At 43.6% G+C, this 55,977-nt stretch overlaps 1 protein-coding gene across 9 annotated transcripts; it reads right to left on the reverse strand.

The window, feature by feature from the left end:
* Positions 1-5,895: 5,895 nt before the first annotated feature.
* Positions 5,896-37,611, reverse strand: RACGAP1 (Rac GTPase activating protein 1). Of its 9 annotated transcripts, none has more exons than XM_006091541.3 (17): positions 37,548-37,611; positions 27,547-27,635; positions 20,593-20,795; positions 19,237-19,373; positions 18,225-18,294; positions 16,074-16,127; positions 15,093-15,173; positions 14,586-14,703; positions 13,208-13,338; positions 12,283-12,447; positions 10,705-10,800; positions 10,421-10,619; positions 9,111-9,216; positions 8,816-8,948; positions 8,572-8,707; positions 7,789-7,897; positions 5,896-7,047 (listed from the first exon to the last, which is right to left on the reverse strand). In XM_006091541.3, the coding sequence occupies exons 2-17, from the start codon at positions 27,629-27,631 to the stop codon at positions 6,972-6,974; spliced, it is 1,899 nt and encodes a 632-aa protein (XP_006091603.1). In that variant the 5' UTR covers positions 27,632-27,635; positions 37,548-37,611; the 3' UTR covers positions 5,896-6,971. The 9 variants fall into 9 exon arrangements, with proteins under 9 accessions (XP_006091603.1, XP_014313712.1, XP_014313713.1 ...); XM_014458226.2 differs by having other exon boundaries at positions 37,499-37,606; XM_014458227.2 differs by having other exon boundaries at positions 37,525-37,591.
* Between the last annotated feature and the right edge of the window lie 18,366 nt (positions 37,612-55,977).

Consider the following 55,977-nt stretch of genomic DNA (forward strand, 5'->3'; position numbering starts at 1 on the left):
GCATGACTTTCCAGGCTCTCAAGGCTCCAGCTCCCCCCTCCCTCTGGGCTCCCACAGCACTCAGCACCCACCTCCATCCTGGCACCAAACACATTACTTCAGTTATTTGAACACTCTCCCTACCAACCAGGAAGACCTTAAACAAAATTATATTTTTAGTCTACTTCTCATCTCAGGGCAACAGTTTCCTTAACTCCTGTCCTTTTCTTGTCTTGGTCCCCAAACCATGCCTTCCAGTGTCAAAGGAGAAAAAGCCCTCCTCTGGCACTGTGGACGGGGAGCAAACTGGACAGAGGATTGCAATACACTCCCAACTCCCTGCCCCGAGTACCTGACACCTCTAACCTCCTTTGTGTTGAAGCCCCTAAATGTTTTCATCCTACACTGTGATTCCAGAACTCCACCAAAATGTTCTATTATTTTGGTCTTGGCCTCACTGATTCATAAAAGCTTTTGCCCCTTCCCTGACTCAGGGGTCACATGGAATGGCTCTGGGGGTCATGACTGGAACAAACGTTGATCCTACCCTACACAGGCTTCGTGCCAGATGTCCTGGAGCCGAGCCTTGCTTTTCCTATACCTCAGGTTCCCTCAGAGCTGAAGGAACTCCCTGTTTTAATTTCTCCACAGCTAAGTAGCAGGTTCCTAACACATCTGGTCTAGCCAACAGCATATCTCCCACAAACAGCTAACACTTCCAACCCAAATGACATTGATAATAAGATGCACTACCACTTTATGAGCCAGTAAGAAAGAAAAACCACTGCATTATGTTTGTAAGATGCCACTGATTATAAGACAGCTCAATTCTCAGACACTAAAATATATATTTTAAGTGCACCTTATGACCAAGGAATGATCATTTCTCTCTCAAATGTTGGCTCTTTAAGTTAGATTTTAAAGAAAAGGGGAACGGAAGGCCAAATGGGAACCACACTGGGGGGTGGGGGGGCGGTCTCAAGTCTTCTCCTTCCTCTAAGGCAGTGGTTCTCAACCTTCCTAATGCTGCGACCTTTTAATACAGTTCCTCATGTGGTGGTGACCCCCAACCATAAAATTATTTTCGTTGCTCCTTCATAACTGTAATTTTGCTACTGTTATAAATCATAATGTAAATATCTGATATGCAGGATATATTTTCATTGTTACAAATTGAACATAATTAAAGCATAGTGATTAATCACAAAAACAATATGTAATTATATATGTGTTTTCCGATGGGCTTAGGCGACCCCTGTTTAAGAGTTGTTCAACCCCCAAAGGGTTCGCGACCCACAGGTTGAGAACCGCTGCTCTAAGGGGATGGATACCATTGCCCTTAGATGCTCTCAACTCATCTGCTTAACTGTTGCTAGCCCAGCTTTTAAAGACCCAGGCCACCCTTGCTGTGAACATCTCCTCTCCCTCAGTACCAGGGAATCGCTAAAGAGAACCCCACTTTTCTCATGGAGACAAAATGAAGCACAAGCCAGGACCACCATTTTTGAGATCATCGCCTACCACTCCACCATTTATCCAACCACTTCCCATCCTACTGGGTTATCTGCCCCAGAGCCTCCAGGCCATGCCATGAGAAGATGGCCAGATTAGTCATTTCCTCCTAATCGGGCTAAAACAGCTCTGTTAAACTGCAGGCAGTTCCCGTTAAAGCAGAGCAGCTGGAAAGGGGCTTAGCCCTTTAATGCCAGCAGCTGTAGCTCCACAGTGTGGCTGCTCTGCTGAGGGGCTGGACTCTGTCCAGAAGCGTCAAGCGTTTAGCCCCAGTCAATGTGTATTAACCTAGGAGGAGAGCAGCCAGCTCCCTGGGAGGAGGGGAGGTGGTTCATTTAAGAACCTCCACCCCCAGGCTTTGCTTTCCAATGAGGAAGAAAAATTCTAGCCCCTTCGTCTCCCTCGCTCTACTAAAATCTGGACAAACTGCATCATCTCGAAGGCAGAAGGAGCTTTCTCTGTGGCAGGAACTATTCCATTTCAAAAACTCACCTAAGGACAGATTCACTTGTTAGTTTTGACAACATAAAGACTTTAGGCCATTAACCATACTGACTCATTCTCCTTTAAGCTGATTTTTCCCCCTCTGAGGCCTTAAATATTCTTTTGATCTCAGGTATGCACACGTGTGGACACAACAGACTGATAACCTCTTCTTGGAGAGCACTGGGCCCTCGGGTTGATGAGGGAGAAAGCTGAACAGCCCTCAGAAAGCCCTGGCACAGAGCAGGCTGCTGAAGAGAGCTCACTCAAAGACTTCTCACTCTAAGCCAGATGGTGAGCACGAGACGGGGTGAGAGCTAATGCCACTCAGGGGAAAAGCCAATAAGCTAATCCGCTGACACGTTTCTAGAAGCAGGCTGATGGCTTTGGTTCAGAGACTTGCCTGTTCTTGGCTCCGAGCTTCAGAGCACACAAGATGCACAGGCACTCCCACCAGGAGCAACCTCACACATCCACACCAGCTCTTCCTCCTCCTCCCACACAGAACGCAGCCCTGGATCACCAAGCACAGGTCTTCCATTCTACCAGACAACAACCCTAACCATGAAGACATTCCCATTCCAATTGCTTTCTCTGGGGTCTGGGCCTCCCTACTCTTCCAGAGTTATCTGTTGAGAGTACATGAGCAGATCCACATACAGAGCTGAGTGGAATCATTCATGTATCTAACTAGAGGCCTAGTGCACGAATTCGTGCACAGGTGGGATCCCTCAGGGTGGCCTGCAGAGATCGGGCCGAAACTGGCTGTCCAACACTGCCTGCCACTCCTGCCTGCTTCTCCTGCTCATCCCAGCCCCACTGGGCCTGCCATGGGCTCATGCCCAGTCAGTCCCGATCAGGAGAGGCTCGCGCTGCCACAGCAGCGCTCACCAGCAGAACCCACAGGGATCGGGCCTAAAACGGCAGTCGGACATCCCCCAAGGGGTCCCAGATTGGAGAGGGTGCAGGCCGGGTGGAGGCAACCCCCCCCCCCCCATGCACGAATCTCGTGCACTGGGCTTCTAGTATATAGAGAATAACAAATCCACTATGTTGAAGAATCTGAAGTAGCAAGCACCAGAGTTGACCTCTAGAGTGGGGCTGCAATCCTCAGGGTCTAATCCCAGCCAAGCTATAGACTTGTGGGAATTTGAGCCATTACCTCTCTGAATTTGTCAACTGGGATGATATCACCAATCCTGCCCACCACCATACGTGGGTGTGGAGACCAAGTAGATGATAAATGAAAGCACTCTGCACCACCACATTACTTTCCCTAGAGGCTCTGTGGGGAATCAGTTCCCAAGCCCATCTTCACTGATGACCAGAGAAGGTATGAACTGGCAAGTGCTTGATTAGAAGTCTTAAAACTCTCCATTTACATGTGTCTGAGCCTAGCACACAGATGGTATCCAACTGTGTGAGATGTGAGAGTAATGCTATATAAAAACGATGCAACTAAGTGCAGCCGGGCAAGAGTTATAGAGAAGGTAGACAAAAGGGAAAATTCTGCTTCCAACTCTGAGTCCCTGAAAAGTGGCCTCCTTTCCCAGCCCACATGACTGCAGAGGAGACGGCTCCCACACACTACAAGGTTATTCCTGGTGATGTCAAGCTGTCTTCCGCCTGACTTCGTGAATAGAAACCATCAACAAATACAGACTCAGAACCCGAGTCTAATAAATCATACAAGGACTTCCTGTACTAGGGCCTTCACTTATTTACAAAATATACCAGCTACAGGGAGATTTTAAAAAATTATTAAATTCTTAGGTCAAGTGGCCATTCTCCAAACCGTTTATACTAGAAGCACAATGACAAACATGCCCCAAACCTGCATGCTTAAAAAGCTTTTTGCATCAGTGGCTTCAACTTCAGAGTCATGACCAAGACTATCACCGATGTGCATTGATCAAGAACCTACTGTGTGAGCTGTAGCAACTTGAACACTGAACTCTGCCACCTTCACTTCTCAGATCTGGACTGCACAATGGCTCTCTCCCTGCTCACGATGAGAGTGAGAAAAGGTGATGCATGATTATGCAAACTGCTTGGTGTACCAGGCACAGCAGTGGGTCTCCCACATGCTTTTCCAATAGGAAATCACATACCGTATGCATATGCATATGTACGTGCCGGTCTATCTGAAGCTTGAGGGTAGAGAGGCTCTACTGTAACAAAAACACACACACGCCCTAACCGGTTTGGCTCAGTGGATAGAGCGTCGGCCTGGGGACTGAAGGGTCCCAGGTTCGATTCTGGTCAAGGGCATGTGCCTTGGTTGCGGGCACATCCCCAGTGGGGAGTGTGCAGGAGGCAGCTGAATCGATGTTTCTAACTCTCTATCCCTCTCCCTTCCTCTCTGTAAAAAATCAATAAAATATATTTAAAACACACACAAGCCTCGTAGTTGTGCTCCTTGCAATCACTCAGCACTACTTGTCACTTTGTGCTATACAATAATTTAACCATGACTATAAGAATTCAAGACCCCTTTCAATGCCAAGGGTCAGTTTATAGCCCCCAAAATGACTATTTTTACCACATTAAATCACCTGAACACCTTATAGCCCCCTAATCAAAACCAGATGCCTTCTTGCCTTCTATTTCTGCAAGCAATGAATTCAATACCTTCTTAAGGAAGAAGTCATTAAACATCCAGTAAAAATGCAAATTGTTGCTGCTGAACCAAACTGTGTAATGCCTGCCCAGTTAAATAAATATCAAACTCAGGAGACTTACACAGATTGATAATAGAACAAATTTAAAGATTCTGGTTATTAGCAAGTGGGACAGTCAAGTTCAACTGCATTAAAGAAGGAGCAAGAGAGAGCAGCAGAAAGGGTTGGGAGCAGGAGATAGAGGTGACGGCCACTCCAAAGCACTGAACCCTTTCCACAGATCTCACACAGGAAGAATAATTTAATTAAGAAAGCCCTTGAAAGTGGAAAGTCAAGCTGTTCCACATGAAGTGCTGTTAAAGAAGTTGAAGGTGGGTACATATTTCCCTTTGCTAATATCAGAATTATTTTCATGGTTAAGGTCTTGTGGCCTAGCCCAAAACTGAGCAACTGGCTGCCAGCATCTGACACACAGGACCATTTTCTTTTTCGTTAATGGGCCATCAGTTCCTGCATAGGGAAGCCTTGCCTTACTAACATTCTACAATCCATTTACTTCCTCTGCATTAGTGACTTAAAATGCACCTTGGGGAGATACTACAGAACAGCAAATATGGAGCCAGGCCAACACTAGGCTTGCAGAGACATAAGAAAAGGGATGGCACCTAGAACAAAGTTTAAAAAAACAAAACCTAACAGGCATGTGTGTGCAAAGGCAAGGAAGGGGAGAAGGGACCCATCCTCTGTCAATTTGCTGAGGCAGATGGGTCCTGCTGTGAGAGCTGCCACCTCCTGGGAAAAAAGCCAGTAGGTTGCCTCCTCTCTCCGCAGTTACATATTAAGCCTGCAACTGTTTACGTTCAATCTCAGATACATTCTGTTCACCAGCTTCAGAGTTCCGAGTGCAGGTGCCCTCAGTTAATCATCCCAGCTCACTCCAGAGTCACTTCCAGCAGTGAAGGATGTTCCTCCCAGGCAGCCTGCCAGCCAGCCAGCCAGAGTTGTGGTTTTTTAAAATCTGCACCATTCTGGTCCCTAAAGACTTGTTTAAAGTTTGTTTGTTTTTTTGTTTAAAGTAGTTTCTTCAAATTAGAGGATAACAGTCAAAGGGATAAATCCAGGACTTCAATTTGGACAACAAAAGAGACAATGAGAAACAAAGAAACAAACTCCTGCTGGTGGTAAAGTTTGTGTGGAAAAGGGAATGGAGATGAACAGACTCAAAACACTTAGAGGAAAAAGTGTTTTCTTAAAAAAGGTGTTAAAGGTTACCTTCCAGGACAAGACAACCAATCTCATATTCACTTTGAAAAAAAACGATTTACTTTTTTCCAAATATTATTTCAAATATGTATTGTACAGACAAGGGTCAATATGTGTCATAAACATTCTATAGAAGAACGCATTTTTATAGACATTGAAAATAATTTTAATAAAAGGAAACTCATATTTATCTAGATGTAGCTATGTTACATAGGAAGATTTCAGCATCCAAAGTGCAAAGACAAAATGTGGCTTTTCTTGCCACACAAAATATTGACAATCTCCCCTGTAGCCTACTCTTAATTGTTAGTGGGATGCCAAATAGACAGCATACTGACCTCTACAGCTCTAACAGACAGGCAGGGCTCAAGAACCAGAATGAATTCACTTATAAACAAACTGGCCTCGACCCCCACCAAAGCCAAAGTCCAGCCAGAGGCCCATTAGAGATAAATACAAAAAGTGTCACTTTTACAAGGTTGTACCACTTAATACTATTAAACCTAATCAATTCAACTTAAAGCTAAGTATACACCCATCACTAGTTCTGTCCTCACCCTATCCCATTTTTATGAAGGCTCCATGTTATAGCTCCAGTTCATCATGGAGAAAGAGGAACGTCCAAGTTCTCAGGAGCCATCCTAAATCCTCTGTCCAAATCTGTTTTCACCCTGCCCTCCCACCTCCCACTCTGAGACAAGTCAATTTTACTAAAGAGGTAGGGCTTCTGTCATTGCCTCGTGGAAATAAGTTCTAAATAACACCACAGAAAGGTCATTCCACGAGCAGCATTTAGCTTTCAGCCAAAGGGATGAGGCCCTCCCCACCACAGCCCCTCCCAATCACAATGAATTTCATAATGCCCTCTACCCTTATAAAGAGCTCCCATCTAAAAGCTCCCAACGACAGCACAAGGTGTTGATGTTACATTACTTGGAGAGAAAGAGAGGAAGATATATATAGTTTTAATAAAACCCCCATGCACAATTATACTTGATTAAAAGCCTGGAGAATGCTAAAAGTAGTAACGAGTACAGGAGGCTGCGAGCAGAGAGTACAGGTGCGCCCTTCCTTTGCAGTCAGTAAATGCTGGAAGTAACAGGAGACGAGACTTCACTTGAGCATTGGAGAAGCAAAGAAGTTGCCTTGACGTCCTAGGTTTGTGGCAGACTTGCTTTTGCTTCCAAATCTGAAGAAAAAGAGAATAAGCTGGAAAAAGTATTCTATAAAAAACAGTAAATGAACAACTATAACATGATGATGTAATCAACTAAAAGTAGAAACTCCTCAAAAACTACTCTGTAGCCCTTACCGGTTTGGCTCAGTGGATAGAGCAGGGGTCCTCAAACTACGGCCCGCGGGCCATATGCAAATACAAATATTGTATTTGTTCCCGTTTTGTTTTTTTACTTCAAAACAAGATATGTGCAGTGTGCATAGGAATTTGTTCATAGTTTTTTTTTAAACTATAGTCTGGCCCTCCAACGGTCTGAGGGACAGTGAACTGGCCCCCTGTTTAAAAAGTTTGAGGACCCCTGGGATAGAGCGTCGGCCTGCGGACTGAAAGGTCCCAGGTTCGATTCCGGTCAAGGGCATGCACCTTGGTTGCGGGCACATCCTCAGTGGGGAGTGTGCAGGAGGCAGCTGATCGATGTTTCTCTCTCATCGATGTTTCTAACTCTCTATCCCTCTCCCTTCCTCTCTGTAAAAAATCAATAAAATATATTTTTTTTAAAAACTACTCTGTAAGCTACTCAGTCATCTGAGATGAGGGGGAAAACAGTAAAGATCTTTAGACCCTTTTTAAAGAGGGATCCTAATGGCTCCAGGTTTCCTTTTAAAGTCTAGTCGCTAGCTAAGATCTAATTCAATCTTTCTTTCAATTAGCTTCAGTATGTGGGAGAGAGATCTAAGCAGGCAATCCCCATACCTGGGCGTGTTCCTGGTGAGCGTGGAACGGACTCGCTGGGACAGGGAGCTGGAGGAAGGCGTCTTGAGAAGCTGATGCTCAGGAGTGGTCACAGGTCCCAGTAAACTCACTTCAATCACAGTTAAGCATATTTTTAAAGGGGGGGTGGAGGGAAGAGGAAAGCACCCATGTAGGTGGCCAGTTTTAAGCTGAAATCCCTGTGAAGTACTTAAGAACTAAGGCTAGAGACCGAGCAAAGCCCCAGAGATCATGTCTGTCATCGTGTAACACACCAGTGTATCTTTTGAACTGTGCAGGCAACTGCTCAATGAATGCTGACATTCACTTCCTGATTTAGGCCATCCTCAAACTCCAAATTTCACAAATCTAACATATGACCACTTGATTCTTACCTGTATTACAAAAATAATATGCTCCCTTATAATGAAAGAACATGTGAGGTTGCCAGTGCCACTGAGGCTGGAATGAAACCAGCCTCCTACAAACTGGCAAAGCTTTTAAGAAATCAAATGGTAAAACATATCAAGAAACATAAGGATAAATTATATATAAATTATTAGTATATCTATATATTTTTTACTTTCCATATGGGTAAAGAAGAACATAAAAAAGGTGAGGAAAATCAGGATAGATCTGTATAAATTCTCCTTCAATGTTAGAATTTTCAAAATGATTTTAATTTTTATTGGAGAATATGAATTTCAAATAACTCTAGCAAAGGCAGGGAGAGAGCCCATGACCAAAACTGGAGAGGTCTTTTAAAAAGCACAACTTGGGCCTTACCTTTAACATCTGGTGTCTGTGGTGTTGAAAAGGCATTTGAGTTTTCAATGACGTGCATGGGGTCAATGTTCTCTTGTTCCACCATCATGAACTGACTCCAGTATTCCAGGGGCAGTGAGAGCAAGCGTTCTACCACCTAAAAGCCACCAAATACGTTAGCAAGCTTCCAAATCTCAGGGCTTATCTCTCACAGTCTCTCATATTATCATGTCACACAAGTTCATATATAAATATGATTGTCTACCTTGGGTTGACGCTTGATGTCCTGAACCATTGTCATTGGATCTGGATTGGGCACAGCGTGGGCAACTATTGTAGGGCCAAAGACTTTAGCCAGATTGGCAATATCCATTTTAGTGTTTGGGCTCTGAGCCACTCTAAGCAAAAGAACATTAAATTAGAAGACTTGCTCCTCCACTTAAACACGGACCAAAATACAAGTTCTACAAGAAAACAATTCACCTCCCTGACACACAAGCCGCATTGTCTTCCCTTGGAAAATTCCCTAACTCCCAGAAACAACTTTCTGCTGTACTTACCTCTGCAAGTGAATCATGAGGAAAGCTAATGTGTCCCTGTTGGCCTGGGGCAGCTCACCAACAGCCTGGTACATGGCAGCTATGCTGTTGTCCTCATCTGTGATTTCTGTAAATGAAAAGAAAGTACCAAGAGGCCTAAGACTGCTTTCCCTTGACAGCAGGCGTCCAAGTTATCGACCACAAAGTCTCATCTATACAGTAAGCTTCTGAAGCTTCTGATTAGGTTCATGACTACATCAGACTCTAGGTTCATTAACAAGCAGGATACTGACCAACAGTTCAATATTAGAACTCAGAACTTTTAAAAAACCAGCTCTTGCAGTTAGGGAAAGCATGTGCAGGAAGGCAGACATACAAGTGCTATGACTACAATTATCAAGAAGGTATTTGTTCATAAAACATGTTTATGGGCCTACTATGTGCCAGGTACTACTGGAGGAGTTAATAAAAAAGCAAATCTACTAGGTAGTAACACATGTAATAAAATAAGGCAGGCAAGAAGCTAGAAAGTAACGGGAGCTGTTATTTTAGAAATGCTGGTCAGGAAAGGGGTTTCTGAGGACAAGACATTCAAAAAGAAACCTGAAAGAAATAAAGAAGCAAACCATGCACATATTATTTCTGCAACTACTGTGAAGGCCAGGAGGGTTGGTATGTTCTAAGAATTGCAAGAACTCCATTGTAACTGGAGAGGAAAGAAAGAAGGGAAGGGCATAAAAGGAAATGATATTGGATACAAAACCAGGAGCCAAATCATGTAGGGTCTTTGGGCCATGCTAAGGACTGGATTTTATCCTATGAATGAAGGGAAGCCATTGGAAGACACTGCGGACAGAAAGGACATCATGTAATTTAAAAGAACCACTCTAGCTACTTTACCACAGAGGGTAAGAGTAGAAACAGGAAAAACAGGAGGTGCTTACATCACTCCAGAGAGAGATGTTCAGAGTGGTAGTAGGACCGAAAATTTTCAAATGTAGCCTATAATTTACAAGAACTTTGCAGACAAGATTTGCCAGCTGATGGATTAAATGTGAAATGTGAGGAAAAGGAATTAAAGATGGTTCTAAGTTCAAAAGGCCAACCTAAAACTTGACCAAACAACAACAAAAACCTGTTAGAGCCCTATACTGTTTAGACAGGAAGAGAACAGGCATGGGCAACATGACATAGTTATTTATCCATCAAAGTATTTGAATATCTGCTGTTTTAGGCACTTTACTAGACGGGGATAAAACTGCAAACAAAGAAAATGCAAACATTCCTGCCCCCTGTGGGACTCACACTCAAGTATTAAGATCTGCTCTTACCTGCTGCTCCCATAAAGGTCTTGTTCAGCCGAAAGGTCAGAAGGGGTTCTTTAAGGTTTCGAAGGAAGTCTTTCAGGAAGCTACAGATAGCATGGATGTCATCCACTTTGCTGAGGAGGGGTACAGTTTTCACTCTGAGAAATTTCTCTTTTAGTTCTTTTACTGTCCGGTCACAGCCTGAGACCCGATATAGGCCTGTCTATTATCGAGATGACACTCTCAGTTAAGAAGCTCCTGAGTGTTAACACAAGTAACAAACTCCCCCTCCCCCAGGTTATGCTTACCTCGGTCAGGCCCCTCTGTTCAATCTCATTTACGCAGTGAACAATAATGGAGGGGATCATTGGAGAAGTCTGAGACACATAATCTGCCAGTATTCCCTGAAATGGGAATGTTTTAAGTTATCATTTTTACCACTTAGACCAGCAGATCTAGACCAGTGTGCAGAACCATCTCCCAACTAATACTCAGGCTGGGACATCATGTACTCCTTTCAATTCCTATTCCTAACGCATATATTAGAACAGAGACACTCAATTATTTTTCCTACCTCCACACCAGGGCTGATTTATGGTCACAGATACCACACTCTTCATGAACAAGTAATAAAACCACTAGCTACAACTGCGTCCTTGTTTTTCTTCTACACAAGGGCATCAGAAAACAAGCAATAATGAGATTACAGGTAAGGCCTTTAATATAAACTAATTTGTTGCTTTTAAAAAAGAAAACCTTTTAAATTATTCTTAGTAAGGAAAATAAACACAACTCAATTGCTTGTGATACAACCCTACCTTTAAGGGAGAACTCCATGGTACAGCATACAGAAAATTTGTTAAAAATAAAAAAAACCTTTGCATAGATAAGAATTCTTAAAATTAGGGAAATAACATTTGATTTGCTGGGGGCTGGGTAGTAGCTTAGTCATTTTGCTTTGTTTCTTGCTAATGTTGCTTGTACAATAAATACTTTCTTAATGGATTGAATCAATTTTTAGAAATAAGCAACCTAATCTTAATAGCCTTGTATGGAATATCTCTAACGTAAGAAAGAGAAAAGATATTCACAGATGAATTTATATGTTGTCTGGGATTTGATTCAAAATAATTCATTGGCCGAAACCGGTTTGGCTCAGTGGATAGAGCGTCGGCCTGCGGACTGAAAGGTCCCAGGTTCGATTCCGGTCAAGGGCATGTACCTGGGTTGCGGGCACATCCCCAGTAGGAGATGTGCAGGAGGCAGCTGGTCGATGTTTCTCTCTCATCGATGTTTCTAACTCTCTATCTCTCTCTCCCTTCCTCTCTGTAAAAAATCAATAAAATATATTTAAAAAAACAACAACAAAAAAAAAAAACAACAAAATAATTCATTGGACAGGGCCAGGAGGGAGAGATAGGAATATTGATAAAGCAAGACTGGACATGAATTGTGGAAGTTGAGTGATAAAAGCCAGGAATTAGTTATACTAATCTCTCTACTTTTGTATGTTTCAAATTTTACAAAATAGGATAGGATGGGGAAGGGGAGGTAAGGAAGAGGAAAGAAGATGAGAAAAGAAAGGGGAGGAAGAAAAGGGGAGAATGGAAACAAGAAAGAGAGGGAGGAAGTGTGAGGAGAGAAAAAGGGAAGGAGAAAGGGGAAGGGAGGGCAAGAGGGAGGGCAGGTAAGGGAAGAGGAGTTTTGGTCTAGAAAGGTTATAAAACAGACTAAACCATACAGGACTCGACTACAAGTTAACGTTTTATAATTTGTATTCATTACTCGTGGAAAACATACTTGGCATCATTAATTATAGAACAAAACTGACATTCAGCTGTGGAAAAGCTAAGAAGCCCTAACACAATGCTTCCCATAGGCCGTACCTCTCCAATCTTAACAGGTGTCCCTATCAGGGTAGGAATGCAGGGAAGGGGACAGCGGTCCCGACATTCTGGATGAGAGACGACACGACAGTCTCGACACTTAAGAGACAGCTTGCCAAATTTTATCCGCTTTCCACATGGAACACAAGATTCGGGTTTAATAACCTGAGGAGGATGAAATGGGGCAGAAGGAACAGAGTGGTACGAATTAGGAAATTATCAACATCATCAACCACTTTAAGCACTTAGCTTGTGCTGAACAGCTTTCTAGTCCTTTTTTACACTTATCTGTTTGTGTAATTCTCACAATAATCCTATAAAATAGGTTGTGTTTTTGTTTAAGGAAACAGATGCAAAAAGAGGCTAAGTAACTTGCATAAAGTCATCCCACTGGAAGGGAAGTGAGTGTACAACAGTGGAAAGAATCTGTTTACAAGGCATCAGAAAACCTCCATGTTAACTATGCCACTTACTGTCATGTAGCTCAAACAAGTCAGTTAACTCCTCTGAGCCTGTCAGTTTGCTTGGGTTTTTATGAGGAAATCATATGGGACAAAGTTAAATTGTGCTATTATTTAAAAGCATAAAACATAAATATATATCACTAAGAAGCACAAAATGCTTCTGAAAAGTTGCTTTCTTCGAATTTTGTGTTCCTCCCAGAATGGAGAGCTACACACCTTTTGTAATTCAGTAGTGACCCCTGCATAGAGGGACTGGAGGGAGGAAGGAAGTTCATCATTTAACTTTATAATGTTAGAGCAGCAGTCACCAACCAGTGGTCCACGGGCCACTGGCGGTCCATGAGGTCTGAAAGGTTGGCGACCACTGTGTTAGAGTATTGAAATTTGTTCCTGGTATATATTACTCTCACAATTAAAAAATTAAGGGTGCCCCCAAAAAGGAGGAGCAATCAGAGATTTACCGTCTTAGAGACAAAGTCATGCAGACGCATCCCCCCGCTACTCTGCGGAGTGCTGGAACCGTCTGTCTCAGTTCTTGGCTCTAGCGGCCTGCTGCTCAAGGTAGAGTCACTATTCCAAGGCTGTAAAGTACCTAGAAAGCAAGCAGCTTTAACCTTAAGTATTTTGTTACTTCTGAATTTTAACCCCAATTTCAATGTAATCTATAATAAAAGGGTAATATGCTAATTAGACCAGATGTCTTCCAGACATCCTTCCAGACATCCTTCCTGACAAAGCTGGGGCTGGAGGGAAGCCAGCCTGGGTCCCGAGTGCCTGTGAGTGGCCTGAGGGAAGCCAGCCGGGGTCCCTGGTGCCTGCAGGCGGCCGGAGGAGGGAAGCCAATCCGGTCCTGGGTACCTGGCAGAGGCCTGAGGAGGGAAGCCAGTGCTGGCAGTCGGGGGAAGGAAGGCCTACTCGTGCACGAATTTTCATGCATTGGGCCTCTAGTTGATAGATAACCAGTAATCTGTAACCATAATCAGAAGTGAATAGCCTTTTATTTCATTGCTGGCTGGTGTGGCTCAGCTGATTGGAGCGACATCCCATACACCAGCAGTTCTCAACCTGTGGGTCGTGACCCCTTTGGCGGTCGAACGACCCTTTCACAGGGGTCACCTAAGACCATCCTGCATATCAGATATTTACATTACGATTCGTAACAGTAGCAACATTACAGTTATGAAGTAGCAACGAAAATAATTTTATGGTTGGGTCACAACATGAGGAACTGTATTTAAAGGGCCAGAAGGTTGAGAACCACTGCCATACACCAAAAGATTGTGGGTTTGAGTCCCAGCAAGAGACATACCTAGGTTGCAGGTTCAATTCCCCAGTCGGGAGGCAACCTAGTGATATTTCTCTCTCACATCGATGTTTCTTTTTCTTCTTCCTCTCTCTCTCTCCCCTCCCAACTTCCTCTCTCTCTAAAAAAAAAAAAGTGAGCCCTGGCTGGTGTGCTCAGTGGTTAGAGTGCTGGCCCACGAACTGAAGTACCTGGTTGCAGGTTCCCCCATCCAGTTGGGGCACAAGCAGAAGGCAACCAATTGATGTGTCTCTCACATCAATGTTTCTCTCTCTCTCCTCTTTCCCCCTCCCAGGTGGTCCCTTTCACACTCTCTAAAAATCAATGGAAAAAATATCCTCCAGTGAGGATTAACACACACAAAAAGAAGTGAATATAACGGCTACACCTACACACACACACACACACACACACACACACACACACACACACACACAATTAACAAGTTATGCACTAATGGCATAGGCCAGGCTAGCAATCTAAGCTAAGGTAGAGCTTGATACAGTGCTCTGGCCATCACCCACAACCCAGAGGACCTGTTTTCCTTCGACTTCTTGTCCAATATGGAACAGTTTCAATAGTGGATGTAGCTTCAATGGGCCCGCCATCACTGGGAACAGTCACTGTAGTTTTTGCAACTATGGATTCATTCCCCTGAAACAAAATTGTAATGAGGGAAGGACGAACATTTAAATCTAATTTCCCCTCCCCTATAGGGTTTTGGAATGCTTGAAAAATTCCTGAGTCTTTGTCAGGACTTAAGGCCCAAATCACTATTAAGTCGAAATCTCATACTTTAGGACAGAAATATAGGCCACGGGGGTATACATACAAGCAACTAAGAATCAAGCATAAAACTGACAGCTGTTTATTTAATCAGACTGATTCCATTCATATGGATGATAAGGATCCTATTACATAAAAATACCCTCATCAACATCTCAAAATAACACTTGCAATGTTGACTCAGAATTTTTAATGTTTGGGGCCACTAATCTTTGATGTGTTCAAGACCACAACTGTCTTGGCCTGACTATTCTTACCTGGTCTGCTGTAGAGCCAATGGAACGAGTTTTCTTTATAGGTCCCGGGGGGCCATCAACGAACTGTCGGCTATTGGAGCGCTAGAGAGGGGGCAAACACCATTAACTTTAGTACCAAGCAGATCTGAAGCACAGAAGATAAACTTATTCCATTAGACAACCTGGATCCAAGTCCTAGGATCCAAGGCTATGGTAAATAACAAACAATGTGCTCTCTCTCACTGCCTATTTCCACATGAAGCTTAAGTTGTACCAACACAAAAATGTCTTCCCTTGAAGAAACAAGCAAGCTTTGGAAAAATTTAGATGACAGCACCAGAGAAAGTAGAGCTGTAATCCTATCTAAGGACACAAAGTCTTTGGAAACATATTAAGCACCCGAAACAAGCACACACAGACAGATCTCTGCGTATCCCATTATACACACATTTCATCTGAAGCTTTTATTAGAGCACAAAAGTCCTGCATAAAATGTCATATGAAAACTCAAAACAAACTTAAGCATATCCTTTTCCACATGATGAATGAAGTTAGAGCAGTCCAGAATAGTAACATGCGACAGGATTCTATCCTGAGTTACAACCCCCAGCAAGGATTAGAAGGTGTTTAACAATGGCTAGAGCAACATATCAGAAATGCAGTTATGTGGCAGAATTTCCAAGGAAATTCTTTTATTGTTACTTTATTTTAAAAAAAAAGAAAAAGAAAAAAAAAAGAAAGAAAGAGATAAGGATCAAAAGAAACTGACAAACAAAACAGATCCAGTGACATGGAAGCATGCAACAGACTGAGGACTCTCAGAGGGAAAGGGCTGGGGGAGGGAAGAGATCAACCAAAGAACGTATATGCATGTATGCATAACCCATGGACACAGACAATAGTGGGGTGAAGGCCTGGGGAGGGGTCAATAGGGAAAAAAAGGGGGACATCTGTAATACTTTCAACAATAAAGATAAATTTAAAAAAAAAGAAAAAACATACCCTCTTTTCTCTCTTCTTCAGTTTGAAAGTCTTTATTACAGAAGAATCCCAATCCTGTTGACAAATTACACTGTATTAATTTCTTTTTTTGGTTAGGCCTCCCCTAAACCCTGTACAAATAAATTTACAGTGAACTTTAAAGGCTTCTTGAGTCAGACTCCCTTAATTTACAATTTGAGGAAATTGGGGGGGAGAACTCAAGTATTGTAGTTACAGAGCCGTAGTAAGTTAACATGTTTTCTTTCCAAAATTGAAGCTATTATAATAGAATCAGGAATCAATACCACAGAGGCAAGAAAAGGTTAAAGAATCAACTTCTGTTGTGATCATCTCCAGTGCCTGGTCCTTTGTTTCTGATTATGTTTGTAATTGGTTTTAGAACTTAGAGAATGTTAGGCACTACAATGATTGTGTTAGATCTGATTCTTCCTCTTAAGGGACTGCTATTGTCTAATCATATGTTCTGTACAATACAGTCACTTAAAAAGTTCTAGTTTAGGTTTTACTTCTCTCAATCATCTCTCTTCCCTGGGCCCTAAAAGATATTCGCCACTGAAGAATTATTTTGTCTTTTACTGTGGTCTAGCTTTCCTTTACTTATTTTAACCATATGTATTTTTAGTAGCTACCTGTGACTTCCTTACTCCTGATAATCCCTGAAAACACAAAATCAGAAACAGTTGTATACAGCAAATTGTAGCTTAGCTACATAAATTTAATCTCTCCAATTCATGGTCAAATAATTTAGCTACTGCTTGTTTGATTTAGCTTCAGTTACAACAGATAACATAGCAGAGGTCTAGCTTCAAAGTCAGCAAATAGTATGTTTTAGTTTTATTATATATCCCAAACCTATTCTATATCATTCCTTATTCCAAAAAGGTGATACCAAATATTGATATCTATAAAATGGCAATTATTTCCCTAGTCCATTGGTCGGCAAACTCATTAGTCAACAGAGCCAAATATCAATAGTACGACGATTGAAATTTCTTTTGAGAGCCAATTTTTTTAAACTTAAACTATATAGGTAGGTACAGTGTTATTAACTTAATTAGGGTACTCCTAAGGCTTAGAAAGAGCCACACTCAAGGGGCCAAAGAGCCACATGTGGCTCGCGAGCCGCAGTTTGCCGACCACGGCCCTAGTCAAACACTGAATTTGGACAGAAAACTCATAGCCCATGTAACAAGTACTTGTCACTTGTTTGGCTATCATCAGAAAACAAATCTCCAATAACCTCCTGATTTATTGTTTTGTTTGCTAAGCTTTCAGTCAGTAGAACAGGTTCCCATTTTTGAACATCAAAGATTGAAATATCAGGAGATGACCTTTCATGCAGAAACACCATCAGAAGTTAAGAGAAGGGTGCTGCCCTACAAAAGCAGGGTAACAAAGTGCTAAGACATGCTAACCACTGTTGATCAAAGCATTATATAGTACCTGGAAACTCTCCAGTCTTCTAGCTGAAGCTCCAGAACACTGGTTTTCCCTCTAATTGTGAAGTAAAACTAAGTTTCCCTCTAGAACCAAACTAATTCAGAAATAAGGCACAAATCTATTCTCCCTAAGAGCAACAAATAAGCCCTGACCAAACAGAGCTTTGCTAAAAAAAAAAATTTTTTTTTTATATTTTTTATTGATTTTTTACAGAGAGGAAGGGAGAGGAATAGAGAGTTAGAAACATCAATGAGAGAGAAACATCGATCAGCTGCCTCCTGCACACCCCCTACCGGGGATGTGCCTGCAACCCAGGTACATGCCCTTGACCGGAATCGAACCTTAGACCTTTCAGTCTGCAGGCCGATGCTCTATCCACTGAGCCAAACCGGTCAGGGCTAAAATAAATTTTTATTGCTAGGTAAGGTTTTAATAAGTCAAGATATAATCAATTAATACATGCAGCTCACAAATCCATTAAACAAATTTAACCTCATGTCAAATCCTGAATTCTATATTCCCACTTCCAGAAACAAAAGATATATAAGCAAGTCTCTTATAGTTTGTGTGGATTTATATTTTTAAATGCTACCTCAGTATCTATAACACATCAATTAATAACACAGTAATAAAGGAATTCCAGAAGGACAGCAGAGATGTTCCTGAGGGAGCGGAAATATAAATAATACTCAGAGGTCAAATGTTCATTACCAGCGATTCATCAGTCTTGTCAAAGCTGATATCTGATAAAATGGAACCAGATTCGTCAATAGTTGACAGTCTATTGAGTGAAACAATACAAAGTTAGACAAAGAATACTATGAAAAGTAAAATCCACCAACACCCAGAACAAGTTACCTAGCAGGTCAGATAATGTCAGCAATTTCACAGCAATCCCTTCCCTTTAAAGATAACTCCAAGCATAGACCCTAGCTGTGGTGGGTTGCTTTTTATGGCTTCATGAGGAGTGTGTGCATGCAATACAGTTGCTTTTTCAGCAAAGGCCTTATAACTACAGCTGAAAATTATAGTTAGGGGTATGGGTTCTATTCCCTACTGAGTCTGTACTACAGGCTCCTAAAAATTTACAAGGCAGAAGAGTGAAGTTTAATTTGATCCCAATTGTGGTTGCTTTCTGCAAGAGAGAGTATTACCCAGCCTTAGCTTTTTAAGAAATTAAGCCCATACATCTTCTTAGTTATCAAGATTCCCCATAAAACAATCAAGCAACAAAATAAATACCTCTAAGAGTGCTGACCTCTCCCTACATACCGTATTGGGGGTGTTAAATTCAAAGCCTAGTTGAGACTTTTTTAAAGAGAGATGCAGTGGAACCAAAATTACTATCTGGTCTTGGCTCACAGAAGACCTTTCTAAACCAGAGGAGCTACAAGAGCTCTCTAGAGAGTAAACACTAAAAGTATTGCTGAACTGCCACTTTCACTTTCGGTTTCTTAGCAATCTTAGGATTAGTTATTGGTGTGCAATTCAGCACCAACATCAAAATTTTACCCATGGTGAAACAACATCTTAAGGAAAGATTTAAAAATCAAAAGAAATAGGGCGGCCCCTGTGCTTTTATTTCCCACCCACCCTTCCTCTAAGTCTTTTCTGCTTTATTCAGCACACATTCCAGAACCAGTTTATTTAAGAGTTCAGATAACAAGAACTTCTGACAGCTGTGTTGCTCGTGATCAGATAACAACAGATGCAGTTCTCCCACCTTTTGTTCCCAGCATTGCCAATGGATGGTTGGCCTCTGTTGAGAAAAGCCAGAGCTGATTTTTGCTCCTCGCTTAGTTGAATGCTGCCAGATGTGTCACACATGAGCATCTCTCGGATCAGCTGAATCTGTCTTTCCTACAGACCAAAGCAGAATAAAACATCCTAACCAACCAGGGGAGAAAGCTTCACCTCAAATTTATGGGATGGGCAGACCAGAAGACATTGAAATACAGCATTATGCAAATGAGCCTTCAGGAAAGCTGTTACACCAATAGCATATTAATTCACATCAAGTCCAGATTGTGTCTCTGATTTCTGACTGGTAAAATAAACTCCATCTAGCAAATTGGGGTTTCTACTACAAGACTTTTGGATCAAACTGCTAATCCAAGAGGACGGAGTATTGCAAAATGAGAGTCCCAAAATAAATTTTGCATAGCACAAACACTTTATTGTCATTTTATCAGGACAATTATTGGCTTCTTCCACAGATCAAAACAGCCACCCACCTTTCTAAATGGTGAAGCAAAATGTTATTAAATGGATACAAAGCTATGACACACTAGAACCAGATAATTTGAGCTCACTGAGGCATCTAACACTGTGCCAGGGTAGATTAGTGCCTCCTAGTAAAGGCTTTCCTTTGTACCATGACCCACCTTGGTACACCAAAATGAAAGTGTTCTATGTTAGCCACACTGCTCAACCTGTTGAATATATCTAGCCCTTTATCTTGAATCAGGAGCAGTTGTGAAGGAAAGGCTTAGAGTTGTCTTACGTGTATCAAAGTACTAGCTATTGATACAAGGCTGAGGATATTCTGGGTGGCATGAGAGATGGCCAATTGTCTTGTGACAGACCAAGTATGCTAGGAATTCCCTGCCCTTCCCCCTAATTATAATTCTTTAAATTCTCACTTGAAATCTGTCTATTAAGTAGTAGTTTCGAGTCAAAAAATGGAAAAAATTTAAATTTCAACCTATGGAGAACAGGATTCCTAAGCTGCAGTTTCAGTTCCAATCACAGACAAATTGTCAATGGACAGGTTGCTTTTAGTTCTTTAATACGGAATAAGAAGTTGGGTATATCTGGCAAGTGGAAGCATTATCAGGCCCTGACAGTGCTCAGTTGGTCAGAGCATCATCCTGATATGCCAAGGTTGTGCATTCAATCCTGGTCAGGGCACATATTAAGAACCAACCAATGAATGCATAAGTGGAACATCAAATCAATGCTTCTCCACCTCACCTCCACTTCTCTCTCTCTAAAATATAAATTTAAAAAAAATCAAAACATTATCAGATGCTTCCCCCTCCCCCATTGTCACAGTACTAGCATAGAAAACAATACACACCAGCTTTTCACAGTCAGCCTCAGCTCGCTGTCTCCGTTTGATCTCTACATCCACCTGATTGCGTGCATGCTTCAGCTTAACATCCAGAGCACTACGCTCAGTCTCTGCTTTCATCAGAAGATCCTTGTATTTCCCCAGCTCTTGGTCTGTTCTCTGCCACTTTTTACGGAAATCTTCGAAGTCCTTTGCCAACTGGATGAATTCTAAAGAAAGGAGGGAAACTTTAATAATTCAAACACCAAACGCCTGAATTACAAATGCTCTTATAAACGAGTCCTCTGGTTAGTTTTACTCCAAATACATAATTAAGGGCCCAGCTAAACTATGGACAGCTGAAAACAACCAAGAGCAGATTCTGGATATATGTTCATCACTCTAGATGAGAGCTTTGTGGGGAGCAATTCCTATTTCAGCAGGCCACTTACTCTGGCTTAGCCAGTGGCATCTGCTATGGAATAAGTAACTCATTAGTCACCTGGCTCCAGATGTAACACCAACACTGAAAGCTCCTGAACAGAAGGCAATCAAAGGGGGATACCTTTGGGGCAGCTGTCACGCACCAGGACAGTTACAGCTATAAAACAAAGCAGCCTCCTTTAGAGTCACTCATTGCTGTGCCAGAGAGATGCTAAACAGCAAATTCAAATGTAACTGTTGTAGTATGCTCCAGTAGATGTAGATTAATATTACAGCTGTCTAGGCCTGCAATTCCATTCAGCTATATAATTATACAAATATTGATTTGAAAGTAAAGAGCCAATTTGCTGTTTAACACTGCCCTGAAGGGTATATAAACATTCCAGTTAGAAAGATACAGGAAGAGAAGACCTACTAGATTTGGGTGGGTCACTGATAGCAGAATGCGGATTCTCTTCAAATGTCTGCAAAGACAGCACCACTTCCAAGGCAGCACCTCAAAGCATGAAAACCCTAGTGGCATTCATTCTTATCATCTCTATCGGCAAAGACTTTTTTTCCACAATGCCTTACTATTTCCAGTTAACCTCAATCTATCTATAAGCATCACTTTTCACCAGTATCAATGGAGGAAGTTTCAAAGGTGTACATCTGTTGGTCAAACTAACCCAGTTTACAGCTGAAACTAGGCCAAATTTACACAAGGAGAGCAGATTTTTAGGTAGTAGGAGCACTTTTCCTATTTGAATTTAACTTAAGAGCACAGAAACAATATAGTCTCCTTTTAAAACAATTTTAATAATTTGACTAAATTTCAAACTTACAAATTAAAATTAGGCTACCAATTCAATCTATAGAAATCAAGTCTTACAAATAAGGAAACTATAGTTTTTAGCCAACAAAAGATTTTAGCAAAACAAGATAGTATGATCTAGTTATCTTAGACAATGCAAATAACAAAGACCAAATATATATATGTATATATGCATGCATTTATTATTATTATTATTATGTATATAATAATATATATATTATTACAATTCAAATGGTTTTAAAAGATATGCTGGTTTAGTTAATAATTTGGAACATTATTAAGGGCTAATTTTCCTCAATTTAAAGAAAACAACAATATATCCTTTTGTAAATTTAACAATTTCAACACTATAGATTCACAAGGAAGAAAATTAAAAACGAGCCCAGCCTGTATGGCTCAATAGTTGATCATTGACCCAGGAACCAAGAGGTCACTGATTCCCAGGTCAGGGCACATGCCTGAGCTGTGGGCTCGATTCCCAGTAGGAGTGTATGCAGGAGGCAACTGATCAGATGATGTTCCTCTCTCATCAATGTTTCTCTCTCTCTATCCCTCTTCCTTCCTCTTTCTAAAAATCAATAAAAACATATTTTAAAAAAACACACGCAAAAAAAACCCCAAAGCTGGTTCTTAGCCATGTTCACTCTGGTAATCATTAAGTAGTACACTTATGATTTGTGTATTTTCCTGATGTATGTAATACTTCAATTTCAAAAAATAAAGAATAAGAAACACACTTTTCAACTACACAGTCTAAAAACTTTCTACCTCCACTCTGTGGTCAATTAAATGTTTCTAAATGTAGCTGTACATACACACACAAATATTTAAGAAATTAAAAAACAAATTGAGAACAAAAAGATTTCCATTTGACCTAATTTTGCTGGTTTGTTTATTCTTTGGGATATTCCTTTTTTTTCTTTCTATAATTCTTTATTGTTGAAAGTATTACATATGTCCCCTTTTTTGAGATATTCCTTAATAAGTCTTATTAAATTTTGGTTTTTAGCCCTGGCCAGTGTGGCTCTGTTGTTTGGGTGCTGGTTCAATTCTGGTCAAGACACATGCCCAGGCTGCAAGCTTGATCCCAGGTAGGAGGCGTGCGAGAGGCAGCCATGTCAGTCAGTGTTTCACTCTCAACATCGATGTTTCTCTCTCCCTCTCCCTATCACTCTCTCTAAAAATCAATTAAAATATTTTAAAAACTAAAAATAATGAAGTGATCAACCGAAGAACTTGTATGCATATATGCATAACCCATGGACACAGACAACAGGGTGGTAAAGGCCTGGGGTGGGAGGCAGAGCAGACTAGAAGGGGTGAATAAGGGAAAAACAGGGGACATATGTAATATTTCCAACAATAAAGATTTAAAAAATTAATAAAAATAAGTAATAAATTAATAAATAAAATTTAGGTCTTAATTCTTGTTCATTGTTAATTGACATACATTACAGGTCTCATTGCAATGGCACTCCAAATAAAGTATCAATTTCAAGGGAAAAGTTCCTATTTTAATAGTACAAATTATTAAATTACTACTGGTTCAACTTAGTTCGTTAGACCAAAACCATAACATGTGCATACATGACTGATTACTTTTTTTTTTAATCCTCCCCTGAGGACATGCTTAGAGAGAGGAAGGGGGTAGGGGGAGGAGGGAGGGAGGGAGGGGGGGAGAGAGAGAGAGAGAGAGAGAGAGAGAGAGAGAGAAATATAGATGTGAGAGAAGCATCGATCAACTGCCTTCCCTATACACCCCAACTGAGGGATCAAACCCACAACCCAGGTATGTGCCTGACCAGGAATCGAACCAGCAACCTTTCGGTGCACAGAACACTCAACCAACTGAGTCACTCCAACCAGGCCAAGTTATTACTATTAAGTACAATTCTGTTATAAACTAAGTTTGTTATAAAGGGTCAAAAAGGCCCTTTAGACCACAGACCAGGAAAAATTCTGATGTTGGAGGAGATCAACAAACATGGCCTTTTCTCCCCCAGTTTGTGAATCACAATTCGACTTCATACCAGCCTGTCATGAAGTACACATTCAAATGATTTATTAAATTCAAACTATCTCCTTAAAAAAAAACAAGGACATATTAAATTCAATTAACAAAAAGGAGAAAGGAAAAGAGAAATTTCCTTAAAACAAACTGAGGATAATCTTTGATTCATTAAAAAAAAAATTAGGGTTTGGTTCATAATTCAGCAAACAGATTAAAGCAATTCAGAAATCTCTTCTCAGTTCACTCCTCTTGGGACCTTTGTTATTGGGCCCTTTATCTTACCTACTGTTCTCAAAGATTCTTCTTTTTATTTTTTAAATATATTTTTATTGATTTCAGGGAGGAAGGGAGAGGGAAAAAGAGATAGAAACATCAATGATGAGAAAGAATCAATGATTGGCTGCCTCCGGCACCCCACCTACTGGGGATCGAGCCCACAACCCCGGCATGTGCCCTTGACCGGAATTGAACCCGGGACCCTTCAGTCCACAGGCCAATGCTCTATCCACTGAGCCAAACCAGTGAGGGTCCTTGAAGCTTCTTAAGGGCAATGACCCCGTGTCTCTTTTGCTCTTTTATCACTAGTGCCTAGCACTTTGCCTAACACATAGTAGGCATTTAAATATTTATTGAATGAATGAATAAATGAAGAATTGCTGTTCAGATCAAATTTAAATTCCAGGGATCCAAGCCCACCTTACCAATCTAATAATAAAGTAATAAATTAATAAATAAAAAAACAAACTAAGTTTTTAGAACACACAACACCCTCTTTCTAACTAACCCAGTTTATCCCTGCCCTCAGAACAGACCCATGCTCCTTTCTGCCTTCTCATTTGTGATCAAGCTATGCACTCCAAATGAAATGCCCTACCTATTCTTCTTTATGTACCCATTTTTCTAGTCCCATCTGCTCTTTCCTAATTTGTTTGCTCCACATTAAATTTTTCTCGACTTCCCACAAGCATATATTCTGATACTTGTACTGTCTTCGTTTCATGAGAAAGAATCCTGTCTCTGAAACTTAAATACCATAATCTTCTTGAAGACAGGTACCACATCACATACACTTCAGTATCGCCTACTGTATAGCATAGCACAAACCTAGTATGGTACTGGAATACAATAGGCACCTAATAAATACTGTTATGTTTATTCCTAATTTACACACCAACAATATCAAAAAATTCAGGCAGCCCAGCTGGTGTGGCTCAGTGGTTGAGCATCAACCTATGAACCAGGGGGTAACCGTTCGATTCCCCGTCAGAGCACATGCCTGGGTTGTGAGCTCAAACCCCAGTGTGGGGCATGCTGGAGGCAGCCAATCAATGATTCTCTCTCATCATTGATGTTTCTCTCTCTCCTTCTCCCTTCTTCTCTGAAATCAATAAATATTTTTTTTTAAAAAAGAATTCAGGCAATTCATAATAAAATAAAGATAAAAATCATGGTGACTGGGGAAAACAAAGATAACAAAATACTTAGGCCATTAAAGTCATTTTATCTGAATATTAACCTTCACTCTGATCTTTCAATAACCTTGGACTTAGCTTTAAAAAAAAAAGACTACACAATAAGGAGAAAGAAGAATGAAGTTATGATGAAACTCAAGAATAAAGAGTTGGGATGCCTGGGCATGGGAGGAATTCCTAGTGTCAAAGAAAAGGACAGAGACTAGGGTGGTTGAAGAAAAGAGATTCTACAGTCTAGAAAACACTGAGCCACTTCAGTTCCTCAAGAGTCAACATTCCAAGTTAGGGATTTAAGAGGGAGACAAAACATACCTCTTTTTTATAACATAAATCAATGGGAAGGTATAAATTTGCTTATAAAATAAGGGTATCTGTAAAAATAAATACCTTGTATATTCTTGGTATAACTACTTCCAAAGTATTTTCACAACTAGTATCTCATTTTATCCCAATCTTCACAGAACTCCCACAAAGACAGACATTTAAATTCATATTTTACAGATAAAGAGACACAGAAATAACTATTAAAAGTCAGCATAGTTATTGAGACTTCAAACCTCAGATTCCTCTCTCTGCCCCCACATCTACCAGCTGCCTCCTCCTAGAGATCTTATTCTCACAATCTCTTCTACCCATTTCCCCTTATTTCCATCTTCACACCATCCCAGTTAGGACTCCCGTTGGCTTTCCTGAGCAATGGCAACCATGTCTTATCATTCTCCCAGCCTCCACCTCTGCCAGGGTAATCTTCCAAAAGTACAGCTCTGAGTATGTTACTGCACCTTACTCCTATTCCCACCAACCCCACACCCTCTTGCCTCCATTCAAGCTGTTCCCCTGACCCTAAATGCCCTATTTCATCTCTGTCTGTTGGGATCCTACCCTACATATAAGGCTCAACTCAAACCCTACTTTTCTCCATTAAGCCATTTAGTCACCCCTTTCCCTCAACTCAACATGTGCTAGAGGTTGTGATAGGTTCTCACTAAATATTTGCTGAATGAACCTGAATTTTAAGGTCTATTCAATACTCCTCCCCACTAGACTCCAAAGTTATCTATCTTCTGAGATGATGTGATCTCAAAAAGAAGCCTAATTAGTATGCCATCATGGTTACTGAGCTGGTACCAGATGATAGGGTCATGTAACAGCTATTAGAGAGAGAAAATAGAATGTTGTTTTGAAAGGCCTGTAAGTGGATAAGAGCTATTAAAAACATCAATCAAATTGAAGGAAATATTGAATGGCATAAGCAAGATGCCATTACTAAATACAGTAGGGATTTTTTTTAAGTTTAAGACATAGTTCTTACATTACTTTATATATATTTTTATTTTATTTTATTTTTTTACTTATTATTATTTTTTTTTACAGAGAGGAAGGGAGAGGGAGAGTTAGAAACATCGATGAGAGAGAAACATCGATCAGCTGCCTCCTGCACACTCCCTACTGGGGACATACCTGCAACCAAGGTACATGCCCTTGACCGGAATCGAACCCAGGACCCTTCAGTCCACAGGCCGACGCTCTATCACTGAGCCAAACCGGTCAGGGCTACATTACTTTTTAGCAATGAGGCTGACTTAAGAGCAACACTTACTAAATTAAGTATCAATAAAAATCTGAAATAGGAGAGGATGGCAACACAAAGAGAAGCTGGTATAGCATATTTCCAGATCACTTAAGTCTGTGCTACCAGCCCCACCTTCCTTTCTCACTAATCTGCTTCACAGATGACTGTTTTATTACCACCTCCTTTTTTTCCCTAGCTCTCTACCCAATCTCAATCCTTTATTACTAAACATCAAATACATGAAGTAGGTAAAAGCAGATGAATAATTACTCCAAAAAGGTTGTAACATTTTTCTCTTCTTCAATTGAAAATGTTCTTTAGAACACAGGGAAAGCCCAGGATAAAAAATGTAGACAATTACTCTCTAAAGAAAAAAAGCAACATCCTTGAAAATTCAGATTTTGCCCAGTTCATGGTACAAAAATGAAACTGGCAACTACTTAGTAGAAAAAAAGTCTGGATAAAACCCATTTAAGAACTACAGAAAAAGTGACCATTTAGAATAAGTGTCCACTAAGCTTTAACCATGGATAAGTGACCATCACTTTCTTTTTAGGAAACCCAAATAAAAAACAAGTTTCAGATTGGAATGTACTGTTCAGCTCTGTAGAAAACCCAAGTCTGAAATGCTTTCTCTCTTCACACAGGCCAACTCAGAATGACTTACGGAGTTCATTTCCTTCACTGAGAATCTCCACCCGGCGTACAAGCTGCTCAAACAGATTCCGCAAATTCAGCATCGTAGTCTCCATCTTTCTGCCAAGAAATCAAATATACATTAGGGGTCCTGCCTTTTCCCCCAGACAAAAGATTCAGTCGCAATCCAGTACAGTCATCAGTGACTAACATCTGGTCTCTTCTATTTGTAGCTACCATTATAAGAATCACAAGTCAACAATTTGTGTAATCCTTATTATAAAAACAAAGTTGGAATGTTTAATACTCATTTGAAAATAAGAACAGCATTTCAGACCTCTGATTATAATACCCTCTTCCTGCCTACTGCTTTTCCTCCACTCTGCAATCACCACAGAGCTGAGAGGAAAGCAATTAGGGACAAGCATGTCCGTTGATTACTAGGTGACCAAATACAAAATGTGGTTCTTAGTCAAGCATATTGATTAATAACACTTCTACCACTTTAATCCTTCTGGACACTTAAGACCCTCAAGATAACTTAAAGGTTTATTTTTAATTTCATTTTTAGCTAGTACCCCTGTTGCATCTGCCTTTTAAAACGCAGGACATGGTCAGCATATTTCCTACCAACAGCACAGATGACGTCACACAAGTGATTAAGTGGGGAAATCGCCAGCTCAGCAGCACAAGAATTATTTCTGTAATGCAGGGCTCTCTGCTGGACTGCGTGCAGGGACTATGTCTAATAAATTTATACTAAGTATAGGCAAAGGCTTATGTTATACCACATTCTAGCATCAAGGAGACAATACACCACCTTCACAGTTAGAAGGGCAAAGGAAAAATCATTTGCTACTGTGTTCAGTATGGTGAATTTCAGGCTTGGTATTTCCCCCAAAGACCTGCTGATATTACATTAGAATGGTGTCCTTACTAGCAGTTCTGCTCCAAATAGACTTTAACTGGGAACACTTTGAGAAAATAAGCTCTTCATTTAACAGTCCAGAAAGACATCAACTAGATATTACATAAACAATCAAGAAAATAAAAAAAATCAAAATTCATATAAAAGCTGAACGTCTTAAGAAATACCATTAAAGGATTATTATGTTTCATCTAATTACCCCTTCAACATTCTAGTCCAGGTCCTTATTTCATACTCTAAATAAAATTTGAAGAACTCCTTTATGAAGGTTTAGTGATTTTATAATGTTTATAAGATTATGCCATATGCTATGAGGGCAAGAAAGAAAAAGAAAACCACAAAGAACAAAAGAATATATAAAGATATTTTCTATTAAATGCTACAGAATTATTCATTTGTACTTTGTATGATGATTGCTCTAATAGCAAAAAAGCTTTCAATTCCAAGCTTGGATGCAATATATACCTGAACTAGGGCTGGAAACCAAGATTTTCAAATGGCAATGTATCTGTTCCAAGCTACATGATCACAGCTAGCTGCTAAGCAACCAGACCAACAAATTTATTACAAAGATCTTTCTCTAAACTAAGAACAAAACTAAAATAATAGCATTGAAACTGGCAGGAAGATATCGGAAGTCATGGAGAAGCCCAAGGATTTAACAATATGACAAAACAGGCAAATACATTCAAATGCTACGGGAAAGAAGCAAGAATAGGGCATTCAGGACCCTACTCAAATGATTTCCTTTGGCTCCCTGTAAAAACGGAAGATACTGATCACTTTTAATATGGGATATTGATTTCTATCATTTCAGCATTCATCTGTATATTCTGGGACTATAAGCTCAGCACCTAGGAAAACTGACCAAGAATGCAAAAAAGGAGTATTTCACAGTTCAACTAGGGTACTAAAAACTGGTTGTTAAAAAAATTTTTTTTCAGTAAGTTTTTATGTCTTAAATGACAATACAATAACCTGATCTTTTGCTCCTTTATAAGAAATCCTCACATTTTCTCAAGTTCCTCTAGTCCATTATTCTTCTTTCCTATGTTTTTTTTTAATGCATATCACTTCCTAGAGCAAGGGTTTAGAGGAGGTACTCTCTTGAAAACACAACCTAATTCCTGAAAAGTCTCTAAGGACACAGAGAACCTACCTGGGGACATCTCCTCATCATAGAAACTGTTATCTCATAAAACTACTCATTAGGAGAAAGTCTACACTGTTCTCCTAATACGATGCCTAGTGCCTAGGTACAGTGGTTGGCAAACCGCGGCTCACAAGTCACATGCGGCTCTTTGGCCCCTTGAGTGTGGCTCTTCCACAAAATACCACGTGCGGGCGCACACGTACAGTGCGACTGAAACTTTGTGGCCCAGACGCAGAAGTTGGTTTTCGGCCTGGGCGAGTCTATTTTGAAGAAGTGGTGTTAGAAGAAGTGGGGGGTGTTGGTCGGTCGGCAACGGGAGACGTGAGACATGGTGCAGGCGGGCCGGGGATACGCAGCGCGGGGGAGGCGCGCCGATTCATGCACGAGTTGAGGATGGGAGAGTTGGAAGGGGTCGACCTCAGCAAACGCACCTCAATCAGATTGAGGACGTTTTTAGCAAAGGCCCGCTTAGGAGTACCCTAATTAAGTTAATAACAATGTACCTACCTATATAGTTTAAGTTTAAAAAATTTGGCTCTCAAAAGAAATTTCAATTGTTGTACTGTTGATATTTGGCTCTGTTGACTAATGAGTTTGCTGACCACTGGCCTAGGAAATAGTTGTTTAACTGTACTTCCAGTGCTGTACAGTGGGGCCTTGACTTACGAGTGTCCTGACTAACGAGTTTTTCGAGATACGAGGCGTCTCTCGGCCGCTTTTTTGCTTTAAGTTGTGAGCTAAAATTCGGGTTACGAGCCAGCTTCAGATACCCCACCGCTAGTTGGCGCAGCGAACGTCACAGTGAACGCCACAACATCAGCCCAGCATCACGTGTCTCACTCGTTCACTTTTTGATTTGACATACGAGTAATTTGAGTTACGAGCTCTGTCACGGAATGAATTAAACTGTAAGTCAAGGCCCCACTGTATTGTAAAACAGCAGAGGTAACCCTAACTCTGTCAGACTATCATAGTCTCTAGATTTAGAATTCTAGTTTTACAAATAGTTTGATTATGAATTTTTCTCTATTCTTCTCTCTCAACACCAGACATTCCTTTAGTTCAATCCTCCAACCTCTTAAATGTATCGAACTATTCCACTTTAATCATTACATCTCTACAGGCTACTCACTCATTTATCTCACCAGCCCTACCCTCTCTCCTAATGCCAATTCAGCAGCTATCAATTTGCTTGGGATGCCCCAGATGTTGGGCTTGATTCTGAGATATTATTCAATCTTATACCCTCATATACATAAAGTAAAAAAAAAAAAAGTTACATTACAGTAAGCTAAGATTATTGAAGAAAAAAATTTATAAATTTACTGTAGCCCCGTGCTTATAAAGTCTACAGTAGTGTATAGTAATGTCCTAAGCCCTCACATTCACCCACTCACTGACTCACCCAGAGCAACTTCCAGTTCTGCGAGCTCCATTCATGATAAGTGCCCTATATGGGTGTACCATTTTTATCTTTTACACCACACTTTTACTGTAACTTTTCTGTTTAGATATACAAATAGTTCCCATTGTGTTACAACTGCCTATAGTATTCAGTACAGTACCATGCGGTATAGGCTTGACTTTATTATCAATTACCCTATCCACTGACCTACCCTATCCTACTGACTCCCAATTTTGATTCCTTATTTTTATCATTCTCCCAGTCACTCAGTTCCAAATCTCAGAATCACCTAAAGTTAGTTCCTTCCTTATAAGTATAATCACCAAACCTGTGCATTCTTCTCTCATGTGTATTATAACCATCCCCTCATCACATGCAGGTCATCATCACTCACTTCACCTGATCTTTCCCCCACTGCTTTACTTAATTGGCACTCAGACACATATACCTTGCACTTTAGCATGTATGTCCCATCCCAGGTAAACTGTAAATTCAAGAACAGAAACCTTACATTTGGCACTACTGTACATACACTCAGTATCCTATCTAATAATAGACAAACATGGTAATTAACCGTACCTCTGACACACTTCCCATTGGCTAATCAGGGTGATATGCAAATTAACTGCCAACCAAGATGGCGGCCGGCAGCCAGGCAGCTGAAGCAAACAGGAAGCTTGCTTGCTCCAGTGATGGAGGAAGCCAAGGTTCCCTGCCTGCCGCTGCCGGCCTCTGAGCTGCACTCTAAGAAACAATGTTGCAATTATAGAAGCTAAACAAACCCCAGAAACCTGCTTTTAGCCAGCCGGCCTCGGAGCTGGAGCTGCAACAGTGTTTCAATTATAGAAGCCAAACAAACCCAGATACCTGCCTTCAGCAGCTGAGGTCTCAGAGCTAAAGCCGGCTCTCAGTTCCAGTGACAGCCATAGAAGGTAAATAAATCCCAGAATAAAAAAAAAGAAAAAAAAGAGAGGTTGGGAGCTTCAGTCACCTGCCAGCCTGAAAACGGCCCTCAGCCCCTCACCCAGACTGGCCAGGCACCCCAGTGGGGACCCCCACCCTGAAGGGGGTGTGACCAGCTGCAAACAGCCATCATCCCCTCATCCAGGCTGGCCAGGCACCCAAGCGGGACCCCCACCCTAATCTGGGACACCCTTCAGGGCAAACCAACTGGCCCCCACCCGTGCACCAGGCCTCTATCCTATATAGTAAAAGGGTAATATGCAAACTGACCTTAACAGCAGAAGGACTGAGAATGACTGGTCACTATGACACATACTGACCACCAGGGAGCAGACGCTCAATGCAGGAGCTGCCCCCTGGTGGTCAGTGCGCTCTCACATGGAAGGAGCTCTGCTCAGCCACAAGCCAGGCTGATGGCTGCCAGTACGGTGGTGGTGGGAACCTCTCCTGCCTCCTCAGTAGCGCTAAGGATGTCCTACTGCAGTTTAGGCCTGCTCCCCGCTGGCAAGTGGACATCCCCCGAGGGCTGCCGGGCTGCCAGAGGGATGTCTGATTGCCATCTTAGGCCCAATCCCTCAGGGAGCGGGCCTAAGCCAGCAGGTGGTCATTCCCTGAAGGGTCCCAGACTGCGAGAGGGCACAGGCCGGGCTGAGGGACCCCCCCCCCCGAGTGCACAAATTTTTGTGCACCGGGCCTCTAGTTTAAAAATATTTGACAAAAGTCAGAGAACACACACATACATACACACCCAGTCATCACTCTATTGTCAAAAGAATTTCCATTCTACGTGAACATCAACGTAGAACATCCATTCTACGTGTAATATAGATTTTTTTTTTTTATGTTAAAAGGGGGCAGTGAAAAGCCCTGGGATAAATTCTTAGTTCTTCTATTTACCAGTAGTATAACTTTGGGTGAGTCACTTAATTTCTGAGACATATCTATAAATAGGAACAATAATACTTGTCCTAGTTACCTCACAGAATATTATCAATTAATGTTGTTAAAAGTTTTATAATGTATAGCCCAGGCAGTGTGGCTCAATGGTTGAGCCTCAGCCTATGAACCAGGAGGTCCGGGCACATGCCCAGGTTACGGGCTGGATCCCCAATGGGAGGCCTGCAGGAGGCAGCTGATCAATGATTCTCTCTCATTATTGATGTTTCTATCTCCTCTCCCTCTCCCTTTCTCTCTGAAATCAATAAAAATAAATAAAAGTTGTATAAATGTATAAATTGAACCTTATCATAAAAATACAGGGTATTATTATAGTACATATGAAATTTTTGTTTTTGCTTTGGTCTGACAGTTATTTACACTATAGAACAGTAATTACAAAATCATAGCTGGACCCCAGACCAAGAAGAATGGGGGATAGCAAAATCTGACCAGTTCTAGGCTCATTTTTAAACAAGCTGTTCTAAATGAGGCTTATAGTGTACAAGAGGTTTTTTTAAAAATATATTTTATTGATTTTTTTAGAGAGAGAAAGGGAGAGGGATAGAGAGTTAGAAACATCGATGAGAGAGAAACATCGATCAGCTGCCTCCTGCACACTCCTCACTGGGTATGTGCCCACAACCAAGGTACATGCCCTTGACCGGAACTGAACCTGGGACCCTTGAGTCTGCAGGCCGGCACTCTATCCACTGAGCCAAACTGGTTAGGGCTGTATAAGAGTTTTTCCTCTAACATAGGTTTATTTAGGATAATAATAATAAAAAATAAAAAAAAAACAGCACTAGGAAAATATAATTCTCTTTTCTTTAGACACTAGGGGACCATCATTCATTTTTACTAAAGTTCTATAGAAGTGACTCTCAGGAATTAAAAACTTTTATAGAGGACTAAATATCTTTTTGCATCAGTTCTAGGTAACTATGATATCGCAGCCAAATTGTATCTCAAAAAGTTAAAAATTACTCATCCTATTCAATGTCCATTGAAAATGGCTTTAATTTTCCTCCTGGGTCACATTTTTACCCTTATGAGTACTTCTTTATTTCTCCCCTTTTATTATTTAGTTCCATAGCTAGGAGATACACTAATGTGAAAGGAAACAAAAACAATGTCATATTGTAGTACATTGCTTTGCAGCTGTAAAACAGCTGTCACTTTTCACCACAGAGGCGGCTGCCTTTTGGGAAAGCTGAAATGATCCCTGTGTGGAGCAAGGAAATCAGTTTGTAGAGCACTTTAAGCAAAAAGGTGCTAGAAAATCTCAGCTGTTATTGATGAGAAGCCCCAGAGGTGGAGAAGTCATTGCTACAGATTCCCAATCTGTGAGTATCCCTAAGGGAGCAATTGTGCATCACCGGGAAAGAGTCTCAGCTTGATGTGATTGCTTTGAGTCCCCAATTTAATTTCAATCACCCAGCCAAGAGACAGACATCGTCTGTCCTTCAGAATAACAGACTACTACAGATCTTTACTGCAGCGTATCCTGGGGAAAGGCTCTATCCTCTTCTTCCTCCCCCTACAAATAACATTATTAAGAGACCTATACATCATGTGTTTTAGATGCATCAAGGGTGTTAAATATTGTAAGCCAAAGCAATGGGAGATTGCCTGAATTTTTCAGGAAGAGTTTTAATGAAAAACATTCTCACAAACATTACTAAATCTGGAGATCCCCAAGAAATCAACAATATAGGTTCTCTGCTGCCAAGGAAAACCATTCCCCAAAAGAGTCTCAATACTATAGAATCCTTTTATATGAAAGCATTTCTTTTCCCCAAATGTCCCGTTTCTGCTTCACCATATCAAAAGCCTCTATACAGCCCGGCCTGTGTAGCTCAGTGGTTGAGTGTCAACCTATGAACCAGGAGGTCACAATTCGATTCCCAGCCAGGGCACATGCCCAGGTTGCAGGCTCGATCCCCAGTAGGGGGCCTGCAGGAGGCAGCCCATCAATGATTTTCTCTCATCACTGATATTTCTCTCTCTCTCTCCCCCTCTCCTTTCCTCTCTGAAATCAATAAAAAAATATATATATTTTCAAAAAGCCTCTATACAACTGGCAGGCAGAAGGAATATCTTGAAAACAAATGTTTTTATGAGCAAATCAATTGCACAAAGAGTAAATAGACCATCCTCGGGCCAACATGAATGAAAACCAAAGAAAGGGACGAGTTGAATTATTTTTCAGAAAATTATTACCAGTTCAATATATTGTTCTTTTTTTCTTCTGTGAATTCCCTTTATGAAGTGCTCCATTCTTCAACATCTAGTATAAGTCTTATAAATTCACCAAAGCATTCCCTAACCATTTCAGTCCAAAATGATCTCTTCTTTATCTACAATATTTATTTAGCAAATATAAAACACTGCCTCATATTGTTAATTTTCTATGTTCAAAAAAATTTAATTTTTAATAGTGAAACTAAAGCCTCACCACCCTAAATAACTATATGTACCTCCTTATCTAATCTTTGCCCATTATGCTCAAATTTATTTCATAAAAATTACAATCACAGATTGTACATAATTTTGTGTTTTGCTTTTTTTCTATCATGTTCCAAAAAGCTGATGAACAATTATTTGTTTAGCCGTTCTCTTCTTTGGACATTTAGGTAATTTCCAGTTTTCAGTTACATCTGCCTGGAACTTCTTGCAGTCACTTCCTTACCTCCTTCAAGTGTTTATTCAAACATCATTTTCTCAGTGAGGTCTTTCCTAGCCACCCTATTTTATTCCTTACCCAAAGATATGTTTTCTTAACTGATTTTTAAAAAAATATGTTTTTTATTGATTTCAGAGAGAGGAAGGGAGAGAGAGAGAGAATCATCAATGATGAGTGAGAATTATTGATCGGCTGCCTCCTGCATTCCCCCCTACTGGGGATCGCCCACAATCCTGGCATGTGCCCTGCCCAGGAATCTGACGGTGAGTTCCTGGTTCATAGGTCAACACTCAGTTAAGCAGCCGGGCTTAATTGATATTGATGGTTGTCTCCTGTATGCACAACTACGGATGGAACCCGAAATCTAGGTATGTGCCCTGACCAGGAATCAAACCCACAACCTTCTGGTGTTTGGGACGACACTCCAACCAATTAAACCACACAGCCAGGGCTAGCCACCCTATTTTAAACTGCAGGCTTTTAAACTCCAACACTTTTCTGCTTTATTTTACTCCAAAGCACTTATCTCCATCTAACAACATACATATTAACTTATTTATTTGGTTTATTGTCTGTCTCCCCAATAGTTTAAGTTCCAAGAAAGCAGAGATTTTTGTCTGTTTTGTTCATGGCGGAGCCCCTGGTGTCCAGAACAGTACCTGACACTTGGCAAATGATTAATAAATATTCATTGAAGAAATGACTTGACTATCCCATGGACAGTGCTTTTCTCCGGGTGGCCGTGTTGCTTAGATTTCCAAGGATGGGATTACTATAACAGAGAGTAAAAACCTCTTGTGGCTCTTGATAAATGTTGCCAAAATATTTTCTAAAAGGGCTGTACTAATTAATGTGCCCACATTACCTTGAACAGTGTACCAGCCTACTAGATCCACCACTCAGTTATCTGTTTAGGTTCTATCACCCCCAAGTAAACTGCAAGCCCTTTAAAACCAAGTAAGACTGTCCTGTACTTACATTTTGCACTTCCTATTGTTGAATTATTAAGCTATAGGAAAGGCGCCTTTTCAGTAAAGAGAATGATAATGACATTTCTTTAAAAAAAAAAAAAAAAAAAAGGCTTATCTTCCCACCCACCCCACCTTCCGCCTACGAATGAAATCCTATAGAGTAGTGGTTCTCAACCTTCCTAATGCCGCGACCCTTTAATACAGTTCCTCATGTGGTGGTGACCCCCAACCATACAATTATTTTCGTTGCTACTTCATAACTGTAATTTTGCTACTGTTATGAATCGTAATGTAAATATCTGATATGCAGGATGTATTTTCGTTGTTACAAACTGAACATAATTAAAGCATAGTGATTAATCACAAAAACAATATGTAATTATATATGTGTTTTCCGATGGTCTTAGGCGACCCCTGTGAAAGGGTCGTTCGACCCCCAAAGGGGTCGCGACCCACAGGTTGAGAACCGCTGCTCTAGAGAGAACCGTACGGCCTTGTGGTCACTGAGACTAAGAACCACGGTGGGCAGGGCCGGCAGTCACTGCGCGGCCGGCTTACCTAGACCGCCCTCGGGAAGGCTCTCCCCGCTCAGCGCCCCGGCCTCTCACACACCAGGGTCCCTCCCTCGGGAAGGATGGGGGTGCCACCCCCAAAACTCCCAAACTCTTATCTAGGGGGCAGCCAGACCCTCGAGGTGGCCCTGGCCTGGTTCAAGCCACCGCCTTGACAAAAAGACGCCTCGGCTGTCTACAGAGCGCGGCACAGGAGCGAAGTCTACCCCGCCTCCCCAGCCGCCACCCCTTCAGGCCGCTCCGGCTCCCGCCCGGCCGGAGTCCCAGTGCAGGGGCTGTGGGTGCCGCCCTCTCACCGGCACCGGCGGGGGCCACGGCTCGCCACTTCCGACGCCCTCCCTCCTACCGCAAATCCAGCGCCACACCGACCTCTCCTCACAGCCCCCAGAGCCCACCTGGCCGGGTCTCTGGGCCCCACCTGGGTCGCCTTCCGCTTCCCTCTGCGCCGCACCCAACGGCAGAGCAGCTCCGCGCCGCCGGCTCTAGTTTGAAATCCCCCACCAACCAATCACAGAGAAATTTATTCCTCCCGCGCTGGCCCTCTACGCTGCGACGCATGCGCAGCAGGGCCGCGGAGGGGGGCGGGGACAGATTTAAGCATGCGCATTCTCATAGAGAGAAGCCAACGGCAGCCATTTTTACTAAGGTCGACAGTTTTAGTTTTTTCCCTTCTGCACCCCATGCCCCTCCGCCCCTCTCCCCCGCCCAAGCCTCTCCTGAAGCCATTTAGGACACCATGTTGACTAAGGGCAAGTGATAGTTACTGAGTACAAATTTTTTTTTTTATATTTTTTTATTGATTTCAGAGAGGAAGGGAAAAGGAGAGAGCAACAGAAACATCAATGATGAGAAAGAATCATTGATCAGCTGCCCCCACCCTGGGGGTTGAGCCCGCAACCCGGGCATGTGCCCTGACTGGGAATCAAACCGTGACCTCCTGGTTCACAGGTGGAAGCTCAACCACTGAGCATGCCGGTGGGGCTACGAAAAAAATTGTTTTAATCTTTATTGTTGAAAGTATTACATATGTCCCTCTTTTTCCCCCCATTGACCCCTTCTAGCCCACCTCTGCCCCCCCCCCCCCCCCCCTTGAGTACAAATTCTTGGCCTCACTGTTTACTCCAGGCAGGGACAGGGTTTTTAGAAACTACCAACTTAGTGTTGGGTCTGGCTGTTGAAGAGGAAGAAATCTGGAAGGCACTAGAACAGCAGTCATTAGCAACCATATTTATTGATCTGTATAATGCCTTCATTTATTGATGTATTTATACAGGTTTTAATTTGACACCCATTTATTAAGTGTACCAAATTCATAATGAGCACTCTACTAGCAAGGAATTGAGAAACTAAATATGATATGATCGAGGCTTTCCAGTAACCACCAATGAAGGAGACAGCTCAGGTAAACAAAAATATATACAAAGTGAAAGTGTTATAATTCCATTTAATAAATGTTCATTTTGAACTTGGCATTGGGTTAGTATGGGGCTTTCATACTATCTTTTCTTCCATGACCCACGGTAAGAAATACATTTTACATTACACCAAGTATCACAGAACTCTGCTTATCCTGTACTCTGAACTTTTCTATTCTCTTTTTCCCTCCCATTTTAGTTGTCCCTACTTCATTGAATTTATTAGTCAATATGATTAGCTACCCACAATTTGAAAAAATACTGGTTACAGCTTAGAAAAAGCAGTGTGCTTTAATGGAAAGATTATAGATTTTATAACCAGAAAGCTTGATTCCATTTAAACAAATACTGATGGAGCACTTTTGTGTGGCAAGCATGCCACTGAACCATCTACATTATCACTCTTTCCCTCTTCTGTACTTCACTTTCTGCAACTATAAAACAGAAATAATAGTACCATCCCTATCTCACAGGTGTATTCCCAGATAAAACAAGAGACTGTATAAAACATAACAGAAGCCTTATTCAGTTTGGCTCAGTGGATAGAGCATCAGCCTGCAGACTGAAGGGTCCCAGGTTCAATTCCGGCCAAGGGCACATGCCCAGGTTTTGGGCTCGATCCCCAGTAGGGAGCGTGCAGGAGCAGCTGATCAATGACTCCCTCTTATCATTGATGTTTCTATTTCTCTCTCCCTCTCCTTTCCTCTCTGAAATCAATAAAAATACATTTAAAAAATAATTAAAGTTTATACTTTGTAAATTGCAATACAGATTGTTATTGCTATTATTAGGAAAGAGATGAAGAAAAGAAAATATTAACTGTACATATATTATCCCATTTAAACTTCCCAACAACCCTTTCAGGTCAGAAGCATTGGATTGCATTAGCCTGTGTCTCCTTAGATACCTATAGTAATGCAATAAAATAAGCACTAGGATTGAATTGTGTAAAGTGCTTTAGAAGCACAGATGAGGAAGCATTTAATCCTATCTTGAAAGTGGGAGTGTTAGAAAAGCCTACAGAGACTTGATATCTGAGCTGGTCCTGATGTGTGAATCGGAATTTCCCAGATAGAAAGAGGTGGCAAATTCCTGGCAATGGGGAAGATCGTGTGACCTCTCAGGAATAAGTCATGTGTATATTTAATAAATACACAAGCAGCCCTGGCCTGTTTTTCTCAGTGGACCAGAGGACCAAAGGGTCTGGGGTTTGGTTCCCGGTTAAGGGCACATATCTGGGTTACAGGTTTGATCGCCAGCTCCAGTCAGGGAAACCAATTGATGTGTGTGTCTCTCTCACATCAATGTTTCTCTCCCCGCCCCCCCCCCACTCCGCCCCCTTTCACTCTCTCTAAAAATCACTGGAGCCCTAGCTGGTTTGGCTCAGTGGATAGTGCATCGGCCTGCGGACTCCCCAGGTTCGATTCTTGTCAAGGGCACATGCCTGGGTTTCGGGCTCGATCCCAGGTAGGGGTTGTGCAGGAGGTAGCCAATCAATGGTTCTCTCTCATCATTGATGCTGCTATCTCTCCCTCTCCCTTCCTTTCTGAAATCAATAAAATATATTTTTAAAAATCAATGGAAAAAATGTCCTCAGGTAAGGATTAACAAATAAATGAAACAATTATACAAGCAAACAATTTATGAAGGTTTAGGGCTTTGAAGGGACATTTAGCTCAATATGCAGGTGACAAGCAAAATAAGCCAATCAAAGAAAGATTAGTATCACATGATCTCACTCATATATGGAATTTAATGAACAAAATAAACTGATGAACGAAAGAGATCCAGAGACATAGAAGCATGAAACAGACTGATGAATTTCAGAGGGAAGTTGGGTGTGGGGGGTGTGAGAGGGAGTGATTAACTGGGGAACTTATATGCTTATATGCATAGCCCATGGACACAGACAATAGAGTGGTGAAGGACTGGGAGGGGCAGGTCCAGGGTGGAGGAGATCAATGGGAAAAACAACAACAACAAACAAACAAAGGGGACATCTAGCATAGATATGGAATAAACCCAAGTGCTCATCAATAGATTAGTGGATAAAAAAAGTTGTGATACATGGTGAACCGAGGGGTAGTTGCATATGTTGAAGGATGCAGCCTGCAGAATTCATGTTTTTTGCAAGATTGAAGTCATGACAAGTTTAGAAACTGTCACCCAATTCCATTTCACTGGTATCAAAAATATTTCAGCTCTTATACTCTCACAGATAGAATGAATTGTATACTGGCCACACATAGAGGCATTGTTTTGCTGGTTTTATCTTCAAGTTAAGGTCTAAATTAACTCCAGCTGTGAAAACAGCATAACTAGATTCTAAACTGCACCTCATCTGTTAATTTTTCCATGCCTGCAGAAGCTAATGGCAACTCATGTGATAGTCAATTTGTACAATAAATTATGAACATGGTAAAAAAAAGTTGTGGTACATATATACAATGGAATATTACTTGACCATAAAAAAGAATGAAATCATACCATTTGCAATAGCCTGGATGGATCCTAGAGGGTATTATGCTAATTGAATAGGTCAGTCAGAGAAAGACAAACACCATATGATTTCACTTATATGTACAATTTAAAGAGCAATATAAACTGACAAACAAAATAGAACCAGAGGCATGGATACATGGTACAGACTGACAGTTGTCACAGGGGAGGGTTGAGTGGGGGACTGAATGAAAGAAGGTGAAGAAAATAGCCAAAGAACATATATGCATAGCCCATGGACACAGACAACAGAGTGGTGAAGGCCAGAGGGAGGGGAGGGGGTCTGAGTTGAGGTGGGCAAAGTGGGGAAAGTGGAGGGCATCTGTAATAGTGTCAATAATTAAAATAAAAAGAGGGGAGCCTTGTCCAGTATGGCTTAGTTGGTTGGGCATAGTCCAGTGTACCAAAAGGCTGCCAGTTCAATTCCCGTTCAGGGCACATGCCCAGGTTGTGGGCTTGATCCCTGATAGGGGGTGTGCAGGAGGCAGCCTATCGATGTTTTGCTCTCACATCAATGTTTCTCTCCCCACCCCCCCACCCCCCCCCACCCCCCGCTTCCCTCTCCCTCTGAAAAAAATCAATAAAAACAAAGTTTTTTAAAAAATCAATTTAAAAAAAGAGGGAGGAATCTAAAGAACCAAAAAGAACAAAGGAACAAACAAAATAGAAACAGACTCATAGATACAGAGAACAGACTGACAGTTGCCAGAGGGGAGGGAGGTTGGATGACTGGTTGAAGGAGGTGAAAGGATTAAGAAGCACAAATTGGTAGTTACAAAATAGTCATGGGATGTAAAGGATAACATAAGGAATACAGTCAATGATATTGTATTAACTATGTATGGTGCCAGGTGAATACTGGAAATATCAGCAGGGGGTCACTTTGTAAAGTATAGGATTGTCTAACCCAGCTGTGGGCAAACTACGACCCGTGGGCCAGATCCGGCTGTTTGAAATGAATAAAACTAAAAAAACAAAAAAAAAAAAACAAAAAAAAAAGACCATACCCTTTTATGTAATGATGTTTACTTTGAGTTTATATTAGTTCACACAAACACTCCATCCATGCTTTTGTTCCGGCCCTCCGGTCCAGTTTAAGAACCCATTGTGGCCCTCGAGTCAAAAAGTTTGCCCACCCCTGGTCTAACCACTATATTGTACACCTGGATCTGTGGTGGGCAGTTAGACAGACATGAGCAGAACAAGGGCAATAAGCCAAGTACAGAAAGTCACCAGAATGGAAAGTCCTGGGTGCCTAGCAACAGGCAAAACTGGGAAAACAAGGACCTCGATCCCCAGGTAACCTTTCCTCTGCTAGCACATCGCTGGTCATGAGATGTAGAAGCCCCTGGCCTTTCATATCGCTGGCCTTGTCATGTGGATCCTCCCCTGACCTTTCCCCCCCTGGCAATGCAGTAGAATCCTTGGAGGATAAACAAGAGGCCGAAGAGTGTCCTCAAGGGACTCCCATGCTAGCCCTTGCACAATTGCTCCCTTAAGCTCTTACCCGAGGGATAACATCTGGGTCTCAGTTGTGTTTCAGCTCCAGGCCCAGAAAAGCAACAAAACCAGAAAAGCTGCATCCAGGCTGACCTCAGGATCAGCTGCATTGACTAATGAACCCCCTGCCCTGGCGCCAACCAGTCAGTGGAGACCACCATCCTGAAAGGACACGCCTGGAAAGCTGATTATATCCTATTGAGATCCTCCCCTGAAACTCACCCTAAAATTCCACCCTAGGAAGCCCTGAGGATGAAGACCCAGCAGGTTCTCCCTCTCCACTGCCTTTTCTATCCCCACCTTCTTCCCCACCCCTCCACCCTCTGCATTATCTTTACCTTTCTCTCTTTCTCCTAAGCTCCAAGGGCCCTTCTTTTACCTCGATAACTTGTTTCCTGAGCCCATTTCGTTTACGGCTCACTTCTACCTCTGTGGCTTTCTAAATAAACTTTTGCTTGTATTTGAGTCTTGGCTCTGAAGTCTTTCTTAGGGAGAACTCAAGTATGGAGGTTGCTGAACTGAGGTCTGGTCTGATTCCACCTGGTGCCATTTTTGCTGCCAACAAAACTAATACAAAATAATATTGAATGTGAACTGTAATTGAAAGTAAAATTTAAATTTAAAAAAAGATTCTTGCTTTATTAGGCAGAGAGGATGCAAGCTGAATTAGGCCAGTGGCAGTAGGGATGAAAGGAGGATAGGTGGGAAAAATATTAATGAAATCAAATGGACTTATTAAATGATTGCACCTGGGGGTGAGGGAGAGAGGAGGTGTAAAATGGCTCAGCTTTCTCCCCCTTCCTGTCACTCCTATCCAATTACTGAGTGCAACTTCTACGTGTTTCTTGGTTGTGCCTATTTTTCTCCTTCCTAGTGGCACCACCCTTGTCCAATTCCGTAATCCAAACCACCAATGAAACTGTTTACCCCTCACTAGCATTTATACCTTGCATTTTTAAAAATGCAATTTTAATCTCAAGCCGCTCTTGTTTAAAACCATTCCTCCTCAATAAAGACCAAAATCCTTAACAATGCTCCCCTAACCTGGCCCTTGCTTGCACCTGGAGTTGCACTTCCAGACCCTCTAGCACAGTGGTTCTCAACCTTGGCTGCACATTAGAATCACCAGGGAATCTTTTTTTAAAAATATATTTTATTGATTTTTCACAGAGAGGAAGGGAGAGGGATAGAGAGCCAGAAACATCGGTGAGAGAGAAACATCAATCAGCTGCCTCCTGCACACTTCCCACTGGGATGCGCCCGCAACCAAGGCACATGCCCTTGACCGGAATCAAACCTGGGACCCTTGAGTCCGCAGGCTGATGCTCTATCCACTGAGCCAAACCGGTTAGGGCTGGGAATCTTTTTAAAATCCTGATTTCTGGGCCTCATCCTCCAGATATTCTGTTTCTTTGTTACTAATGTTGTGGCCCCACCCCATAACAAAGAAACAGAATTTCCGGAGGATGAGGCCCAGAAATCAGGATTTTAAAAAAAGATTCCCAGGTGATTCTAATGTGCAGCCAAGGTTCAGAACCACTTCTCTAGCATTTGCAGTTCCTGACCCCACTGCCTCTTCACCTGGCTAAATTCTACTCACCCTTCTAGGCAGCTTAACTGTTTTCTGCCTTTTCCAGGGTGGTCTCTGGGGCCTGGAGCCATGCCTTTGCTATAAGCTCTCCTAGCACGATGTTCTATTCCTTTTATACATGTTGAAACAAGAGTATTTGCTTCATCTTCCTGGTTCTTCCAGTTACCAGTTATGTGGCCTTTCACAAGTCATCAGTGCCTCTGCTCACTCGCCTATGCACGGAAATCATAATCACACCTATTTCACAGAGTTGATGAGAGGAAGACATGAGATATCCATGTAAAGAACTTAGCACAGCCCTAGCCGGCTTGACTCAGTGGATAGAGCATCAGCCTGAGGACTGAAGGGTCCCGTTTCCATTCTGGTCAAGGGCACATGCCGGGGTTGCGGGCTCCATCCCCAGTGGGGGGCCTGCAGGAAGCAACCAATAGGTGATTCTCTCTCATCATTGATGTTTCTATCTCTCTCTCCTTCTCCCTTCCTCTCTGAAGTCAATAAAAATATTTTTTTTAAAAGAACTTAGCACAGTTCCCGGCACATAATAAGTTTCCTGGCACACAGCAAGTGCTCAGTAAATATTCCTGGTTTTCCTTGCTGAACTATAAACTCCCAAAGAACAAAAGTGGGTACTCCTCTTAGCTACTGCTATATTCTCTTGCTTTTGCAGCTCCAATGAATAGCCATTAGAGTAAGCAGAGGAGAGTTCAGTGGCATGGCGGTAGCATTCCACCCCACCACCAACCCCTGCGTCCCAAACGATGACTAGGGGGTTGAGAACACTGTTCCCCCTACACTTCCCTCCAGCCAAAGCGCCACCCCCCCCCCCCCATTCCACTCAGCCCTCTTCCCTGCTGCACCAGGCCAGTGAGAAATACGTACAGAGAAGCGGGGAGGTGTCCTAACACCCCTGCTTCCCAAACTATAGTTCTCTCGGAAGGAGCCATCCTGGGGCTGCACCTGAAGTGGGAAAAGCATGACTTCCGGTGCCAGGAAGCACGGGTTCGATTCCCGGCTGCTGCTTATTCGAGGCGCGCTCTTGGCCTGGTTATTTAATCTCCCGCGTCCGGAGAGCCCCCTCTCTGGTGGTGCCGAGGCGCCAGCGAGGTAATGGCTGTGAAAGGGCTTCTCTCTGCTGGAACGCGCCGTCGGAGGGTGCGATCGTCACCTTACCCTGCGCCCTCCCAGCCCCCGCGCGCGCGGGGAGGAACAGCCGCTGACCCCGCGCCCGGGCCGCCGCCTCTGCGGCCGGAGCCGCTAATGGGATTTATGCTAATGGGGAGCCCGCCGGAACCCGCTGCGCCCCGCTCCGCCCCCGCGCCCCCCCCTCTCCAGGGACCCGCCGCCTGCGCAGAAGTCGTGACAGTCTGATTCAGTGTTGGTCCTGGAGCCGAGGGGGAGTGGCAGACTCCGTCCCTGGCTGTGGTCCGCCTGGTCACCGCCTCGTGTCTGTGACTTCATCCTCTCTCCACTCCCCCTTGGTTTCTGCCTCCCAGTTCCTTCTCATTTATCTCCATCTCCAGAGATCTCACTCGCTACCTCCGTAGGAGAATTATTCTTTCCTCTACCAATTCAACCAAGACGTTTGGAGCACTTCTGCGTTCCCGGCAGGGTGCTGAGCACGAAGGGGTGGGGTGGGGACAAACAGCAGTGTGCGGAGGTGGGGATTGTGTTCTGGGGGTCCAGGGGGAGGAGCCTATTTCTGCCTGGGAATCTGGAGCGTCTCCCTGGAAGAAGGGGCATTTGAGCTGAGCTTTGAAGGATGGAGAAGGTCCCAGTGGGGAGGGGAGTGGGAAGTGAAGTAGTCAGGAAGTAAAACGGAGAAAATCCAGTGTGGCTGCAGTGCAAAATCCTGCCCGATTAAGGGGGGAGGGGTAAGACTGGAAAGGATTTTGAGGCCACAGTGTGAGAAACCTTGAATACCATATAATTCTGGAGACACTAGTGAGCCATTGAAGGTTTCTGAGCAAATGACAGGCCTGTACTTCCTATTTTTCTAAGAGAAGCAGCAAAGCATAGTGGTTAAATGCATGGGCTCTGGAGTTATATGGGCCCTGGTTCAAGATCTACTTCCATCACTTAGGACCTTCGTGATGGAACCTTGAATTCTTTGTGCCTGTATTTCCCTACCTATGAAGTGAGGGTGATATTATGGTGTGAAGGGCTGTTGGGAAGATTAAATGAGGCAATGCCTGGCCCTTAGTAAGTACTCCATAATAGTAGCTATTATTATTTTGTGTCTCTGCCTTCCTGTCTATTCTTTTCCTTTCCTCTTTAAAATTCATTAGAGAGAGAGAAAGAAAGAGAGAGAGAAATATCGATTTGTTGTTTCACTTATTTATGCATTCACTGGTTGAGTCTATGTGCCCTGACTAGAAATCGAACTCCCAAACTTGTCATATCTGGATGACACTCTAACCAACTGAGCCAGGGCCCTCTCTTTCTTCTGATGATCCTTTTCTCTCTCCTAAAAACAAACAAACAAAACAAAACAAAAAAACAACAACAAAAAAACAAAAACAAACAAAACACACGAAGAAAAAAACTTCCCAAATCCATGATTTCCCTGCTTCGTGCCTAGAAATCACCCTCTTACACTGAATAAAGTATTGAAATAAATCAGACTCTAACACAGCGGTTCTCAACCTTGGCTGCACATTAGAATCACCTGGGAATCTTTTTAAAATCCTGATTTCTCCAGCAGATTCTAGTCTCTTTCAAAACAGAGGCCACAGCATTCACCCCACCTGGAACCATCTCTACCAACATGCCTGGCCTTCAGTAGGTCCCTGCTCTATGCCAGAGGTTCTCAAATGTTAGCGGGCACTAGAATCCCCTAAGGGCTCTTGCTAAAACACGGATTGGTGGACCCCAATTTTAGAGTTTCTAATTCAGTAGGTCTTTGGTGTGGCCTGAGAATTTGCATTTCTAACACATTTCTGGGTGATGCTGATGCTACTCTCTGGGTGGGTAGGACCACTGCTCCATACTAACGACTGAAAGGCTACATCCAAGAAGGTAACATAGTCTCACCATCCCCTGCCCAAGCCCTGCTGGTCATGCACATCCAACATCCAAAATATGGATCCAAGGTTTAGACTCATGAAGAATGAGACTCGGGGACTTTCTAAAAACTTCCCAGGTGATTCTGAGGTGCAAACAGGTTTAGGATCCACTCCCTTCTATTGCCCTCGCCCTCCCCCCCACACTCCTGCATTCCCTCCTCATTGTGTCCACCTCGGCTAACCCTGCTCCTAGCAAAGGCCGCCGCCTGCCTGCCTGCATTTTACTCAGAGGACACTTGGCTACTCTGGGTTCAAGGTGGCTGGAACCTTAGGGAGACAGGCTGAGAGGAGGGAGAGGAAAGTAGCTGGTTCTTTAAAAAGACAGGAGATTTATGTAATTTGTAACAAGTAACACTTCTAATTGTTAATCCTAAAAGTCAAGCCAAGAGCCAGTTCTCAGAGGAGTCAGATCTGGAGTCACATCTGGGCTCTCCCCGTCTCTGATCAACATCCTTACCTCCAGTGTTAAATGAGAATAATGGGATCTACGTCACAGGGCTGATCTGAGGATTAATAAGGAGATTACGGATGCAAAATCCCCTTCCTCGGTCACTTCACAATTTACCCAGAACTTCCGAACACATTTTATTAGATTCTCCTAATAGTCCTGTGGGGGTAAGAAAGGCCTTATTCCCACAGGGAGGGGAGTATTCAACTGCTCATTTCCTCCCGTTTTACAGAGGAGAAAGCTGAGTCTCAGGGAAGTTAAGTGACTTGCTTAGAGTCTGCGTAGTCTGGACATAGGTGGGAGCGGGCTCAAAGCAGAGCTGGCTGTTCTCCTCTATTCTTTTGCCATTTCCTCCCCTTAGCTCCCTTTTGTAGCTCCTCTAAGCTTGTTTTACCCGAATCTGAATGGTAAGAAGACAGAGTGGGGGCTCCCTGCACCTCTCACAGATGGTCCTGCTCTCCTGCCCCTCCAGCCAACACTGCCTGCAACTTCTTCCCTACGTAGGCGCCTATAGGATTGGTGGCAGTCCTGTGGCAACTATCCATCTAGAATTCAAATTCTGGTCCTGGTGGTGTGGCTCCGTTGGTTGGGAGTTGCCCGGAAGTTGGAGTTCAGGTGGGATGCCTGGGTTGTGGGCTCAATCCCTAATCCCAGGAAGGGTGCAGGAGGCAGCCAATCCAGGACTGTCCCCTCCTCTGTGATAGGAGTGCTGTAAATCTATAGTTCCCAAATTGTAGCAGCCTTGGAGCGATCACAGGAGATTCAGCCCCTGGCTCCATAAAGACTATGTGTAACTAGGATTGCTGGGGGGATGAATAAAATACAAATGAATGTTAATGATGTTATCCAGCTCAGTCATTATGTATTTTCTCAATCAACAGCTATCAATTTTTTTTAATTGAAAAGGTTAGAAATCTGTGGTCTAAATGTCTTCTAAAGCCTCTTACCCTTGCCATCCTACACAGCTACACCAGAGAAAGGGTGTTAGGCTACCAGGGGGCGCTGCATTGTGGAAACTGAGTCCCCCCTCCACCCCCCCACACCCCCACCCCACCCCACCCCGGGCAGAAGGCTGCTCCTCACTGGGAGCGGGTGGGGCCAAGGTTCCAGTGACACATAAGGCTCTGTAAGGGAGATGTATCTCCAGAGCTGGGGGCGGTGAGGGACCTAGAGGGGACAGGGACCTGCCCCAGGTCACTCCGCATGTGCATACACCTGTGTGCGTGTGGTAGTGAGTGATAATAGTGAGTGATAATTCTTCTGGTTGGGATTGAGCTCTATTCCTGGCCTGCCCTGTGGACTCAGCTGTCCTCCGGCAAGGCTTGATGGCCACCCCAAGTGAGTGGCTTTGGCACGGAACCTCGGGAGTTCAGAGAATGAGTGGAGGCCTGTGGAAGAGGGGAAGGCTTTCTGAGGGTGGAGTTGGTGACAGTCAGGAAGGAGCAGGAAGGTCTGTCCAGGCAGGGGGTTCTGTCTAGAAAGAGAATAGTTGTGAGAAGATCTATGCACAGATGCGGCCTGCCTTGCCTGGCAGCAGGAGGCAGCAACTGATGGCCAGAGGGGAGGCAGGAGCAGTCACACCCTCTCCACACTGTCTTACCTCCTCACACACCCACTCTAACCCTGCGGAACCAGGGGCGGAGCTCTGGCCCAGCTCAGCCTCTTCAGTCCTGAGTTTCTCCCTGTCAAGAGCCAGAGAACCTCAAGGAGAGAGAAGCAGGCTCCCACACATACTCCAGAGGCTGAGGCCCTATCACCTTCCCATTCACAAACTGTCAGGATCCCCAAAACTTTCCAGCCCAACCTGAAGGTGCATACAGACAGACAGGTGCTCACCACGATGGGACACGGGGCTCCTACGACAGATAGACAACACACACACACACACACACACACACACACACATGTCCTTCCAGCCTCCTCAGGCCAGAGCCCTGGACACCCACTCCCCGGCCTGCCTCACTGTTGTTCTAGATGTGCCACGCCCTGCTGGCCAAGGTCCACTCATCTGCTGTGCCCTTCTCATGGACCCCCAGCTGACCCCGAGCATTGCATCCCTTCCCACAATTCACCCTCTGCCTGGGGTTCTGGGCACCAGCCCTGACTCCCAAAATGAGTGCCTCCCAAGCCCTGCTCCTCCCACACCCCTACACCTCTCTGGCCCTTCCATGATGCCTTTCAGAGGTTTGCCAAGCCTGAGGGCTCATCTAAGCAGGAAGACCAGAAGGAGAGGCAGCCAGAACAGCAGGGGCATCATCTCAGCCAGGCTTCTCTAGGGAGCAGAGTGGCAGCAGGACAGGGGGCCCGGCCAGTCACTCTGGAGAGGGTGGGAACCCCCCACCTTCCCCCCATCTCAACAGGACCATCTCCCAAACTTAACATTTTGGCTCTAACACACACACACACACACACACACACACACACACACACACACACACACCAGGTCTGTCTGCTCTGCGGAAGTCTGTCTCCCTGGGGCCCTGGGTCGGCTTCCTCATTGCCCACCAAGCCTTTTCCATCTGCTTTCTCAGTCATGGGTTCCCCCAGAGATCACCAAACGCTCCAGTCTCTGTCAGCCTTCTAGAGACCAGGCCATATCAAATCCGGGATCACCGAAGCTGCCCCAGTTACAGCCCAACCCCTGCACTTCCCTCCCACCTTGGTGCATCCCTCCCACCTCTGTGAAGCTTTCAAGGCTGGGAGGGAGGTCAGAATGGAGCCCATTCTGGCAAAATGAGAAAAGATTAGAGCAATACATTTGCTGTCAGAGGCAATAAGGCTGCCTGAGCAGGGGAGGAGGAATATTTGATTTCAGGCTCTTGGGGGTCTTGATGGAGGAGCATAGCAGCCTGCAGCCCCAGGCCTTACAGAGCGGGGAGGGCTGTTCCCAGCCCCAGCCAACCAGGGACCCTGGCGTCCCAGCCCTCCCATCTCCTTATCGACCCCATCCTGCACAGTCACCGCAGGGCTCCAGCTCCCTCCCCCTCCCCTGCCATCCTTTCATTTCTCCCTTTCCACTGCCAAACTTGTTTCCCAGAAGCAGTTTTTCTCCCTGGTGCAGGGTGATGGAGCAGAAAGAACACTGCTCTAGGGGCTGGAGATGAGGCCGGGGTTGTAACCCCCCTACTGCGTCCAGGCCTGCAAGCCGAGGGACTTCATGCAAGTCACTGAGCCTCTCCGAGCCTTAGGGCAGCGTGGGCTGGGGAGAAACACAGCATTTAGCATCCTGAGACCTGGGGTCAGCTCAGCCGCTCACCACTTCAGTGGTCTTGGGCAACATCACTTAACCTCTCTGAGTTCCCATTTATTTATCTATAAAGTGGGGTGAAGCAATATCGAGGCCTATGTCCTAGGGTATTGGTGACGATCACAAAGCTGCGGACATGAACGCTGTAAACAATTGTCAGGACAGCATTGTCTTGTTGTCATGTGGGATTCGTGGCAGGTTCCCTGGCTGGAGGATGAGCCTAAGGTTCATCTAGAACAGTGGTTCTCAACCTTCCTAATGCCGCGACCCTTTAATACAGTTCCTCATGTGGTGGTGACCCCCAACCATAAAATTATTTTCGTTGCTACTTCATAACTGTAATTTTGCTACTGTTATGAATCGTAATGTAAATATCTGATATGCAGAATATATTTTCATTGTTACAAATTGAACATAATTAAAGCATAGTGATTAATCACAAAAACAGTATGTAATTATATGTGTTTTCCGATGGTCTTAGGCGACCCCTGTGAAAGAGTCGTTCGACCCCCGAAGGGGTCGCGACCCACAGGTTGAGAACCGCTGATCTAGAAGCTTCAGAGGGTCCCTTCTGGCCCTGGGATCCTGGCTCTGGGCTCTGCCCTCCTCAATGGGTGGGGGACTCTGAGAAAGGCAGATGGGGGGATTTCTTGGTCACACCGGCCTGAACTGAGGAGTCAGCTCCCCTGGACCAATCCTGATCAACGGGGTCTCCTTCCTAATTCCTCCTACCCTCATCTCCATATGTGAATGGGGCCCAGGGGTCAGGCAGTGTGGCTGGTCTGTCTGCCTGGATGAACTTCTGCCCAGCCTCCAGGTGAATGACAGGTGCTGGGTGGGAGCGGGTGCAGGGGGGCTAGAAGATAGAATTACCATTTGTTTCCAAACTGCCGTGTGCCTGGAAACACATGCAATGTTTCTCCCATGATATCTGGTCTATACAACAGCCTGAGAGGTAGGTATGACAGACAGGGAGGTTGAATAACTTACCTGTTGTTAGCAGTTGGAAAGAATTGTGACTCAGGTTGGCTGGAACCCATCACCCCACACTGCCTCCCACTGGAGCAGAAGGTAAAACCTTCAGTCCTAGACCTGGCTTCCTACAGCTGAGCTGGGAAACCGGGCATATCTTTAGGAGGATGGTGCTGCTTAACCAACGCAGCACAGAGAATGCTTTGGAAAGTGTAGAGCCCTGAACAAATGCATTAACCCTCCATGTGTTGGTTTTTCGTGTTTTGTTTTTTTTTCTGGTTCCAACCTAATTTCCCACCACTCCCCTGCATGGTCCTCCCCTCCGGCCAGATCTCTGCACTTCAGTGTTCACCTGACACATCAAGCTGTTTCATATCTTCCCCTCCCCCTCTGCCTATCCAGATCTCACGGATCCTTTGAGACCTAGATTGGGGCCCCTCTCCATGAAGTCTTCCTTACTCCCCAGTGGCAATAGCACAGACTTCCTGGACTGGCTTTCACTTTTTATGATCAAGGCAGAACCGCATCGGGGGGGGGGGGGGCAAACTGCGGCTCGCGAGCCACATGCGGCTCTTTGTCCCCTTGAGTGTGGCTCTTCCACAAAATACCGACTTCTGCGCATGGGCCACGAAGTTTCAATCGCACTGTACATGTGCACCCACACGTGGTATTTTGTGGAAGAGCCACACTCAAGAGGCCAAAGAGCCGCCTGTGGCTCGCAAGCCGCAGTTTGCCGACCTCTGCCCAAGAGGGTTCCCAATGGATTCTCTGAGGGCACAGCTGTGTCTCCTACCTGTTTGTAATCTTGCATGGAGCCTGGTACAGACTGGGTGTTAGAAAGCTGGGGGTGATGACTGTGGTGCTGGTGCTCATGAGAGCATTTATATTTGAGTTTAAAGTAGAGGTGGGGCCCTAGCCGGTTTGGCTCACTGGATAGAGCGTCGGGCTGGGGACTGAAGGGTCCCAGGTTCGATTCCGGTCAAGGGCATGTACCTTGGTTGCAGGCACATCCCTAGTAAGGGGGTGTGCAGGAGGCAGCTGATCGATGCTTCTCTCTCATCGATGTTTCTAACTCTCTATCCCTCTCCCTTCCTCTCTGTAAAAAATCAATAAAATATATATTTAAAAAAAAATAAAGTAGAGGTGGGGATGGTGGTGACCGTGGTGACGGCTGTGATAGCAGTTACGGTGGGAGTTTGGGAGCATGGTGGTGTTGGTTGTGATGGCGGTAATGACAGTGATGGTGGCTGTCGTAATTACCTGTTGCTGCCTAACAAATTACCCCCAAAAACTTAATGGCTCAAAACAACACGCATTTATTACCTCATGTTTCTGTGGGCCAGGGATCTAGGCACGGCTTAGCTGGCTGCCTCTGGCTCAATGTCTCTTACATGGTTGCAACCAAGGTGTCAGCTGGGGGTGCAATCTCCCCTGTAATCTCCACAGGACGAGGATCCGCTTCCAAGCTCACATACAGAGTGTTGGCAAGATTCAGTCCTCCTGGGCTCTTGGCCCTTGCTGGGTATTGTTCCTTGCCATGTGGGCCTCTCCATAGGGTGCTGGTGACGTGGCAGCTGGCTTTCCTCAGTGCAGCTGAGAGACTATCCAAGATGGAAGCCACGGTCTTTTTGCAGCCTAATCCTGAATAACATCCTATCCCCTCCACTGAATTATACTCACTAGAGCCATTAAATACAGCCCATACTTGAAGGGATAGGCAGTGGTTCTCAACCTTGGCTGCACATTAGAATCACCTGGGAGTCTTTTTAAAATCCTGATTTCTGGGCCTCATCCTCTGGAAATTCTGTTTCTTTGTTACTAATGTTGTGGCCCCACCCCATAACAAAGAAACAGAATTTCCAGAGGATGAGGCCCGGAAATCAGGATTTTAAAAAGATTCCCAGGTGATTCTAATGTGCAGCCAAGGTTGAGAACCACTGGGAGAGGGTTTCACCAGGGCATGAATATTAGGAGTCAGGGGTCACTGGGAGTCACCTTAAAGTCTACCTACCCCAAAAGTGATGGTGGTGGTGATGATGATAGAGGTGGAAAGTTGGAGAGTACGATTAGATCCGATATGGTAGGGTATCTGAGAATGAAAATATTGGTATCCATATTAGATTTGAAAAGTGATTCCTCCAAACTAGGTCTGAGCAGAGCAATCCAGCTGACTAGATGCAGATATACACAAGACCACCCTCCTCACCACACTCCAGCCCCCCATTTCAGGTCCAGGTCCATCTCCATTCCCCTGGAGTCTCCCTCCCCATTGCTTTCTTTGCCAATCACCCCCACCCTAGGCTGATACTCTCCTTTAGGCAATCAATGAGCTAAGTAATCGCCAAATGGAGAGCAATTACCACCAGCAATCAAAGGGAGGAGGGAGAAGAGAGTGGTCAGAGGCCCAGGGGAGATAGAGAGGTGCTGCCAGTTTGGAGGCTGGGCTCTGCTTCTTTCAAGTTGGATACAGACACCCACCCTATCCTATGCTGAGTCCTCATGTCCTTGGTCTCCAGTTACCCATCCCCAGAGGACACGGCCACTTTATGTTCCCTCTGCCAACTATTCAATTCACATGGGCTTTAGGCCAGAGCTTCGTTGAGCCCAAGGGATCCCATTCTCTAGTGTCCCCCTACCTCCATCTCCTGCTCCTAATCTCTTCACTTTTTTAAGATAAATTTTTAATTAATCCTCACCCATATTTTCCCATTGATTTTTTAGAAAGAGTAGAGGGGAGTGGGGAGAGACAGAGAGAGAGAGAGAGAAACATAGATGTGAGAGAAAGACATCCATTGGTTGCATCTCACACGCGCCCCAACCAGGCTGATTTGCAACTGAGGTACGTGCCCCTGACCAGAATCAAACCCGGGCCCTTCAGTCCACAGGCCGATGCTCTATCCACTGAGCCAAACTGGCGAGGGCTCTTCCCACTTCTGACAACCTGTTCTTCCTTTAAATCTCCCAAGTAGCATTCTTTTAAACCACAGATAGGACTCATCTTTTCTGATGTCTCATACTTTCAATGACCATCACCAAGCCCCCCAACCCTACCCCAATGCCAGGGCTTTTGGGTCTGGCAGGCCAAAAGAAAGCCCACTTATCTGGGAAAGTCTCTTTAGGCAGCCAGGTGAGATTGGACGTCATGGTCCAAGTCCTCTGGCAGTAGGCTCACCAGGTTGAGTGACAGGGGAAAAGTATATTAGATTGGGTATCAGGACACCGGGATTCTAATCCCAGCTTTGTCACTCACTCGTCATGCCACTTCTGCTCTCTAGCCTCATCTGTTCAGTGGTGGCAGTTGAAGGTGGAGGGTGGATTAGAGGACCTGTAGAGACCCTGCCAGTTCTAAACTTCTCTGATTCTGTTTCCCGTGAGAAGAGTGGAGGTTGAGTGGAAGGTGATAGCTATGCTAGAAGGCTGAGGACCACATGGAGCGAATAGTTTCTCTTTGCAAAGGATAGTCAAACCCGCTCACCGTGGGAAGCCTCTGTTCTGTCACTTGTAGGAATCTAGAACCAGCCAACCTTCCTTACCTGCACCTGCCCAGGCCCTCTACCCCCAGGTACATGACCTTAGCATCACCAGTGCCCCCCTGGCCTTCATCAGCACACCAGGCAGTTACCATCGGCCACTTCTATCTAAGATATCACACACCTCCTTTATTTCCTGTCTCCCTCGCAACACACCCATACTGTCCCTACTCTAATTTGGACCTTACCTCCTCTCTCTTGGACCTCCGTAAAACTCACCTAACTGTCCTCATGCCTCCCACCCCCTTGGTCTACATGGTACCTCTCTCCTGGTTCTTGTTGTCGACCAATTTTTCTCAGTTCCCTTTGTCTTTCAGCCTCCTTTCCTGCCTCCTCTCCTTTGGGTGAACTCCCTGGATTTTGTCCTTGGCCGTCTCATAATCGTAACATAATAACAAAAGCAAAACAACTAGGATTTTAATGGGTGCTTTATATGGTATAAAAGAACCTTCACATGGAATTTCCATTTTGATTCTATAAGGCAAACTATTCTCTCCCATTTAATAACAAGTCCCATTTTGCCTTCGGGGAAGTACCAGAAAAACTGTCCTCTCCCTTTTTTATTTTCCATTGGCAACTGCCCC

This window comes from Myotis lucifugus, unplaced genomic scaffold (assembly GCF_000147115.1).
Source record: "Myotis lucifugus unplaced genomic scaffold, Myoluc2.0 scaffold_91, whole genome shotgun sequence".
In the NCBI taxonomy this organism is placed as follows: Eukaryota; Metazoa; Chordata; class Mammalia; order Chiroptera; family Vespertilionidae; genus Myotis; species Myotis lucifugus.

Excerpts from the sequence above, each read along its gene's own strand:
- RACGAP1 (XM_006091541.3), bottom strand. The coding sequence starts at position 27,631 with ATGGAGACTACGATGCTGAATTTGCGGAATCTGTTTGAGCAGCTTGTA. Across the intron at positions 10,620-10,704 it reads AACAGAGGGGCCTGACCGAG|ACAGGCCTATATCGGGTCTC; the intron begins GTAAGCATAACC and ends TCTCGATAATAG. Across the intron at positions 8,708-8,815 it reads ACATCAAGCGTCAACCCAAG|GTGGTAGAACGCTTGCTCTC; the intron begins GTAGACAATCAT and ends GGTGGCTTTTAG.